Genomic DNA, 72,089 nt, shown 5'->3' on the forward strand with positions numbered 1-72,089 from the left:
TAATTGCCTCTATGAGATGTGCTGACAAAAGTAAGTTCAGTTTTGTCTCAATTATCAGAAATTCCTCATTAGGAGGGACACATTAATGAAGTCTTAGCTGTCTTTTTTAGAGCACTAATCATGAAGACTTAGCACACTGCTATCTGGCTTCTCACGATCGACCTCATTTACCCTCATGGAGGTCAGCAACTTCCCAACGTCATCACCTTCAAAGGACGCTTCCAGGCCTGGCCCCGAAGCCTTCCGTGCAATTGCCGGTGCTCTTGCTTCCCCTCCCAGCGTGTTCTCGGAGCTCATGTGTTTGAGAGAAGGAGCCTGGATCCTCTCCGACGAGCGGCACCAAGCGCAGCCTTGATGGAGATAAACGCAGGAGAGCGAAATGGACCCCAGTTCCCAGAGGCCGCTGGGACTCGGGGCTGTATGTTACAGCAGCTGGGGTGTTACCCTGGCGGCCATAGACTTGGACAGAAATTCCTGGAAGGTGGGTGTTGCCGAGAGGGGAAGTCAAGGGGGAGAGGCATCCACACTGCCCTCAGTACCCCCCTTAACCTTTCCTAAGAATCCCTGGCACCTGTCTGACAGTCAGCGGCTCACCCTGACTCCCTTAGACGGTGCGCACGGACGAGAAAGCAGAGAAGGGCATCCCGCCAGGGCCAGGGCCACGCGCGGCACACCCTTCCCCAGCTTGTCCTCTGCGCCCCCTCCCGCCGTGTGCTGCTCCTGAGCTTCACACGTCCCCATCCTGCCTGCGGCCCGGGCACCGGGGATGGAGCACAAGTGTGAGAGGGCCATCATTTCAGGCTAACGAACGCTCCGCAGGCTCCTTCGCCGGTTGCCAGCTCTCGGCTCTGCGTGCTGGAAACATCTTGAACAAAATGTCACGGAGAGCATCTCGCCAGTGTCCCGCTGGCTGAGGACATGGGGCTGCCGAGCTCGCCATCTGCCTGCAGCCTCTCGGAGGTAATTATATCAGAGTCTCTCAAGTCCTGGAGCCACGGGGATGTCAAATGCACTTCCCTTCCTCTAGGAAGGTAATTTTCATTTTTTCCGTTCATCGGAGCCACATATTGTTACTGTCTCCAGGTGAGAGAGAGAGAGAGAGAAAGGCGCAGGAGGGAAGAATGGAGAGGGGCGCAGTGGGAGCACAGCCGAAGATGTGCAGTGCAGGACAGTGAGGCAGGCTCAGCCACCCCTCCCCAGCCCGGAGAGGGGCGCATATGCTAATTTTGGCAACTTTTAATTAGACGATAGGCTGGAAAAATTTCATTATTATTCTTGCTCTGCTCTCTGACTGTAAGGCTTGATGTCTTCTTTATTAGTATAATAGTCTGAAAGCATTTTCTTTTCTTCTCCATTGCTAATTTGCATTCGGAAAAGGAAATGTGTCTGATAGCTCTTGGAAGGAAAATATTTTCAAAATTTGCTGAAAACAGAGCTTTCATACTCCCCCCCCCCCCCCACCTCTCCAGCTATTGCTTTTTTGTTTGGGGTGGGAGGAGAGGGGGATTCAGTTCTAATAATAAAGGATGGTTAATGAGACTCTCATCTGGCAAGAGAAATGCAAAGCAAATCCTCATTGGAAACATTTTTAACAAGTGGGGCTCCTCCAAGTCACCTTTTATGGGTCACCTTTCCTGAAATTCAGGGGTCTTCTGGGTCCCTCTGCCTTCGGGCGGCCATGCAGAGCCCTTTTGGAAAAGAAGGGACAACAACATCTCTCACTTGCGGAATTCTTTATGGAATTTTTATAACAAAGGCTATTGACCAAGACCGAGGGCCTGCGGCTGTCGGGATGCCCTTGGGTCAGGTAACAAAAGGCTTGTAGACATGAAACAGTGTGCTTTGAAGCATTATTTCCATTGTTCTCACACCAAGTATACAAATCAGTTGTTTTTTAAAAAATCATTTTGCAGTTGAAGAAATTGCATTTTATAAAGAAGTGATTCACCCTAGGTTGACTAGTAAGGAAGTGATGAACTGGGGCTATTTTCATGGGACTTCTGGTTTTAAACTGAAGACAGTTGCGGGCAAACAGGGATAAGTGGGCTGCCCGACGAGGAAGTGCCGTTCTGGGTCTTCAGATCCAAGGGCAGGATTCTTTCTTCTCCCTTACCGCTGAGCCTGGTATGTGCACCGTTTTAACTGGCTTTATTTAGGCTTTGGTTATTTGGGGCGTGGTCACCAACTACCCTACCAGTGAGTTCTCTGGCTCAGCTAGCGCTATGCAGGAGAATGAAGGCACCAAATGTTAATACTAGCTTGTACCTTTGCTTAACCAACTGAGCCACCCAGGCACCTCTGGCTCGTACCTTTTGAAAAGCCGTCTTTGAGAGGCCGCATACTTGGGTAATCCATTCCTCAAAACCCATTTGGAAATTGCAAATCTTGTGGTTTGTCATTTGACCCAACTTTTAGGACCATTCCAGAGATAGTGTGTCATTATTTTGCAGTTATATTTTGGAGCAAAACTACCTTTCAGTAATTTGACTGTTGTTGCACCTCTCTGGATTTATAAGTTTCGCCCAGAAAATATTTTCTTGCCCACCTCTCTCTGTTTATATTATTATATTCTTAGACCAGTTTGTTTCAGTGGTCATGTATCTATAACAGTAGAAAATTTGGTTGGTTCCAAGTATAGATGGTGTTTCATGGCCACTGTTATTTCATGGTGTAGCCAGAGAAGGTCACGTGTTGAATACCAAGGACACTATATACTAGTGGAGTGTAACCTTTGACATGACATTATTCAAATACGATGTAAAATAGGAGGGGCACCTGGGTGGCTCAGTTGGTTAAGTGTCCAACTTTGGCTGAGGTCACGTCTCACAGTTTGTGAGTTTGTGAGCTGTGCTGACAGCTGAGAGCCTGGAGCCTGCTTGGGATTCTATGTCTCCCTCTGTCTTTGTCCCGCCCCTTCTAGTGCTCTGTCTCTCTCTCTCCAAATAAACATACATTAAGAAATTTTTTAAGGACCTCAAATATGATGTAAAATTGGTATTTTTTAATTTTGTTATTAAAAAGTAAGTTTTGTTAATAAAAAAGTAAGTATCAACTGTAAAATACCAGAGAGGAAACCCTGAGAAGGTTTTAGAAAAGATGTTTTCCAAAGTGTATTAGAGTAGAACTGTATTCACAGGACATACACTCTGGTAATGGACTAGGCATTCATTTTTAATTAAAAAATAAGCCAGCCAAGGGCACCTGGGTGGCTCTGTTGATTATGCATCCTACTTTGGTTCAGGTCATGATCTCACAGTTTGTGAGTCTGAGCCCTGCATCAGGTTCTTTGCTGTCAGCACAGAGCCTGCTTTGGATCCTCTCTCTCCCCCTCCCCCACTTGTTCTCTCTCTCTTTCTCTCTCTCTCAAAAATAAATAAACCTGAAAAAAACAACATTAAAAATATGCCAGCAGGGAATATCAATTTCTTTTTAAATTTAGTAGAAATATTAGGAAATCCTATGCAAGAAAGCTAAACGGATAAGGAACATGAAATAGTCCTCTCTCAGGAACATTTATTTTGTCATCATTTAGCCTTACATTCAATGTAGCATTTGGTCAAGTATTAGGCAGAACCGATTGAAATATTTTTCAGGTTAGAAACGGGTGAGGGTGGCTAATTTTGTATGACTCACCCTAACATGACTATCTCTCTCTTGCTGAGGGAGAAATGGAATTTCTTACTGAGATGGTAAATTACTGGGGAGACAGGGCAGGGAGGTGCCTAGCCCTTCTGATTCCCAGTTCAGCGCTGTGTCTAGTTTTCCTATTTCCAACTCCAGTTCCTGTGGCTGTCACAGAGCAGAAATGTGGTTATTCCATGTGTGGGTGTTGAAAAATGGCCACAAATTTGTTGATACTCTTCCTGTCAAGAGGTGGAGTCCATGTCCTTCCACCTTGAATCTAGATAGTCCTGTGATGACTTTGACCAGCAGTCAAATCACCAGGAAATGACACCACATGAGCCCCACGGCTAGGTCACAAAAGGCCACGCAGATTTTGCTGGTTCTCTTGGAAGGCTCATCCTTGTGACACTCCCCTGTAGAGCCCCGCCACCATGCTGCAAGAAGCCTAAGTCATACAGAGAGGCCACATGTGGGTGCTTCCGTGTGCTGGTCTACACGTGGAGCCCAGACTTTGAGCCATTCTGGTTCAGGTACCGGACATGAAAGTGCAGGGGATTCCAGATGTGTGGGTCCCCAGCCGTTTGAGCCTTCCCAGATGAGACTCTGGACACCGTGGAGCAGGGACAAACCACCCCTGCTCTATTCTGCTCAGTGTCCTGACCCACAGCACCTATGAGCATAATAAAATGCCCATTACCGAAGCCACTACGTTTTCAGGAGTTTGTTATTCAGGGCTAGGTAACTGAATACTGTGGAAAGAATGCTTCTTGTCCAGGAGGTCGGCCTTCATTCTGGCTATGAAATGGATAAGGGAGCCCCTAAGATAACCTGAGTTCCGGCCCGCTGCTCCCCTGCCCGTTGAAGCCCATGCTTGGCTGCGCTGGAGCACAGGTCATGAGTATCCAGGTGAGACTGACCCTAACCGGCTTGATGATCCAAGAACCCTGCAGAGGGTTTCTGCCCACTGTGGGGGTCTCTGTCCATAGACACTTGGGTTTGTCAGAAACATCAAGGTGCTCTTCATTGAGTCCTGGATGCTGCTAGAAGGCCAAATCCTCCTCATGTGTGCATACCATTTAATTTTAAAATAACTTAAATATATATAATATATATTTATATTATGTACATAAATTTTTTATTATCCAATATGTTATTTAAACTCGTTAGTTAACTTATAGTGTGGTGTTGGTTTCAGGAGTAGAATTTAGTGACTTACCACTTACATAGAACACTCAGTGCTCATCACAAGTTCACTCCTTAATAGCCATCGCCCATTTAGCCCATCCCCCATGCAATATATATTTTTAAAGGAACAGTGAATATTCATTATAGGAGGAACCGAAAATACAGACAAGCCAACAGAAGACACAAGGCATCTATAGTCTCAGACATCAGAGACAATTGCTGTTAACACCTCCCACAGCTCCTTTATTAGCCATGAATCACACAACCCAGTTATATATAATATAATGTAATCTTTAATTATACTAAAACTCATAGACATATTATGTATATCATATATCACACACTAAAGATAAATATATATAAAATATACTTCTTGAACTTTTCTTTTTGCCAAAATATTGTTGACATTGTTGCATGCCTATATATAAAGCTCTAATTTATTTGTTTGTACTGATTGTGGAAGATTCACTGTGTGATTGCACTGTAATTTATTGCTTTCCTTTGTTGATGGATGTTTATACTTTTACATACTTTTATTGTACAAATCATAGTGTATCACCTGAAGGTAGTGCTTAAGTGATTTAAGCTGTTTAAGATGTTTTTCTTGTCTTGTATATCCCAGGGGAATTTTCTAACAGGCTGTCCCTTATTCTCTAGGTCTATTCTGCCTGTCCCCAACAAATCCATAAACACATGAGCGCGTGTGCGTACACACACACACACACACACACACACACAGAGGAATTTAGTGGGAAAACATGCGGAACACAAAGGGAAATTCTACAGAAGATGGGATCTTGAGTTTTGATGCTTTCAAAAGAAAGAGGATTTTTCTTTCTCAGACGTCGCACAAGGTTAAAGCAAATATCTCCTCCAAGAAAGAAACTTCTAAAGATGCTGTGGAAAGTAGGTTAGGCCAAACAAGAAAGGCTTTGCCCTCCCTTACTGTTGTATTTGTAAATATATCCCCTATGGTTTTTTGCAATTAGGAAATGTCAGCATAAATGTGAAATAAAAATAGTCTGGGCAGCTAGTTGGGTAAGTTTTCTAAAATGGAGGAAATAAAAGGGAGATTGCAAATGGTATTTACATAGATAAAGCTCTCCTCCTCCTTCCTCTCCTTCTCCCCCTCCCCCTTGTTCCCCTCTTCACCCTTCTCCCCTCCTCCCTTTCCCATTCTATCCCCCTCCTCCTTCCCTCCTCCTCTTCTTCTTTCTTCTACCTCCTCCTCCTCTTCTTCTTTCTTCTACCTCCTCCTCCTCCTCCTCCTCCTCCTCCTCCTCCTCCTCCTCCTCTTCTTCTTCTTCTTCTTCTTCTTCTTCTTCTTCTTCTTCTTCTCCTTCTTCTCTAAGCAGAAGTTACAAAAAGACTTCTTTGCTTTTTGTTAACTGCAATTCAGTAACGTATAGGCTTTTTTTCCCCCTTGACATTCCTTGTTGGAGTCACCTGCAAACTTTTCACAGGACAGTAGCAATTTTGCTCAGAAAAAGCACTTGGAAGTCGGGGTTTCCTTATGGGGAAAGAAAAAAAGAGTGAATGGAGCTGTCTCTTGATATAGTTTGGACCTCCTCTGCTACCCTTCCAGCTCCTTGATATATTCCACAGCTTGAGGTGTTAATTTGGACCTGGTTGAGTGTATGGCTTTTGGTAAGAGATTAGGTGTGAAGGCAGTTGGAGGGTAGGGGCAAGTTTGGTTTTGCCATCACTCTGAGTTGAGTTAGGCTCCGGTTCTATCATTTACTTATGTTGAGACCTGGAGGGTAATGGAACCTCTTTGAACCTCAGTTTCCTATTTTGTATGATGCAGACTGCACAGGGTTGACTTGGTGAGGAGTGTAGAAGATAAACATGAAGTGATTAGCACACAATAAACACTGACAAATGTTGGTTTCCAACTTGGCCCAAGACTGCCATTTTGAATGTCATAGTGTAATGAACTAGGGAAATAAAATTCACTTGGAAGTCTCCTGAGAAAATGAAAGGTATCTTTGAGGGAAAGCATTTTTATAAGAGCTTAGGGTAGACCTAGTTACCCCATCCTCTTCTACCCCAAGGGGCCGGGGGATGTTCTAAATCTGTTTCACGTGGTTAATGGAGGACAGTGTTTCATTGGTTGTTCTAGAGGTGTTTGAGAGTGAAACCAGGAATCTCTGTCTCCACGTGTACCCTGAGTCTTCAGGAAGCCTCTCAAATCATGAAGTAGTTGATTGGATTGGTGGCTTTCCTTTGGAAATGTGAAGGAGGTAAGGGTGCTATGGATTTCAAGACAGCAAAGGATTCAGAGGCAACAGAAACAGGAGAAAATGGAATTTTGAGTTTGCAGATGTTGTGAAGAAGGATATAATTGGTATGGACAACGACAGAACTGGGAGCCTAGACAAGTTCAACTTAGTCCTTTGTGCATTATTTGTGATTGTTTCTATTTACAATCTCTTTTGGATATTGGAACAAGACTGATTTAACCAAATTACTGTGAAATATAATCTTCAAGTCTGACTCTTCTGCCCCCCAGATTGGTTAAAGAATACTTTGGCCTGCTAACATTGTTATTACCTTATAAAATATTTAGTGGTCTTCCCCACAAAACCTGGTGCTTTGCTCAGAAATAACATAGCTGGCAGCAGGGGTAGGTCAAAGTTGGATGAAATCTAAAATGAATGCAAGAAATGTGCTTGTTTTCCCAGAATATAATTTTTTTCCATTCTGGCCCAAATTTTCTACAGATCTTGGACTTGTGTGCTTATCTACAAGTCTGCGTTATTATGCATTTCACAGTCTGCAATCTTCTCTGTTCAAGGACACAGGCTCTAAGTCAAGAGTGAGAGTTGGGTTCCAAAGCTTGGAAATAGACTCTCCAGGATTGAAGCTAGAGAACAGATTTCAGGTGGATTCACCGGTAGGGGGAGTACTCTAATACATATAGATGTATGGTCAAATTTTCTGCTTCCTCTTGGACCTCACTATGTATATATATCTATATATATAACACAAATTTCAACTGTTCTTTATATTAACAGCCTTATTATAAGTAATTATTGGAAAGAAGGAGAATTAGCTTTGTGCTAGGCCCTGCATTAGATGTGTAAGCATAGACTATGGATGTAATAAATCCAAGTGCTCTTTAAAGGAGTACAGGAAAAGGTTTTATTATAAACAAAAATAAAATTCATGTTTTTGGAGTGGCAGCTGATAATAAGGATATCACTAAATCGGACACAGGACAATTATGCCTTTCAATTTCAGGAAAAACTGCTAGAATAATAATTCTAGAACAGAATTTTAGACCAGAACTCCTTTTAGTAAGATGTTATAGGTTCTGCAAATGCTACTGGGTGTTGAAGCAATGAGTCAGAGAAGATTGCTTGAGGAAACGGAAATGGATACTTTTGAATAACCATTATGTTCCAGATACTTAAATATAAATTCTCTCCTTGAATACTTATAATAATTTTGTAATGTAGGTATTATTATTTTTACAGATAATGATCTTGAGGGTAGGAGAGATTAAGGAGTCATCTAATCTCATATAGCAAGTGAATGCAAATGGGTCTAAGAATTCAAACCATGTCTGTTTAGCCCCAAAATGTATTCAATTTCCATTCGGCAGGCCTCTGTAGGGCTTATGCGTTTGATTCAGAAGATTTTTTGCTTCAAAGTCAAATGGAGAGTTATTTGAATATAGAACAGTTATGCCCAAAATCGAGACATAGGGAGTTTCAACATTAAATTTATTGGTAGTTGGCAAATGGCCATCTTTCATTGCTTTTCTAGCATCTTGGAGAGACAAGAAAATATTTGCAAGTGTGGTGAAAAGAATGGGACTTGTCAAGGTGTTTTCAGATAGAATGTTGAGAACAGAGAGGGTGAGTTGAAGATACTCAGAAGGGGCTGGTTCACTTCTTAGGGACAGTGAGCAGAGTCAGAACTGTAGTGGGCAATCCCAGAAACCAAACTTGCCACAGCCTCAGATTTGATGAGGCTCAAGGAACTGACTCATGTTTGGAGTATGCTATTTATTAATTTACAAAGTAAGATTTCATTTCCTGTGACCATATAATTGTGTCTGCCACCCAAGAACATTTTTCTTGGCATGAAGATAAGGGGTATATATCTTTGTAACTGGGAGGTTTATGAGTGAGTTGAATCAGAAGGAATGAAATTGAATGACCATAGGAGGATATTTTCTGTAAGCCACAGATGAGATTATTCTATGTTTAGTGACCAGAACATTCTGGTGGTTCATTAGTGCCACTTTTCCTAGACTCCATATAGATCTTACTCCTTGTTTTTAGATTCACTAATTAAGTTGTTTAAATAAGAGCTAAAAAAAAAAAAAATGTACTCCAGTCACCTTAATTGCATCCCCACAAAACCCTCAACTTGACTTCTCTGAATGTGGAAAACCTAAGGCCAATGTCTTCCATCAGTGTAAATCTCGGATGCCACACTTATTCCAAGGTTAAAAGTTAACCTCCCATAGCCACCCTGTAGACCAGCTACAGGCACATAAAACCCTTCTCAATAGAGATGGCTTAGTCTGACCTGACATTCAGCAATGAAATGGAATTAGGAAAATCATTAGCTAGAGATTGGGTTATAGGGAGAGAAAATTAATATTAGACAAATTTGGGAAAAGATTTCTGTAAATAGGAATTAATTAAAGAAGAAATGAAGTATATAGGAAGGGATGGTTATTGAGGTTTATTTTGAGCTGGAGAACACACTAAAAGAAATATTTCCTGGGAGGGAAGCTATGGTTCTAAAATATCATTTTCATTTAAAGATGACAATAATTTGAAGGGCTCATGTAAATTAGGCATTACTATTTTTAAACATATTTTAAAAGTTTTTTCCCCAAATAATTCAAGGGTAATATGGCATGGTTGGAGTTCTGTATATCCCAATTATGGTGTATTTATCTTTGTATAATTGACAGATACCTAATGAGCACTAACTATGTATGGGATGACTGCTAGGCATTATGAATAAACATAATAAGATGGTCTCTTTCTTTAAGGGACATTTGCTTTAAATCCCATGATAAAATACTCTAACAGAGAGTGATTTACAACCAAGAGCCATATGTGATTTGTGCCCAGTGGGCAGCACATCTATTCTTCAGAAGTTTTCTGATAACATCTTGGAGGTCAAGAGCTGTGGAGGATAGCATTAATTCAGGTCAGGGTAGTTCCTCAGTATTATTTACTCCCTAGGAGAGGTCAGATGTTCCCTTTACGCATGAGTCCTTGGAAGGGTCCTCAAGATTCCCAAGAAGTTATTGTTCTTATTTTCAATTTGGCTACCTTTGCAGGGTTAGAGCTCCACACTTACGTGGAGCATAGACATCTGTGTTCAAGTAGTTTCCAGGAGAATGTTCTAGAATCTACAGCTGTCCAATAGTTATTAAAATCATAGCTGAGAAATAAAGATATAATGCACAAAGATTGCAGTTAGTTCCTTCTTTTGAAATCCAAATATTTCCTTCTTTTCCCAAAAAAACTGTGAACTTGGGTGGAATAATAATGCCTCCCTCAAGATTTGTACTCTGAGGTGAGTCATGAGCCTATGTTGAGGAACAGTATAAGAAACAACTTTAAGACACACCCTGTTGGGGCTGTGGAGAGAAAGTGCTGGAGAATATCTTCTATCATATAGTACAAAGCATGGAGAGGTATTTACATTTATTGGGCAAGTTGCTCAGTCACTAGCATAGACTTGCTTATTGACAATGACTCCCTCTTTGGACATTTCAGTGCTATTTATCCCCTATGCTCATATAGGCAGGAGCAGAGAGAGTAATGGAGAATGAGATCTTCCACTAGTACAACTTGGTCACTATCAGAAGAAAGATATAATCACCATTAATGAGAAGAGACTTATAAAGATGGAGCAAATGGGTCTATTTTTTTTTAAGTAGGCTCCATCCTTAGTATGGGGGTTGAACTCATGACCCTGAGATCAAGAGTCACATACTCTTCTGACTGAGCCTGCCACGTACCCCAAAATTAAGTCTAAGTGAAATTATTTCCACGTACCAGTTTATGTGTAGTCCAGATCTACCCTTTCTATATGGTAGCCACTTACATTTGCATCTGAATTAATAAAAATTAAATAAAATTTAAAAGATCCAGTTCCTTAGTTATACTAGTAACATTTCTGGTGCTCAGTAACCACATGTGGCTATTGGGCCACCATAATGGACAACACAGATATAGAACATTTCCTTCCTTTCAGAATCAGTAGGATTTCCTAGATTGCAGGACAGCCCTGGTCTAGAGCATAACAAAGAGAATGACCCAAGCAATGAAGTCAATAGTCCATTTTCCAGAGCTATGTATCAGGATGCTTTCTATCTCCTTCTTGGCTTTCCTCATCCTATTATATTATTAGCTTTGATTGAGCTGGCACAAACAGATCATGCTTGCTCAATTATTTTAGAATAAGAGAGATTTTCCCCATTAGCCAAATGTATGTGTATAACATTTGTATGTTATATACGTTCTTTGCTTCCCTCTCTTACTGGCTTTGTAGACCATCTGAATTTGGTACATTGGTATAGATTCTACTATGAACTGTGGGAAAATTCTCATTGGGAAAGTTGATTGAAATTAATGGTCTAGGGAGGCTTTAGAATAATTTGTAGATTTCAATTTTTCTTAGTCACTTTCTTCTCATTATCACATGTAACCAAGAGTTAGGTATATATTTTTATAAGCAACCAAGAAAAAAATTAAGAGAGAGTTTGACAGACAGATGGAGAGGGACAAAGGAAGGGACACATAGAGATGAACAGAGGAATACAAGGAAAGACATTTATTGAGTGTGTCCTGTGAGCTTATTACTAGGCTAAGTTATTGTTGCTTAATTCGTATCATAACCCAGTGAAATAGATTTTATTTTGATTTTATAGCCAGGAAACAGGTCAGAGAAGGATTTCACTTTGCTAAGGGTTCACACAGCTGGTAGTACTCAGAACCAGTAAAACTAGCTTACTGGAAGGATCATGAATGTTCTTTTTTTTTTTTTTATAAGGTTTTTTTTTTAAATGTTTATTTCTAGGAGAGAGAGAGACAGTGTGAGCAGGGGAGGGTCAGAGAGAGAGGGAGTCACAGACTGAAAACAGGCTCCAGGCTCTGAGCTGGCAGTCAGCACAGAGCCTGACGCGGGGCTCGAACCCACGAACCGCGAGATCATGACCTAAGCAAAAGTCGGACGCTTAACCGACTAAGCCACCCAGGCACCCCAGGATCATGAATGTTCTATTGTATCAAGTACTAAGCATCATCTCATTCTTTCCTGAGAGCTGACAGCTCTCTATCTCTTTTTGTTGTCTTATTTTTTTCCCTTCATTTTTTTTATTTGAGGAATTTTTGTTCTCTTTATTTGAAAATAAAGAGCAATGTGTTTGAAAGGTTTCCTAAAGTGATTATTCTTCTGAATTGTATTATACCTGCTTTCTGCTCTTCTAATTTTTATTGGAATATTAAGCAACAGCCAATCCTGTTTCATTTCTAATGATTTCTCATCTTTCAGTGGGGGTGATTTTATTTGGGTCTTTAATTTGCCTTTGTAAAATGTGGGAGAAGGGGTGAGAGCAGCAAGTTACTTCAGTTTGGTTGTATTGTCTCCAATTCCTCGTTAGAGCTGCTACATTTTCTGTTCTCTCCTTTTAAATTTTGGCATTCTGCTCTTTGAATTGGTCAGAAGTTTAGGGTGAACCTCAACAAAACTGCACATTATCAATGCTCTCTAGTGATTTAATGTGAACCACATATACGATTAAACAAATAGAATGAAAATAAAATGCCCATTACTCAGTTTAAGTAACTCAGTTGTTCAGACAGCAATTCCTTGGAGTTGGGGGAGCTATCCTGAAGGCTCGCTTTTCAGATGCTGTTAAGACAAAAAAACAAGAAGAAACTGCAGGGGTAGATGTAACTACATTTATTGGTAGATTATTTAGGGGCAGGTACTTTCTAAGAGTTGGCATGACATCTGTCATTTACTTCTTACTCCTGGGAGCAGACATTGCTACAAGGTTTTTACAGTTGAGGAAACGGAGGTTCAGAGAGATGAAATGGCTTGTCCAAGGTCATTTAGCCAGTAAGTGGCAGAGCTGGAACTTGATTCTGGTTCTTCATCTGGGTTAGCAAGAGGTTTGGGGCAAGATCTTTACTCGTGAGAACCTCACTCTTTTATGACACCAGGGGATGTTTGACAATACGTGGTTACATTTTTTGTTATCCCAACGAGAGAGATGGTTACTGGCATCTAGTGAGTAAGAAGCCAGAGATTGTGCTAAATATCGTACAGCCAACTCCCAATAAAGGGCAGCTCCCGATAAAGAATGATCAGACTCAACATATCGGTAGTGACAAGGCTGAGACATTTTGCTTTGAGGTAGACAAGCCGATGGACAGTAGACCTTTTGTTCTGTAGGTCTTGAGGGCAATAGTATGTGCAAAGGTGAGGGAGAGGCAGAGAAGAATATAGGGAAGCTGCAGTTGCCCCGTTCACATAGGTTGTTGGCTTCCAAAAGGAAAGTTAAGAATTTATATTGAGATTCAAGCCCATGTTTTGTGATTCCAAATCTAGTGATTTCCATAGTTTCACCCCCTTAACTTGGCAAGCATTCTGTACAATTTCAGATTTCCTTTGCAGAGAGCTCTCGTCAGACAACTCAGAGTTTAAAAATATAAACAAGCAGTAGTGACAAACACTTTTAAAAAGGAAAATGTTTTAAGGAAGATACATCAAGGTTAAAGTACTAAATCTCAAATTTCTATCATTTTTGAAAAAACATTGCCTTTGAGAAAACGTTGTAAATGTGTGAATACCTATATAACTGTCTCAGATATAGTTTACTTCAGTAACTTGGTGGAAAAATTCCTCTTTGTTTTAGAACAAATCTTGGTCTATAATATGATACTATAAAGAAAACCCAGATTTACACAATCTTAGGAAAATTATTTTATCGGAGTGATTTGTTATAAGGATCTGGGGCTTCAAGTATTCAGTCCAATTTTATTAAATGAAACAAATTTATTTTTTTGTTTACTAAAAATAATAAAAACAAACAGTGAAATGTATTCCCCATTTTCTCTTTTCAGTTCTTCATGCTTTATTACTGTTATTAGTTTCTCCTGTTCTCTTTAGAATTTTCTTACTCATATGCAAGGAAATAAAAACATTCCTTACCTTTTTACATGTAGATTTTTACTACTTCTCTTTATCTTATTTTCTTAGTGAACAACATATCTAAGTAATGTTTCCATATCAATACATAGAGAACTTTCCAATTTTTTTTTCTCACTGCTATAGGGTATTCCATTGTTAGGATGAATCAATCTCTATTGAAGGATATTAATTGTCCCCACACCTTTATTATTAGCCTTATACACATTCCAATTCACAAACTGTGTAGGTATATCTGTGAGATAATTTTTGAGAAAAGGAGTACGAGGGTCAAATTGTATATGTATTTTTATTTTTGAAATATATTGTAACATTGTTCAACACTGGGGTTACATTCGACATATACAACAGTGTTTGTTTCCCTATAAACTTATTAATAGCATATTATTAAACTTCTGGATTTTTGCCCATATAGTGAGTTCAATTTTTCCTTTTTCAAAAAATTGTAATGTTTATTTATTTGAGAGAGAGAGAGAGAGAGAGAGAGAGAGAGAATGAGTATGCATGTCCAGGGGAGGGGCAGAGAGAGGGAGACAGAGAGAGGATCCAAAGTGGGCTCCATGCTGACAACAGAGAGCCTGATATGGGCCTCAACTCTGAGAACCTTGAGATCATGACCTGAGCCAAGGTCAGGGCTTAACCACCTGACCCACCCAAGCACCCCTGAATTCAACTTTTCTATTTCCATATGGAAATTAATATGTTTAATTTTTTTATTTTTTCCGGGGGGGTCAGTTTTGGTAAATTCTATTTTCTTTTTTTTTTTTTAATGTTTTTTTTTTTTTAATTTACTTCTAAGAGAGCGAGAGAGAGGCAGCGTGAGCAGGGGAGGGGCAGAGAGAGAGGGAGTCACAGGCTTCAGGCACTGAACTAGCTGTCAGCACAGAGCCCGACGCGGGGCCCGAACCCACGAACCGCGAGATCATGACCTGAGCGGAGGTCGGACGCTTAACCGACTAAGCCACCCAGGTGCCCCTGGTAAATTCTATTTTCCTAGAAAGTTATTTCATATAAATTTTCACATTTGTTTGTATGGAATTTAATAAGCCTTTCTCTGTGATTCTTTAATTGCCTATGCATCTTTTCACTTTTCCTTTTTATATTTATACCTCCTTTTTAAAAAAGTAAAACAGAGAATTTATTTATATATTTTAACTATCCTCTCGTCCTTGCCAAAGAATAATCTTTTACTTTATGGGTTCAAATGTTTCTTAGTTTTTAATTCATTGATTTCTATTATTAGCTTTCTTATTTTTTCCTTTGGTTTATTTTACAATGATTTCTTTTTCTTTTTTTCTTTTTAAAAATGTTTATTTATTTATTTGGGGAGAGAGAGAGTGCAAGCAAGGGAGGGACAGAGAGAGAGGGAAAGAGAGAATCCCAAGCACACTTCAAGCCGTCAGCACGGAGCTGAAGTGGAGCTCAGTCCCACAAACCTCAAGATCATGACCGGAACCTAAACCAAGACTCTGACACCTAAATGACTAAGCCACCCAGGCGCCCCCCTTTTTTACTATCATTTTTAAATGGAATATATAATTATTTTATTCTATTTTTGGTTGAATAGATAGTTAAGGTTATTAATTTATTGTCTGAAACTGTTTTGGCTGATTTTTATTAAGTTCTGATGACTATAGTTTTCCTCATTCATGCATTTGAGAAATTCTGTAATTTCAGTTTCTTTCTCTTTGATTCCAGAATTGTTTAAGAAAAGAAATAATATTTATGGGTGAAATGGCCATTTTGTCTTCTTTTGTAATCAGATTCTAGTTTAATTCCTCTGTGATGGGAAAATGCTATCTGTCCTATTTTTATTTTCGGAATCTACTGAGGTTTTATTTTTGGCCTAATACCTGGTCAATTTTTATGACTATTTCATGGGAACTGAAATAAAATGCATTCTTTATTTCAGAGCATTAAATTTGATATATGTCAATTATGACCAGGACCATTTCCATTTCATCAGCTTTGTTATTTAGATCTTCTGTATCCTTGCTCTTGTTCTGTTTTTGTTTGTTTGTTTGTTTTGTCTAATGATTGGTGTCAAGGGCTAAGAAAAATGATTTTGTCTCCAACCGCTGAAGTACCTCTATTTCTTTTCATGGCTTATAAGCTGTCTGCTTTATAAATATTGCTGCTAAATTATCTGGTGCATAGATGTTCACAAATTGAAAATCTTCACTTTGAACAGGAAATTTAGTATTAAATTTGTTTTATTAAATTCTTTGGAGCCTTAATTCTAACTTGTCTAGTATTAATATTGTGACCCCTGCTTTGTTTATGTCTTAGCAATTACTCTTTTGGTCTTGTCCTTAATAAATTCCTGGGAGCAGCAATATTCCTGTTGCTTCACCATCTTTTCCTTGAACTTCCGCATTTCTGCATTGTGGTTCTCGTTCCAGGAGATACTTATTTCATTAATATTGAAAATAGTTCCTGGTAAAATGCTTGGCTTCAATTTCAATCTGCTCCTTGGCATCATTTTTCTGCTATGAATTTCTGTTTTTCTTCTATTAAATTTTTCCTATATCTTTTTATTTTTCATGCTTTAATCAATTTCATTCTCCTGGATGAGTTCCTTATGAGTTGTTGTTTGGTGATGGTGAGAGGGCGAACAGAATGCCCACAGGAGACTTCCAGATTTCACACTCAGAGGGCTTGCTGGTTTTTACTAACACAGAGACAGACCACTTCCTGAAATTATAGCTCATCTCTACTCTGCATCTTTTTTTGGAGCATAGCCTTATTTCCTCTGTCTTTCCAAATCAAACTGAGTCCTGGAAGACTTTTCCCTCCAGCCTTCTTTACCCCAGTTCCTATACTCATTGTGACCAACAAGAGAACTAGTTTACTTCATGAGCTCCTCATCTTCAGGAAGTCTACCTTTTGCTGGCATTTCCTGAGATCTGCTGGCTGGGCTTTTACAGCACCCCTCATGCTTCTTCTTGTTATTTCTTGTGCAGCCTCTGCCTCATCCCTACAGCTTTTGGGAGCCCTTTGGCAAATCTTGGAGTCTATAGGTTGTATGTGTCCTGATCGCACTGAAAATGGAATTTTTGCAATTTTAATTCTCACTTTTGTAAGATTTGCAGAAGAGGTAATTATACCAGAACTCTGATTTGATTTTGAAATAGGGTAGGTACACTAAGTCCTTCAGAAGAACAGGTCAGGGGTAAAAAGAAACAGATCTGCAAGTTTTAAAATATACCGTCTCACCCCTACACTTATGAACAATTGAGAATATGAGGAGATGTGGGAAAGCTTACATAATCTTCACCTTAAATTCTGGCTGCTTCTTCTCACACCCAAAGTCTAGGTATCTCTGTCACATAGCTAGGGCTATGTTTCTAAGTCTATGTTGCTCAGACGGTATAGTTGCATAGGGAGAGTGAGGCAGGTGCTTTGACATTCTATGTGGACTGGTATTTGTGTCTGGTCTTGCTACCCACAGTTTCACGCCATCTTGACATCTGCACTTGCTTATACATGGACATAGCTAAAGAGTGCTGGTGAATAACCAGGTAATAGGCTGGCCCTCTTGAAAACCGCAAGTCATGATACAGAGTCAGTGAGGATTGCAGAGAATGGCTAAGCCACAGCATGGAGATGATTTTTATTTTGGGGTAACCTGGAAGGTATAAGCATTCCATACGATTTGATATTTTTCACCCACATGACATTATACCATCACTTTCACCATCTTCGAATGTCAAGAACAAGGTTATCTATGTATTCCTTTTTATTATTTTCTTCCAGCATCACCTAGCTGCTTAACAACACTCTAGTACATTTTCTGGGTTATTGTCTGCCATGTTGAAAGCAGAAATGGTTGGGGGATGGGTTGAATAGTGATGAGAGAAATATGAACAAAATTCTTAAAAATAAAGAGCACTTTCCAATAAATAAAGTTCTGTATTGTTGATACAAAAATGATAATGGAGGGCAGTAGGCCAGCATTTGTTAAATACCTATTATGTAGCAAATAATGGGCCAGGCATTTTATTTATTTATTTATTATTAATTAATTAGTTTGTTTGTTTGTTTAATTTTTTTGACAATCTAGTATGTGGGTGTTATTAGCCCCATCTTACAGATGAGACATCTGAGGTCCAAATTTGGATTGATGACTCTTTCTACTGTACCACACTGATTAAATTTCAGTAGAGGGGGCAGACATGACTATAATTCTCTGACATGGGAGGGGTGGGAAGGGACTGGAAATCAAACTGGGTAGCCTTAGGGTTCCCAATGTAAGTACCTGTGCCAAGGTGCTATCTAAACCTACATCCTAAGATTATGGATATTATTTGACTTTTCTGAATCCAGAGGCTGGAGAATAGGTTGGAAAGGATTAAGCACTTTTGGGGTGCTTACTTCCAGGAAGATTAAAAACTAATAACCAAACATAAATATTATAGAGGATGCATTGTTTCTCATTCAGAAAAACATGTGAGCCAGCAGGTGTCTTAAACATCTTAAGGGAAGGATGACAAAAGTGTGTCCTGTGCTTCTTCGTGCCAGTGGAAGGTGTCACACTACCTGGCTTGGTACGGTGTGGGAAATCTGGTCCTTTTCTGTGCTACTTTGGTGGAGAACTCAACACTTGTCACTGGGTTTGCCCTTTCCTACCGCCTCTGTTCTCAAGGACTTACCAAGTCAATTATCTTACCATTTTATCGTCGTGGGCTTTTGTGTTGAGTTCACCGTATCATCTTCCTTACATGCGTTCACCTTCAGCACAAGCTATTTGAAGTAGAACTTTGCAGTGTGTCATTTCCTATGTCACATGAAGATAATATGGCTGTGTAATTAAAAAGGTTAGCAACACTGACATTTCTGTGTTTGTGCTAGAATTATCTTGATATTACCAGGGATTAAAGAATTCTTCCACCTGCTAGGAACATATGCATATGTTTGAGCAAAGGTTAATGAGTCTGTTCAGAAAAATGATTCAGGTGTGGGCTCAAGAACTAGTTGACATATTGTAAAGTAGAAGAGCTGTATGTTCTGACCTTTGGTCAGTTGGGTAAGACAATCTGAAGGCTCCTTTTTAGGGAGGTGGTAAGTAGTATAGTGGTTTGATTGATTATTTCAGTCTTGAATATAAGACAAATTGTCTCTGGCTTACCTAGATACTCTACCTTGCACGTTTATCTGCAGTATTAATTCTGTGTCAAAGTAGCTGTATGTACTTTAGGGGAGCAAATGTCCCTTTATCTTAATCTCTGTGTATTTGTGTAGTGAGATGGTATGTACTAAGATGGTCAGCATTGTGGAAGTATATACACAGTGACCTGGATATAGAAATATATTGAATATAAATATAGATTGATAACTTTGATACCATTTAATTACACTCACACTGCATTTCAATTCTATGTTCTCTGAAGGTCTTCTTCAGTTAAATATTATGGCCAAGCTTCTGACAATCTTCTAAATCTCTGAGCCTTTGCGAAAAATGTTATTTTCAGATACCCATTTGTTGAGTGGTATTTTCTCTTTGAATTTACAAAGAAAGGTGGCACTTTTTTTTTTTTTGAAAATTGCTCTCTAGACAAACAAGACATCCTTCTCGAATCAAGATGGTGGCCTGACCTGAGGAAGCCCTTTCCCATCCCAGAAAAGTGGAGTAGTGAAACTTGTCTATCTCTTACTCAACTGCCTTACTTTAAGAAAGGACTTGTTAGTTTAAAAATAGTCATCTTTTATTCCTTGCCTGTCAGGGCCTCTCTGCCTTCTCTCAAAAGCCAGCATTTACTGATGTTCTTTGATTGACACCCTCCTCAGCACTAAAATGGAAGAGAGAATGGGAGAATATTCCATCTTATTGACAGACGCTGAGACCTCGTCAGGGACAATTGCTCAGCAACCTCTATGGTGCCACTTTTGGGAAAGGGAAAGAAAGGACACAATTACATATAAATGAAAAGAAAGCATATGTGACAAAGGCCAACTATCATAAAACACTGAGTATTTTTTTTAACTAGTTCTTTCAGTTAGCAATGTAACTTGTAAAACCTGCACAAATTATCTTTTTCTTCCCTTGGGTTTTCTGGTTACTGAAGAGTTCAGAGAGCAGCAGGTGCAGAGTGAAAAGTAGCTCCTTCTGGGACACAGGACCTCAACTCTCATCCTGGCTGTTTGACTCTGCACCGGCCTCTCCACATTCCTAAGCCTCGTGGGTAAAACTGGGAAAACCACCCTTATAAAAATGAAAGAGGTTTATAATGCATGTGGAAAGGGTTTGAAAATTATCTAGAACTTGTAAAATAAGGGGTTCTTATAATTGTGCTATATTGGGACACAATCCTTGAATTAATACAGTGTACCTGTAAGTTGGACATAAATATGACTTTTTAGTAGTGTAGAAACAACACTGGCTTATGTTTGAAAAGATTTTTTTAAATTTTACTTTTTTTTTAATGTTTATTTATTTTTGAGAGTGATAGCAGGGGAGGGGCAGAGAGAGAGGGAGACACAGAATCTGAAGCAGGCTCCAGGCTCTGAGCCATCAGCACAGAGCCCGATGTGGGGCTCAAACTCACAGAACTGTGAGATCATGACCTGAGCCAAAGTCCAATGCTTAACTAACTAAGCCACCCAGGAACCCCTGAAAATATTTTAAAGATGCCTCTGATCCTTGTAGTTCTGTGGTACAGAATATCTGTTATCTCCATATTCCAGTTAGTAATTATTAACCCCATTTCTAGGTATGGAATTTTTCCACAGCTTCACTGGGGGTAGGCGGGGGCTTGATCAAGTTGGCTGGTCCCAAGCCTGTGGCATTTCCATTCTTTTAGCATATTCTGTTGTTACCTTTAATTATTTTTGTAAGAAGATTATGTAAACGAGCTTCCTCCAAATTATCTGTGGTGAATAACCAGTTTAAAAAAAACAACGTTCTAACGTGTCCTACATGGGTATTTGTAGAGTATAATACAAATGAAATAGCAGAGTCGATTTCCTGGTTGGGACAATGTTCTATGGTTAAATAAGATGCTATCACTGGGGGAAGCTGGGCAAAGGGTACATGGAGACACTGACTTTTTGGTAAATTTTTGCAAGTCAACTTACTTCAACAGTATCATTAAGGATAAATTATTAGAAAATAAAAATAAGTTAATACAAAATAGTTCTTACATTCTAAATGATTAAAGTCAAAGATATTCAAAGACTGTCAAAATCTTTTTAAAATTTTTGTATGCATAGTCTCAATTTCTATACTCATTTTGTGGTGGACCAGTGACAGACAGGTCCCCTGACCACACCATTGTGAACATGAATGAAAAGAAATTCCTCTTCTGTGTGAACAAGTAATTTCCCAAAGGAACTGTAATGTGAGAGCCTCAATTTTCAGTCCAAAGAAGAACTTCTGAGTCTCCCACACTTTGTCTATGTCTGGTCAACTATGGTGTGGCAGAGAAGGTAGAATCATGCCAGGACCCAACCTAAGAGTGAATATTAGTTCTTAGAGCAGCAGGAATGAGGAGAAACCCAAGAAGTGGCCAATAAATGACTCAATATATGACCCTTGTCCCTGATGGAAAGAACTATAGATGGCTGCCCCAAATGACCAGTTATTAAAATAATACGAGGTGGAGGGGCGCCTGGCAGGGGCGCCTGGGTGGCTTAGTCGGTTAAGCGTCCGACTTTCGCTTAGGTCATGATCTCACGGTTCGTGGGTTCGAGCCCCGCTTCGGGCTCTGTGCTGACAGCCAGCTCAGAGCCTGGAGCCTGCTTCAGTCTGTGACTCCCTCTCTCTCTGACCCTCCCCTGCTCACGCTGTCTCTCTCTCTCCTAGAAATAAATAAAAACATTAAAAAATTAAAAAAAAAATGAGTTTAGTTTCAGTCATACTGCTTTTGGGGGACTGGTGTTGGTTCAGGTGGTGATTTCCCCACACAGTCAGAAACATGGGCGTCAACACATCAGGAGTATGCATTCACCAAGTTGGTACCTTGAATCGTGCCCCTTACAAAGGTGTATCCAAGGTCTAAGCCCTGCTACTTGTGGATGTGACCTTATCTGAAAAAGGGTCTTTGAAGATGGAATTGAATGAGAGACCTTCAATGTCAGCATCCTGGATTTAGAGTGATTATGTCCTTGCAAGTATTCTTACAAGAGAAAAGACAGGGAGGTTTGACACAGAGCTACCCAGAGAAGCCCATGTGAGGACGCAGAGAGACTGGGTTATGCTGCCACAGTCCAAGGAACCCTCGGAGCCACCAGAAGCTGGGAGAGGCCCCGAGAGATTCCCCATGGGAGTCTTCACCGCAGGGAAGCCCCACTGACACCTTGATTTCAGACTTTGGGCCTCCTGAAGCGTAAGAATAAACTTCTGCTGTTTTAAGTCACCCAGTTTGGATTAATTTATTACGGCAGCCCCGGGAAACGAATGCAGCCCCTCTTGTGCGAGCTCAGTATATATATTTCAAATGAGGTTGTTCTTGTGTTGTGAAGTAGAGGGAAAATGAAGCTATTTATTCATCTTTATTAGCGTCTTGTTTCTGAGTATTTTCAAGGTGGTTTTTCTTGCAAGGCAGGAGAGGTGACAATGAAGTAGTTCAGAAGAATGAGGTTAGACACCTTAGCAAGTGTGTAAGTGATTGAATTATAGGTTGATCTACCACCCTGTCCCATTGAATTAATTTAATTATTTCCTCCCTCCTTCCTTCCTTCCTTCCTTCCTTCCTTCCTTCCTTCCCTCCTTCCCTCCTTCCTTCCTTCCTTCCTTCCTTCCTTCCTTCCTTCCTTCCTTCCTTCCTTCCCTCCTTCCCTCCTTCCTTCCTTCCTTCCCTCCTTCCCTCCTTCCCTCCTTCCCTCCTTCCTTCCTTCCTTTCTTTTTCCTCCTGCTCCTCCTCTCCCTCTTTCTCCTTATCTTTTTTTCTTTTTTTACAAAATCTCTCTATATTGGAGGATTTCCTACCATAAAACACAATTAATTAGCTTTAAATTTATTTTTCCATTTCTTTTTTCAATATTTAAAGGATATATATGTATATATCGATGTATACATATGTATATATCTCTATCATCTATCTATCTATCATCTATCTATCTATCCATCCATCCATCTATCCATCTATCTATCATCTATCATTGATGTCCATTGTTACATTAGTTCCAGAAGGTATGCAACATAGTGAATCGACAGTTCTATATATTACACTGTGTTCACCACATTTTTCCATTTCTAACTTTCAATCAGAATGTGTCACTTTGGAATAACCAGTGTTACCCCATTCAGAAGTAATCAGAGCCCTATACACAGTTAAGTCTTATTCTGCTTAAAGAGGTGATTTTTTTTTTTCTCTTGGACCTTTTGAGGTACTGAAAAATAGCTTGCAGAGCCCTCTAACTTCATTGCTACTGTCAGTATTTGGTAAGATGTGACTTCCTGGAGAGCAGAAATTCTGTTTAGCCCACTGCCTAACACAGGCTGTGGCACAGAGTTGGTGAATCCCTTTGTGGCTCTAGGAAGGAAGACAGGATAAAAGACAGCTAATGCTTGTTTCATAATATCCCCGGGAAAGAATATCTCTACCTACACTGTCAAACATAATGTTCTTCAGGAGAACATTCCTCTAATTGAGCCAATTAGGGCACATGTCTATCTTTGAACCAATCACTCTGGCCATGAGGTACAATTACGCTGCAAGAAAGACTTTAGAGCTGGTTTAATGGCATCTAGGCCTGACTCCGAAGGAAAGGGTTATTGACCCCATTTTGGTTGGCCACTCCTTGGTTCAGGCATCCAGCAGACCAGGTTATGCTAGCCTGGGAAGACTGAGAATAACAAATTGAGTTATATTTGTGTCTAAGTGCATTGTACTGGGTCATACCCTTCAGTTAGAGAGTCTTGAAAGTGTGTAACTGACCCAGATGGGGAAGTCGTCAGACTAGACGAACTGCACAACAGTTTCAGCCTTATTTATGGAGGGGGGTGGTTGGCTCTCTAGAAGTCTGATGTGATCTTACTCTCAAATTTATTATCTGTAACTTTGAGCCTATTGTTCAGAATTATTGTAACCTGGAAGCTTACAACTTCTTTGGAGAATATTGTCAACCTCTCTGCTGTATTGGTTTAATTTTTTTTATTATTGAAGTGTAGTTCACATACAGTGTTATGTTAATTTCAGGTATACAGCGCAGTGATTCAACAATTCTATGCATTATGTGATGCTCAGCACAATACGTACGGTTACCATTTGTCTCCATCCAATGTTATTACCACATTATTGGCTGTATTTCCTATGTTGTACTTTTCATCTCCTTGACTCATTTATTTTATAACTGGAAACTGGTACTTCTTAATTCCCTTCATCTATTTCACCCACCCCCACCCACCTCTCTTCTGACAACCACCAGTTTGTTTTTATCACCTTGACTTCCTTTTGTATCCTTCAATTTGTAAACTTTGTTTACTTTGGCCAAGCCCAAGTCAATGTTTGTTCTTACTCAGTGGATCTGATTCAACTCTTGACATTCACCAGTTCCGTGGTTACCCATAGCTGATTGGCTTAAGGCCAATCCTGAACCATTCCTGGGGCTGAGCCTGGGCCTGGGCCTGGGCCTGGGGCTGAGGCTGGAGCTACTTCCTCCAAACCCACACAGCATCTACAGTGGACCATGGCTACCACTGATGGTGGGAGAGGCTACTACAGTGTCTCCTCATTTTCATTGTCTGTTTAACTTCTAATGCATATTTCTCTTGCTGTTGCAGATATCACTAATGTCTTCCTTTTGCAAATGAGACTAGGAGTTCACACCTTTCCAATTTAAATTATTTATCAATCTAACACAGATTATTTGTTTATATAAAGAACATTTGGAGGTGCAAGAAATATTCCTGGAGCCAGAATGCTAAAGGAGGGTAGTTTTAATTTATGCTTCCTGGAGACTCAGGGCTCTCCATGATATCTCATAGCTGAGATGGAAAAGGAAGGACAAAGCTTTGGTGATGTAAATTAGTGGTCTACTTTTGTTTATAGTTTATTGTCAAATTGGTTTCCATATAACACCCAGTGCTCATCCCAACAAGTGCCCTCTTCCATGCCCATCACCCCTTTTCCCCTCTCCCCTACACCCATCAGCCTTCAGTTTGTTCTCAGTATTCAAGAGTCTCTCATGGTTTGCCTCCTTCCCTCTCCCCTACTATTTTTTCCCCTTCCCTCCCCATGGTCCTCTGTTAAGTTTCTCCTGTTCCACTTATGAGTGAAAAAATATGGTATCTGTCCTTCTCTGCCTGACTTATATCACTTAGCATAACACCCTCGAGTTCCATCCACGTTGCCACAAATGACCAGATTTCATTCTTTCTCATTGCCATGTCATATTCCATTGTGTAGATAAACCACATCTTCTTGATCCATTCGTCTGTTGATAGACACTTAGGCTCTTTCCATGTTTTGGCTATTGTTGAGAGTGCTGCTATGAACATTGGGGTACATGTGCTCCTATGCATCAGCATTTCTGTATCCCTTGGGTAAATTCCTAGCAGGGCTATTGCTGGGTCATAGGGGAGTTTTATTGTTAATTTTTTTAGGAACCTCCACACTGTTTCCAGAGGGGCTGCACCAGTTAACATTCCCACCAACAGTGTAGGAGGGTGCCCATTTCTCCACATCCTTGCCAGCATCTATAGTCTCCTGATTTGTTCATTTTAACGACTCTGACCGGCATGAGGTGGTATCTCAGTGTGGTTTTGATTTGCATTTCCCTGATGAGGAGGGATGCTGAGCATCATGGATGCGACCCTGTTTCAATCATGGTGCTGCTTTCTTAGATGTTTGATGCATATTGTAGTTATACATGCAGTATTCCATTTAAGATCTGATGCTACTAACATGCAAGTTGAAAGCCATTCCTCCATCCTAGCTCTCTGACCTTGAAAAAAATTCCCTCTTCCTCTTTGGTCCCCAGTTTCCTTTACTCGTAAACTGAGGGTGCTGGATGAGAAGTTCTTGAAGTTCCATTTTTTTTTCTCAACAGCCCGCAATTTTGTGACTTTTGTCCTGGGCCAAAGTGGCGCTTACTAGTTGCATGAAAACTGACTACATTTCTACCTAGGAAGTTATTCATTCGGCACGGCTTCCCCATTTCAGTGAGTTTTCAGCTGTATGACAATCATAAAATGCCAGTGCTGCCGGTGCGCGATGGAGTTAACAGTGTGAGATCTGCTAAGTGTTTCTGTGCGATCGGTGTGAAAGCAGTCACATCTCCAGAGTGGGAAAGGTCAGTGCCCTGTAGCTGCCAACCCTCACCACACTAAGGGGACACCAAGGGGACTGTCACCCGCTGAACACAAATCAGGCTACAGAATGAATACCCTCTGTTGATGCAGTCTAACAGCTCCGGATGTCAAGTGATATTACTTTGGGAGACTGTTAAGCCCCTTTCTCAGTGCACAGCAGTGTATAAATCCCCTCATCTCATTTGATTAATCTGAGCGACTATAGAATATTTTATTAGGCACAGAAAACATGACTGCAGTGTGATAGTCTGTGTCATTACTGGGCATGGAAATTCTTTTAAGCCTTGTGGGGTTTTTTTTGTTTTTTGTTTTTTCCCTTGGTCCTAGTTTGCTTGAAACAGGAGGCGGGCCCTCTTGGTCTCAGTGAATTAGTGTCCTGTATGAATTAATGTTAGTGAATATATACATAAATAATAAAGGATTATACAGTGAATCGCAGCCCCTATAGGATCACATCTTCCCATGAGAGGGAAGAAGAAAGAGAGGACTCCTTCTTTCTGTTTCTCGCTACCTACACGTTAAGCCCTTGGAATACACACTAGTACTTGGCAGGAAGGAGACCATGATATTAACAGTGGTTTTATCCACCTAGCTGGGGAGGTTACATGTGAGTTTTAATTCTCTATGTGCTTATATCTCATACATTTTTATGGCAGGCACATATTATATTATAGTATAACAAGAAACTATATTTGAAACAATGTGTAATTTCAAACTGCACTTTTCTTTTGTTCATTTCAAGGTAATTCTTTTCCCCAGAAGGCTCCAGGAATGCTGGAGTTTCTTTTTTTTCCGTCCTGCTAAAATGGAGGCAGGTACCTGAAATGCTGTGTGAAATAGATTAACGGAGCCCTTGCCTGCGAAGCTTCCCACTTCTTCCTTTTCAAGACCCAGAGCCACCGGGGCCTGACGAGCGGTAAGGAATGCGATAATAAAGACGATGGGCCACTCCAGGGCTGGATTCCATTTCCAGCTTAATTAAATCCTAGAAACACACCTGACCTCCAGCTTTGAAGAGCTGCCACAAAAGCCAGGTGTCCTCATCAGCTCGGGCTCGCCCCGCAGCGACAGTGGGGAGCCAGCCTGAAAAGGCCAAGGCGGGGGGAAGCCGCAGCCGGGGAGATGAAACGGCGGAGTCAGGAAGCAGTATTTCAGAGAAAGCTGTTTCATCCGGTGGGCAATCTCTTTGCCCTTCTGCTTACAAGGTGAACGGCAAAGCTAACCTACAAATGTCCTGAATTGAAACTCCCCCAATGGCATCCCGCTGCCACTGCCACCTGTCTCCCCCCCCCTCCCCAGGTCCTCCACCCGTTCCCTGCCCCCACCTGTTGTGGTCAACCCGGGACAGAATGCACTTTGCTGGCACAAGTCCTGGCGGGGCCTCAGTGCCCCGGGCGGACTGGCCTCTCCCGCGTTTACAAACTTCTGGCTACTCCTGGCTCTTCAGTCCCTGGGGCCTCAGCAGAGGCTGCCCGGGGCCCCTGGGTTCCATTGTCCCAGAGACCAGAGATTGTCTTCAGTGTAACCAAGGAGGAAGAATCCTTGCCGTGATCGATGGAGCCCGGGACTTTATGGGGAACTTGAATGACATCTTCTTCCCAGTTTTCACGACCACTTGTGATGAATTGCCAGGGTTTTACGGGTGAAAATGGGGATCCCAAAGACCAGGTGAGTGTCTTAGGTCTGAGCAGCAGAACCGGAGACCGTGAGCCGGATGCCTGGGAGTTACGAAGGGATGCTGTTAGGAGAAGCCTGGGGGAGGCGGGGGCAGGCAGGAAAAGGGAGGGGCGAATCAGTTTGGGGGTCCCAGGAAACTCAGCCTTGGCCTGATCCACAGGGAATTCTGGAGCATAAACCACACCGTTCAATGTCCCCACCTTGAGGCCAGGAAGCTGACTGAACCCTTCTGAGTCACCTGCTGTGGGCCATCCCTGGGGGTGATGACATGACTCCTCAGTCCAGGAGGCTCTCATCTGCCAAGGGGCCTTGTCTGAAGCGAGGGGCCAGTGGGAACTCACTGACAGTCAACATTTCCAGTGTCGGGGTGGGGGGGCATACAGAGGCTCTGGTAGGGTGCCGGGGGCAGCCACTAATCTGCAGTGAATCCACACTGCCTCCCTTTGAGACCTAAAGATGACTCTGAGGGTTGTGGTGACCCGGGGGTGGGGAGGGAGGAGGCAGGTCACTTCTGTTCTTGTAGAATTGTGAAGGTTGTCGCGAATGTGCCTAAGGAATGCAGTGCATAGGAGGGACTCCATAGCCATGGAGAAGAGGAAGAGTCCCTTGGCAACAAGCTGTGAATATTTCCTTCTCCCCTGTGACATTTTAGCATTTTGTGCCCTCACGAGAGCTGCCATTACATTTAGAAAGTAACATTCCTGTCTTTTCAAGGGCCAGATTCCCTAGGGAAGAGATCTTGCCTTATTTCATGTGCAACATGCCCGAAGGCACACATGCCTTGTCTATAGTAGACTACTAATTAACACTGGTTGAGTTGAGTCCTCCTTCAATTTGTGGGGGGTACCCTCCCTGGTGTTATTATTTCAGTCAACCGATCACTCGCCATTAATTCAGTGTCTGTTACTTGTGAATAGCTCAAGGGACGTCATGCGGGTGGCCGCCTGATTTACTTCCCACCTATCTGTCTAAGAGTCTCAGAATCCAAGAAGCAGCAACAGAAGGGTGAACACTGAGATAATTCTAGGGAGGGTTTATTTACCGGACCAGGAAGAAAGGCAGTCACATAGGAAGTCATGTGGATGTCTTAGAAGCAGGGGACTTGAAACACCACTCAGCTCTTCATCCGTAAAATGGGCAAAGAAGCTCTCCGGCTGAAGTGCAAGGCCGACGTGGACGACCAAGGGCAACAATGCAGGTGAGGTCTACACATGGTGCAGAGCAAATTAATACATGTTGAAAGACCAGTGATGGCTCAAAGGCAAGAACGATAGGTAAAATGGCTTGGAATCCCTCCCTGAAGTTCAAGTGGTGCATCCTACCTTTAGTATGTATGTGCTTAGAATTCAGTGCCTTAGGGAAAGGGAAAAGAAAAAGGGAAATCAGAGCTCTTCTCTCTTCACCTCCTGACATTAGGTATCTGTATATGCTGTAATTAGGGGCCCCGGCTTACACCAATTTCTGAAAGTTTCTCATTTAATTTTATAAGGACATATACACTTTACAATGCCTGACAACTATATGATACCTGCTCAAGCAGGCAAATAATTGTTTTGACATTGTGACAGTTGTAGAGAGTATTATTTTAAAAATTTCTAAAACCTGCCAATGGGATAATTAGACTCTAATTCTCATTTGCCAGGGCAATGAGCTCTCTAGGCCAAATTACTCCCTGGTGGCATCCCAGCCCCCTTTTCCTGGTCCTCACTGGCTGGTGGAGATTTAGTTCCACATGAATTGTTCCTTTCCTCACTGAGAACTGAGTTTTGACCTTTAATGATAATCCCAATTATGCACTGCACACATCACTTGTGGGTTTCTTTCGATGGATGTTTTATTACAACTCTCATTGCTCGCAAAATATCTTTAATTTAATTTGGTATAACTCTTGGACTGTTCAGTGGAGTGGCCCTGCCACTGGCCCATGGCATGGGACAAAACCACATTGGCATCCGTGTCTTGGACATGATGGCCAGGGAAGGAGGGACAGCCTGGGGAATAGAGTCCTAGGAAGCAGGCAAAGAGAACAATCAGGACATGAGGTGAGGATCAGGAGAGAAATGGACATAAGCATAATCTTGTGATTTGGTTCAGATTTAGGAAGAAGCCTGGGCCTGCAGGGGTAGAGGAAGTGGTGGGGTTTCCTTCCTGGACTCCCAGGGCTGCACTGCTGGACCATGAGCTTGGGGACTGCTAGGAAGTGGAGCTGGGCCAGGCAGCCTTCTAGAATCCCAGCTTTGGTTGGAGACTCCAAAGAGCATCTACTTCATTCCCACCACAAAGTCGGTGTGGAATCTGAGGCCCAGATTAGCAAAGTGACCTGTTGTAGGTCACATAGCTTGAAGATACTCAATTCAGGTGAAGTGTACTCTGCTGGGCTTTTCAGGTGACAGAGAAGGATCCTCAGATATCTCTATTTGCCAAAGTTCTTGTTTTTGTTTTTTTCTCCCCACAGTTCTACACTGATCGGTGATTGGGTAAATAATGAAAATGTCTTTAAGATCTGTTTTTTCCAAAAGATGTGTCTTGAATCTTGTCTCTCCACTTGTACCATATTGATCATTGACTTAGATGTATTCATTATACAGATGAGGAAATGGAGAATTCCAGAGGTCAAGTGGCCTGCTCAAGGTCACATGGCTAGTGAGTGGCTCAGTGCTTTCAAAAAGTATGAATTGACCCATGCATGTTCAATGATGCTGAACTTTCACAGAGGAAGTTAGTCAAGGCACTTGTAAGCCAGTTGGGGAGATGAGATTTTACTACCTGTCCCCCTCCCATCAAGCATAGGCCAGTGACCAGAAAAGGGAATGACGGAGGGCTGAGCCACCTTATTCCCGAGTCCTAGAGTTCTGCTGCATGGAACAGGTAGACATAAAGAGGAAACTATGTTCTGAAAGCAAAGGAAACCTAAGAGTTCAGGTAGACAGTCATGAATAGGGGCTGACAGAGGGGGCAGACGGAGAGCAGAAGCCAGGTGAAATATTTATGCGTGTGGACAGTTAAATTCAAACAGTGCAGAAGGGCATACAGGAAAAATCACCAGTTCCTTTTCCTGTCCCTGCTTTCCTCTGACTCACATGCCACAGGTAGGTTCTTCTTGCTTTTGATTCTTCCAATAGTTATCTTTAAAATTCTCAATAGTATGTGAACCTTTCATTTCTCCAATTATTAATTTTAAACACTTAGCTGCAGACTCTGTTCTGCATGATTAAAAAGAACTGTCTCACTCTCCCCCCTGCTTCCCTCCTCTCATCCTACTCTTTTGTCATTGGGTGGGTTCTTCTGTGGACACATGAATAATTTTTAAAAGTATACTTCAAATGCTTCATCTTGATCCATCACATTTAGACAAATTGGACTCACTGTTCTGAGAGACAGAAGATGAAATTAGAAGCCCTGAACTTCCTTTCACTTCTCCTCCTTGCAGTTCTCATGATCTTCCAACTACATCATTAAACATCGTCAAGGCTTATTAGTTTTTCATTCTATTTTATAAATATGCTTAAGCCTTCCTTGCTTTGCCTGTAGCTTGAATTGAAAATTCAAGCACAAGTACGGGTCATTAGCAATGTTATGATTACATATTATTCACCCCGAGATCAAGCAGAGTGGCCTTCTGGGAGGAGGAAATGACACGAATCCTGTGTTGTGGAGATTCGGGCCATCCCCTTTTCAAAATAAGCTTTCAACTAAAATAAGAATGTATTTTCATTTACTTCAGCTTCTCAAAACAATGAAGTTTTAAATGTGCCTTATATGTGTATTTTATTAATATAGATGCTGTGTCTAAAGTTGCTAATTTTCTTCCCTTTTTCTTACTGAAACATAATCCCATCACCATTTTACAAAGACTTTTCTTGCTTGATCTCATTACCTATTGAATAAGATTCTACCTTTTTGTGAAGACTTTTCTCCTGATATTCTAACTTGATGTTCTGGTTGGGACTTTTTACTTTTCATGGCCTGTTGCACAGTTGTGCCTCTGGTCTCTGGTTTTCCTTTTTAGTGTGTTTGTGGCTTTGGGCCTAGTGTTTTCATGGTTTCCATTTTCTTGGCTTTTCTTTTCTTTCTTTTTTTTGGGGGGGGCCCTCAAGCATATTTTCTAGTAATTTTCCCCCCCCAGAAAGGGGACAGAAAGAGGTAACTCTATGAGTTTTGCTTGATTTAATATTCAGCCTTCATATTTGAGTGATGATTTTGCTGGACATCAAATTAACATATTGAAGCGTATTTTCTTGCAGGGCTTTGAAAGCTCTTTGTGGCAGGTTGGGTTCTCAAGAAGAAGCGGAGATGGAGTTTGGAGAGCAAGATATTTATTAAAGATCAATACCAGGAGGTCAGGATTAGGTTGACAGAGAATTGAAACCGATTTGAATGGTTTACAGGCCTGACGAGCCTCAGCCAACATGGCAGGTGCTCTGGATGGGGCATTACTCACAAATATCCTGTGTTGGGCTGAAATGTCTGGGCCTTCATACTTCCCTCTCTCAGTCACCAGATACAGCTGCCCCGAGAAGGGCATGACTCTATGGCCACAAGTGTCCTTGTAAGAAAATAAAGAGATGCCAGGGTCACATGAATTCACAGGAAAAAGCCACGTGAAGACAGTGAGAAGGTGGCTACCTACAAATCAAGGAGAGAAGCTTCATGAGAAACCAAACCTGCCAAAACTTGGTCTTGGACTTCTCATCTCCAGGACTGTAAGAAAATACATGTAAGTCACCCAGTGTGCAGTATTTTGTCATGGCAGCCCTAGCAAACTAATATAACTCCCTAAGTTTTTCTGGGGGAAAGTTTTGTGACACCCTTATTTAGAGTCTATTGCAACCAAAATGATTTTCTAATATGTCTTTTATTAAGTACTTGTGGAAAAATGTATTTTAACTATTTTCATGCTGGTCATGTTCTGAGCTTCACAGCAGATTCTTTACATGGTAGTATCTACTCACCACATCTACCTTCCTCTTCTCCGAAGAGATTTGCTCTTGTAGTTCCAAAAATGTTCTTTAACCTTTGTAACTTTGCATCAGCTTAATAGCCTATGCTCATCCTTAAATCATGACTCCTTGGTGCTAGGAGCCAACAAGTAAATGGAGGTAAGAATAAAGAAAATCTATTTAATTAGCGGTTGGATTTAAATGTAATTAAGGAGGTAGAATTTCGGTTTTGCCATTAGGGCACTTTTTGGAAAAGAGCAAATTGTCTAAAATCAAAACCCAATTCTTCTCCATCCTAATTCTAGGCATTGAACTTGATGTTTGGTTATCTTGATTTGGCTAGATAATTTTTCCAAGTTGACTATTTCCCTGGAAGTCAGATATGGTGGTAAATTCCAACAGCAAACCATTGGCCAAAAAGTTCATCAATTAAGTAGCATGTATGGAATGTGTGATGTTTCTATCTCTGGGCTTGGTGTTCAGGTGACAGAAAATATCCCTAAACACTGTGTCTCTTCTTAAGGGTTGTTTCCTGGAGGCTGGCTTCCATGAAATGATATGGATTTGCCTACTCTGGGATTATCAGGCTGTTGGAAGATCTGAGAAAAACCACAGGAATGGGAAATATTAGCTCAGTTGAATCACAAGCACATTGCCTGACCTTGAAAAGGGCTGAAAGATTTACTGAAATTTTACTCCTTATTTTCAAGAGGACAGGATGCATAAGATGTTGAGCACTACTTCCCAGTTGCTCATGCTCTTTGGTGCTCTGGCTTGGCCTGGACAATGCTCCTCGTCCCTGCCTTTACCTACATCCACACTGTGAGGTCTTAGTGGACTCTCATGACTCTTGGTGTCACCCCATACTAGATGTGGCCTAAGAACAAGTCACTCTAAGTCTCTAAGTGAGTATAACTATGGTTCTTTACCAACACACGTGAAGCACTTCCCTAGTTTAGGACATGTAGTAAATGCTCATTGAATATCAGCTATGTTTGGAAGGTGCCTCCTCATCTTCAAGGAGCAATTCAAGTTTCATCTTCTCCGGGAAGCTTTTCCATCCCTTGCTCTGCTACATTTGATCTTTCATATGGACGGTAATCTCAGCCTATAATTAAAGTACCTGGCACATAGTAGACATCCAAAGACTGTTGTTAATGAAATATTTAAGACCAATTGCTCTTTGATTGGGGTGTGAGGTATATAAGGAAATAAGAGAGAGAGGAAAAGATGAAGTTAAATTATAGGACCCAGGCAAGGGAGATATTTAAACATTTCTTGATACTCAGTTGTTTGGCTGGCTGGGATTAATGAGTACAAAAGAGGTGAGGTGATCTGACCCAATGGAAATCAGGCAGGTTAATGAAGTTCTATTTGGGGAGACTGGTGTTCTTGAGAATTCACAAAGGCTGTCTCTATCATCAGCGGTAGCATTAATTTGGTTCTGCCTAGAAGGGGCTATCAATCCTGACTCTAACTACCACACAGCCCACTATCCTCCCAGATGCTCTCCTCTGTAAACAATAAAACTGTTTTCTTAGACTAAACCTTGAATTTCTCTCAATCTGCTGCACTGCATTTGCCATTATTTTCCTTGGCCCAGAGAACAACCTTTTAAGGCACGACTTTGAAAGAATTCGAAGGAACCGTTAATACATGTGCAGAAGAAATCTTTATTTTGGAAATTGTTCACCTATAAGCTGAGTCTTTAAAATCATTGTTTATGTGACTTTTATGGTATGTGTTGGGTATTTTTCTCCTTCATGAAGGAGATGGCCCAGCCATGTACTGAAGGTGTTTGATTTAAATGCCATTAGTATGAAGCTGAATTGGTTCAGGAAATCCCGAGCCTTGACACAATTGTTCTGCTCAGAACCCCAAGGCAAAAGCAAGGGAACTGAGCCTAGTTCTGGGATCCTGGGAAGGTGTCCACTTGGATGACAGACTGGAGGTAGTGAAACATTTTAAAACAGTGTTTAAATAAGGATTATCTTTAAAGAACTGTGGTGTTATTCACACTAATCACAATCACACTCCATCTCATAGGGGAGCTGACAAATTTACGTACTAGAATTCACCAAATTTGGTACTAGATTTCACCAATTTGATCTCACCAGGAAGAGAGGAGCCAACCATACCAGTTATATTAACAGAGGTCATTTAACTTAGGGAATTGAATTGCTGAACTGGTGTTTGGAGGACTGTAACTGAAGAAAGATGTAGTGACTGCAGGAAACATCTACCACCCTTAGGGCTGGGGGAGCAAAGAAAAGAGGTCGGGATTATTAAAACCTAGAAGCTTGGATCAGATGTGCAGGAACATGGAAAACAGGGCTCTGGAACCCAATGCTGCTCCTGGGCTGGAGAGCCATTGCTCAGGTGACTGGTGGCACAGGAAGCAAGCAGCAAGGAGCAAATCCCTTCTTCTTGATTCAGGCTTGTGGTGTCCCTTTCACACTCTTTATTGGCAGATTCTAACAGGAAGCCAGATGGCAAAGGAGGATTTTGCCTGTGGAGTCAAGCCTCAGAATGATAAACCAGGAAACAGAAGGGTGGGTGGCGCTGAGAGACAGTAGTTTAATAACCAGCCCAGATCCCAACCTTCGTGCGTGGTCAGTTTCCAAACAATCTGGGTCTGGATGGCGCCAGAGGCCCTTCCCTCCTCCTAAGGGCTAGAATAGCCACAGGCATCTTATCGAGGCACTCCTCTTTTCTTAGAGAGCAGAAGCTGTTCATTAGAGCAGAGAAAATCATGGTTTTTATTACATTTCTCTTATAATTCAGAAGGGCTTACATAAAGAGAAAAGAGATTTCAACAAAGTCAAATGATTTGGCAAGTTGTTCTAAAGGGGTTTTCAGCAGCCATAGATCCAACCGTCCCTAATCCTATGATTACATGCTTCAGTTTTCCGTTTTAAGTACCAAGGATGATAACGTGCCTCCTTCATTGCTGGTGGTGGGTGCTTCGTGGGCCGCTTGGGGATGGCAAGGCTATGTGCGGAAACAAGATGCACAAGGAACAAAAGGAAAGAGGCACCCTGTTCTCCCAAAGTTCCCCTTTTCTGAGAGGTGCAGAATGAGGCACCTTTCTGGAAGAAAGCTACAGTTGAAGTTCAAGCATCTGGAGCCTTCTTTTGTAGAGAAGTAGAGTCAATTCATGGTATTACTCACTTTATTGTTGATCATCATTGCACCTGTCCAGCTCTCATTTTTGGCTCACCCCGAGGATCAAAAGAGATGGTGGCTAAATATGAAAACATATTGCAAGGAGTAAAAGGAAATGAAAACACAAGGATTCAAGAATAATGAGCTTTGGGCTTTTTCCATTCACTTAGTTCTTGACTGTAGACGAGATAGATAGAAGAGAGAGACATCTTCATCATCCTACAGAAGTTGTAGTGCACACCTTTCTGGGCTTATGTTGCACACGGATTTCCATACAAATATTTGTCTCTTCTGTTACTATTGGAAAAGCTCCCAATGTGCAATGGAAAACAAACCCAATAAAAATATCTCTGTGTTCCCGGCCAACTCAGTTTTCTGTGTTTATTGTTTTCAGTGTTTCTGAGGGTCAAAATGGAGTAGATGTGTCTGAAATTTTAGTCGAGTTTAAGAGTCAGCTGCTATACTACTACTGCTTATTATGATTATTATTAATTATTACAGTTGTAGCACTGGTAGTAGTATTTATTGAGTGCTTATTTTATGCCGGACACTTTTTCAAGCATCTATACTGTGTTCTTTCCTTAAAATAACCCTGTGAGGCAGACATTGTTTTCATTTTAATTTAATGTTAGGAAACTAGGCATAAAGAGGTAAAGGAATTTGTCTGACGTTGTAGATAGTAGATTATGGAGCTGGGATTTAAAGCCACATAAACTAGTTATAAAGTGTGAACTTTTACTTCTTCTCCCACATTCAAGAAACACTTTCATACATTGTGTAAATCAGAGTTGCTTCTCAATGGCTTCTATTTGGGATATCATTTCACATGGGGATATCATTTATCAGACATTTTCAAAGTGCTAGATCAGATTCTAAGCATTTTTGTGTGCAATCTTATTTAATCCTTATGGTATTTTACCATCATCACCCTATTTATCAGGTGAAGAAGCTAAAGTTCAGAAAATTTAAGCAATGTGCTCAATCAGGTTCACAGTCTGAGTAATTATTAAAGTTGATATTTGAATTCCAGTCTCCATGACTCATGGAATCTCCATGACTTTAAGTACAATGCATCACATAACTCTTTGCTTACTAACCATAATATCTTTTTTTCTGTTTCTCATGGAGCCATCCTCAAACTTCTCTGAACATAAGTGTAAAGCTTATAAAAATGGGAAAGCTGAAATAAAGCTAAATGAAGATCAGAAATCATGTAGCGTCAGCAGGGACTGGGTAATTATATCGGGAAACTGGGATGAGAGGTAATGAAATCGAGTTTAATGCTCAGGCTTTGAACTTCATAAAAGACAAGGTGAGCAAACAAGAGGCAAATGGGCAAAAAAAGCCAAATAGAATCCAGTTCATCTAGTTTATATAGTTCTTATTGTTAGATAAAAAGAAGTAGACCAGTTACGTAGAAGACACACACCTTCCCTGGCACTCAGAGTCCAGAGAAATTTCTCTTCAGTCTTGTATTTGGACACCAGTCATGGTTTGTAAGGAGCTTCTATGAAACAAAGCATGACATGAATGAAGATTTGGTGAAGGATATAGATTAGGATTTTATCCTACGTGAGATCGATGAAATATTTCCAGAGTATCTTTGAAGTACAGTGTACTGTATTCATTTCTGACATCCTTATTAGAACTCACAGTCTAGCACATGTCAATTAAGGCCCTTAGATCTGTCATAATAACTACATGGGTAAATGTGTTCACCGATTTCATAGAAGGAAATGACTTTATTTATGTACAAAGAGCCAGCTGTTTTCTGCAATACTGAAATAAAAATTTAAAAACTAACATAAAACTTGTCCAACTTCATCTTAACAATTTCTAACCATCTTGATTTTCTCCTTGCAAGACTTGCCTGGACCTCACCTTGGTCATTCATATATTCATTTGGCTCTTAATTTGCTCCCATATTAGTGAAGGAGGGCCTTAGGCTTGGCCAGCACCAAGAGAAAAGAAATAAGGGAAGAACCTCGGCCAGGAACCTGGTGGGTCTTAATGGCCTGTAGTACATTTATGGGGGTTGGGTTGGGGGTCTATGCATAATTAAGTCATCTGAGCCCTACCTCTTAGTGTTATGCAGGAACACACAGGCTGGAGCTCCCTATAAATCATCTAGGAAGGTGGGAAATAAAGACAAGAGATACAATCAGGAAACAAGTCAGAATTACTGAGTCAGAGTGATAACCTTTCAAGGCCAGAGAGATAAAGATGCCCAGAGCTGGGCTTATATTCCAGTGACAACAGAACTACATTCTTGAGCTTGAGATAGTGGTGCTTTCAGCAAACCATAATTTCACCTCCTTAGGCTGGCAACTCACACTCCTCAGGCTGCATCACTTGGTGGATAAGATTGCAAATAGACAGGTCAAGGATACACTGAGATTGTGATCATGTGTACAGATGTGTGATCATGGTGAGTTCTAGGGCTTTGCTCAAATCTGGCAACTGTATATCTAAGTCTATTGGTCCATCTATCCATCCACCCATCCATCCATCCATCCATCCATCCACTCATCATCTAAATAGAGCAATATCTACCGCCTGAGGGATTAAATCTAGTTCAGTATTAAAGGTAATGAAAGCTAAATTAAATTTCTTTACTTCATAATAATCAAAGGAGTGCAGTAGACATGACACAGAGCATAAGTGCACTATGGATTCATTTCTAACCACAACTAACATTTATTAACACACTCGTATGTGCCAGGAGCTGCAGAAAGAGCTAGGGAGGGTGTAGAGATGAATAGACATGTCCTTGCTTTTTAGAATTTGCAGTCTATAGAAACTACTGTATTTGCGTACACATCTATGACTTCAACTTCTATCCTCTTTTCTTTCTCCCATTCTTTTTTTTTCTTGAAACATACAAGCAGCTCTTGTGTCAGGGTCTCTGCACTTGCTGTTCCTTCTGTCCAGCAGGTTCTTTACCCGGATGCATGCAGGGTCAACTTCCACACTTGCTTCAGATCCCCTCCAGCTATCACAACTTCATGGAGGTCTTCCTTGAGTACCCTATATGAGGTAGCAACTCCCTCTCACTTGGGGAACTTTGAGTGTCCATAATTCTGAATTATTTTTCTCCCCAATCATAAACATTTACTTCTTGGTTGTTGTTGTTTGTTTATTATTTCTTCCTCTGGATGCCAACAAGAATGTACGTTCTGTGAAAATAAGGGAGTTTGTTTTTTGCTTACTCTGCTATCTCCGTGTCCAGAAAAGAGCTTGACAAATAATAGGTGCTCAATAAGTGTTGTTAAATGAGTAATACAAAGAGGAAAAAATAATGCCTATGTATATATAAATGAATTGTTTAGCAACAACAGCGAAAGGGTAATTACTCTGGAAAGGGAGATATGGCTTATGAATCCTTGAATAGAAAGGTATCACTTTCCGGGGCGCCTGGGTGGCTTAATCGGTTAAGTATCCGAATTAAGTATCCGAATGATCATGATCATTAGGTCATGATCTCGCGGTTCGTGGGTTCGAGCCCCGCGTCGGGCTCTGTACTGACTGCCAGCTCAGAGCCTGGAGCCTGTTTCAGTCTGTGACTCCCTCTCTCTCTGACCCTCCCCTGCTCACGCTGTCTCTCTCTCTCTCTCTCTCTCTCTCTCCTAGAAATAAATAAAACACATTAAAAAAAAAGAAAGGTATCACTTTCCTTTGAAAAAATAAAACCTGCTCTATTGACAGCTAACTTCCATAACAGATACATCCAACATTTCAGGAATCAAGGTGCTGGTTAGCTATGATGAATGACCATATGATGCCTGAAAATTTTCCATTACCCTTTGAATTTTTTTTTTTTTTTTTGGTAGTCTGGGACCATCTGGAAACAAATGGGTTTGACCTCATTTCCAAAACTACTTGTGAAGCCTGTTCCTGTTAACCAGGAAATAAATCTTCACTTGTGGGCTCTCTGTGCTTGATTCTGTGCTCCAATCCTTACAGTCCTGGCTGCTGATGGGACTCAAGAGAACACTGAGCATTTTCCTTGTCACAAAAGCCATCATTCACTAGAGACTGGGAACAGAGAAGAAGTTTAATATCCACTGGCAGGGCTCAGTGCGACCTGGACTGCCAAAGAAGCAGGTGTTCAATGATGACTGGAGTAAGTTCGAGGCAAGAATCCAAGCTGTGCCTGGGCCCATGTGACCACTTTCCTTGTAGTACTGTGGATGTTAGGCAGGTAAACGAGGACTCTCAGGCCACTGGAGAAGACCCTTTGGGGCAGCCTTTCATGCCTACGTCCATTCCACCAACAATTACTTATTGAGCATGTGCCTTATGCGAGGCTCAGAGCCTGACCCAGTCTTGTAATGACCAGAGGGCCTCTCCAGTGAGTGTATCTGGCCCTCTAAGGGTTTCAGTAAAGCTCCTCTTGGAGATCATTTTAATCAAAGAGTATCTTTTGTAGGGAGGAGAAACACATTCAAACAAGCTTTTTTAAAACAGAGGACAGCAGGGGAGACATTTCCCAGAATCTGAATTCAGGAGATGTCAATGTAGCAGCTCACTGCCTAGTTCTCTGCAAGGTGCCATGGAGTCTGGGCACTACTGCTCTCTTCCCTTGGGCCTGATGTCTCTAACAGTCAGTGCCTCGGGCCAAGAAAGGCCATTTCAGACCCTGCCTCATAGTGCCATCCAGGAGGCACTCACAGCCTGCGTGTCCCATTCCAGACTCCCGGAAGGTAGAGCCTGGCTCTCTTATCTCTAAGGTCCTTTCCCATCCATCAGACATAACCACGGGGGTGAGGCTTTGTAGCCCCCCATGCTCTCAGCGGGACTGTGAGAAGGGACTGTCACAGAAGGGAGAGTGAGGACCTAGGGAAGGCATGCCTGGCAGCTCTAGAGTAGACTCCAAAGGATATTCAGAGCTCGGGATGAGGGATTTTAAATGGGACTAAGGGGACAAAGCTGTCATTGACAGGAGCCACTAGTTATATAGATGGGACATAGGGGAAGGGAAATGTGGATACAAAGAAGGAAGCCTGGATACTCAAGCTGCAATGGTGGGAAGGGCAGGGGTACTGCTGGTCCCAGGTCACTTGCAAGGAGATAAATGCCCCTTCACTCTTCAAGGTCTTCCGTTCTACACTGGATAGTGAAGTCCTTGAGGGAGGAGCCATGAGCTGGTTTGACATTGTATTCCAACATCCAGCACAGTTCCTGGGGCTTTGTTGATGCTTTAAACATACTTGTTGATCAAACAAATGAAGGCGTGAGTGAAGATACTCGAAGGAGTATCAGTTCATCTGTGAAGCTTTTCTGATACTTCCCCCAACAGGTCAGAAGTCCCTCATTTGTGGTCCCACCATGATAGCCATACTTTCTGGTCATTGTCAGATGACACATCAACCTCTGTGGCACAGAATATGAGTAGAAAATGGGTTCTGCTAAGCAAAAACAAGTAGGTGTGACTCCGTCAAACTAAAAAGGTTCTGCATTAGCAAAGAAAATAATTCACAAAATGAAAAGGCAACCTTTTCATCCTTACAGAATGGAAGAAGATATTTGTCAGCCATATATGTGATAAGGGGTTAATATCTAAAATATATAAGTACCTTATACAACTTCATAGCAACTTACCATCATGGAAATGCAAATCAAAACTATAATGAGATATCACCTCAGACCTGTGAGAATGGCTATATCAAAAAAGGCTAGAATGTATTATTCTACATGAAATAAGTCAATAGAGAAAGACAAATATCACATGATTTCACTCAAATGTGGACTTTAAGAAACAAAACAAAGCAAAGCATAGGGAAAGGGAAGGAAAAATAAGATAAAAACAGAGAGGGAGGCAAACCTTAAGAGACTCTTAAATATAAAAACAAACTGAGGGTTGCCAGAGAGTTACTGGGTGGGTGGGTGGGTGGAGAATGCGCTAAATGGGGGATGGACATTAAGGAGGGCCCTTGTTGGGATGAACACTGGGTGTTAGAAGTAAGTGATGAATGACTAAATTCTACTCTTGAAACCTTTATGACATTAGGTGTTAACTAACTTGGATTAAAAAAAAAAAGACAAAACATAAAAAGTGTGGATGAGGCTGTGGATAATTCTAAAAATAGAACTATCATATGATCCAGCTATTCTCCTTCTGGGTGTATATCTCAAGGGGGAAAAAAATCTCAAAGAGACATCTGCACTCCTACATTCACTGCAGCATTATTCACACTCACCAAGATATAGAATCAACCTGTGTCCATCAAAGGATGAATGAATAGAGAAAATATGACATATATGTATCTCACAATGGAATAGCTATAAAAAAGAAGGGAACTCTGCCATTTGGGACACTATGGATGAAACTTAAGTGCATTATGCTAAGTGAAATAAGCCAAAAACCAAGACTGTATGAGATCACTTATATGTGGAATCTAAAAAAAAAATTACCTCCCATAAGCAGAGAGTAGAATGGTGGTTACCATGAGCCTGGGGGTGGGGTGGGAGGAAAGAGAGCAGGAATTGGTCAGAGATACAAACTTCCAGTTAGAAGGTGAATAAGTTCTGGGAATCTGGTAGAAGGCATAGTGACCATAGTTAGTAACACTCTTTCTTATATTTGAAATTTGCTGAAAGAGTAAATCTTAAGTGTTTTCAACACACACACACACACACACACACACAGTTAACTATGTGAGGTGTTTGATGTATTAATTAGCTTGAATGTGGTAATCATTTCACATGCATATCAAATCATCACATTGTACACTTAAAATATATACATTTTTCGTTTGTCAGTTATACCTCAGTGAGGCTGGGGGGATAAAGAAAGGCAGCTCTATTAATTTTAGAGTTTCCAGCTTTTAGCACAGTGTGTGACCAAGTAAGAACTTCTCAGTAATTGGCCATCAAGTAAATACTATATATCTGCCTTTTGATGACCTTGACCCAAAGGCTTACGTTTTTGATTAAAAAATGCATAATGTTTATTTTTCTAATTATGGAACAATAAAAAATATTTACACTCTCATGTTTTGGTATATTTATAAATTTATGTCATTTTGGAGGGATAAAATGATCATTATTACATTTATACAAATATATTAAGATTTACATATATAAAATGAACATTTTCCTATACCACTGAGTATTCTTTTTTAAAAATATGATTTATTGTCAAATTGGCTAAGATACAGAGTGTACAGTGCACCCATGGTTTTGGGGGTAGATTCCTGTGGTTCATCGCTTCCATGTAACACCCAGTGCTCATCCCAACAAGTGCCCTTCTCAATGCCCATCACCCATTTTCCCCTCTCCCTCACCCCTCCCATCAACCCTCAGTTTACTCTCTGTATTTAAGAGTCTCTTATGGTTTGCCTCCCTCTCTGTTTGTAACTATTTTTCCCCTTCCCTTTCCCCATAGTCTTCTGTTAAGTTTCTCAAGCTCCACATATGAGTGAAAACATAACACCTGTCTTTCTCTAACTGAGTTATTTCACTCAGCTCAATGATACCCTCCAGTTCCATCCACATTGCTGCAAATGGCAAGATTTCATTCTTTCTCATAATAATTATTCTTCAAACATTGGTTCTTGATGTCTATAAGACATTTCATCATTTGTACCTAACGAAACTTATTTCTCGGTCTATCATTGGACTTAGAGGCTATTTCCAGGCTTCACTATCACAAACATTTCCTTATGAGAATTTCCTTGCACATGAAACTTTGTGCTTTCCTATGGGGACATTTTCCAAAGTAGAATGATGAGATCAAAGGACATGCCCAGGAGCGCTCTTGATAATTATTGCAAGCACCTCTAGAGAGGGCGAATTCATGTACTTGACGCCAGTTGCGTATGAGTGTGCCCATTTCCCCACATTCTCCCCAGCAGAGGAATTATGATTTAAGAAGATGTCAATTTGATCCATGACTCCACTTGCTTGGAACGGGGCAGAGACCGTGGCTTGCTCTGGGAGCAGTGCCACTGGCCAGTGGCACGAGGGAGGTGGCAGGGCAGAGATGAAAACAATACAGTTCATGCTTTCAATTACCTAGAGTTTTGGGGCTTAGAAGCATTTGATAAATGCCTCTTTTTAAAAAGCAAAGGCAGGGCACATGCAAAAAATATTGGTTGTAGAGAGCCAGCAGGAAGACAGGGACAGGATGCTCATCTGCAGGAGGCCTTGGACATGGGTCATTCCTCGAGGAACTGTTGCAAGGAAGACAAGACAGGCCTTTACAGAGGCTCCAGCCTAGTGCGACGTTAATGGCAAGAGGCAGGTACCCTGTTTATCATCAGGTGTCCAGAGTGACAGATAAGAAGTAGGATAATCAGTAGCTCACTTGGCTGTGTGGGGGCAAGGATGGTGGGGGTCCTGATGCTGTTTAGAAGCCGTGGGCAGCTCGGGCCCTGGCCAGACCCAATAGGCTCAGATTGACGTAATGGGAATGCACAGGACACAGGAGGTTATGGCTTCAGGTGGAGGCAGGGCAGGAATGCTTGGGAGAGGTTATGGTTACATGCTGGGGACAGGACCATCCCAGTGAGAAGAGCCTGAAGATTAAGAGACTAAAGGGATTGACATTAGTCCTGGAGAGGAGTAGACTCAGCCTTGTGACTTTTCTCCTCTCTCTTTTTCCAATCCTTCCCATCCCTTCTCTCCAAATGCTTAACTTCCTGGGGAGAATGACTGAATGATTTCTTTTTTTTTTTTTTTAGTATTTTTTATTTATTTCTAGGAGAGAGACGGAGAGACAGCGTGAGCAGGGGAGGGTCAGAGAGAGAGGGAGTCACAGACTGAAACAGGCTCCAGGCTCTGAGCTGGCAGTCAGCACAGAGCCCAACGCGGGGCTCGAACCCACAACCGCGAGATCATGACCTAAGCGAAAGTCGGATGCTTAACCGACTAAGCCACCCAGGCGCCCCTGACTGAATGATTTCTTAATTCCCTTGCCTTCTTATGGACCAAGCTCTTAGTGTCTCAACTTCCCCAGACAATGTAGTCTATCAAAATATTTTCCTAACAAAAATTGTTCTCTCATAAGAAGACATTTGGCTGTAGCTACTAACATGAGTTTTTAAACCCCAGGCAGTAGAGATCCTGGCCCAAACTGGACTCTCCAAAGACCTCAGTTCTCCTCAGGCCCCTTGGCTGAAGCCTGATTTGTGTTGACCCCTCCCTTCCATCCTTGTTTAGGACACAAGGCTCCCTTGAACTATGTCCTCTCCTTCATTTGGGCACCACCCCCTCCCAACTTATGAGAGCTCTGTCCTAGCATTGGGGAGCAGAGACCCCTAAGAGAAGTAGATGGGGCTGACCAGTGGCCCTGGACAGAGTGGAAGAGATTCTTCGGCTCCACTAGGGAATTGTCAGAGAAGAAATTGAGGGACGGGAGGGCAAGAGTCCATGAGAGTGTGTCACTGATTGACACTCCCTTCTCTTCCTTGGACCCCGGTGGATTTGTCTGCACCCCTGGAAATCTCAGTGTATTGCCATGAAACATGATTCTGAGCTGCAAATAAGAGAAAGCCATGGACTTGCCTTCACCGCAATGTGCAGAAAGTGAAGATGCCTCCCTCTTATTTGAGGGAAAGGGAGAAAGGGCCATGTACTGAGTACCTACTGTGTCTCGAACACAATGACGTGGATGTTACTGGCTCTGCCCAAACTCCTTGGGCCCCTTCTGCCACGTCTGTGTGTCTACCCCCCAGTGTCAGTGGGGGTATTCTTTCCCACAACTGGCCCCTGAGACTGGTCTTCAACAGACCATGCCCGGATGTGGGACTTGCTTTGCCCCAGCGTGCAGAGTGGGAAGTGCCCGAGAGCGTAGGCTTCCCTTCCAGCCGTGTGGCGGCTCTTAGCTGGTGACTGACAGAACCAGGAATGTGGAGGTCCTGCTCCCTGGCCTCCAGTGGGGACAAACTCTGGCACGTAACTTCTATTCCAGAGCTTCCCTGTGGTGTCAGGCCGAGGTCATCCTTTGCAGGTCGCTCCCCACGATGGCATCTCACTTGACTACCTCCTCCTCCTCCTGCCCAGCTTCCTCCACTCCCTTCTGGAATCTCTGGGAGCATTGTCTTCCCCAAGCCACTTGTCCCTGAATCCTAGGCTTTACTTCTGCTTCTGAGGAAGCTGATCTAAGTCATCCTGCACTTGACAAAAAAAAACTTGTGAGGTAGATGTCATTATCCCCATTTTACAGGTGAGGAAACCATCTCAAAAGGTGGTCATATGTCCAAAGCTACTGATTTGAATCGAGTTCTTTCTGACACCACGAACTCAATGCCATGGGAAATAATCAGCATTTAGGTAAAGCTAGCCAAAGGGCTGCTCACAGACACAGCTACATCCTCAAAGGCATCTCCCTGGTGGAGAATCAGGGTCTTGAGTGGAATCGCAGGAATGACATATGTCTGAGAGGTTCTCTGGGCAGAATCAGCCTTGTAACTCTGTGACAATTTTGCTAACTGCCCCACTTCCTTCCTTGTCTCCTCACATAGGGCATCTATCAGCTGTCTGCCTGGACAGTCTGCCTTCACCCGTGGCTCCTGTGTGAGCCAGGGTGCCTGTAAAGGACCAGGACCACGTGCCACTTATTGTGAGATCCCCAGAACCAATCGTGGTGCTTGCCAAATAAGAGGAGCTTAAATGAATATACCTTCAATTAAAAGGCAGTTTTCTTCATGAGACATCTACTCTGGAGACATCAATTAAGTCAAAATGAAGGGAGATTTTGATTCCTTAAAAAGAACTACCATGTCTTGAGTTAATTTCTTCCTCTCTAGTACTGATATTATGGCTTAATACGAAGACTTCAAGCCAATGCTTTCTCTTTTGAGAGTCTTCCCTCTGAGGTTTCCTTTTCAACAGAGTTAACTAATTCTGTCAAAAGGTTTTCACCCTCGTTACATTTTCTAATGATATACATGTTTTGAGGGCCCCTTGACTTCAGCCCTAATTCCGGAGAATTATGAATTCCTCTTCTTAGTATTTCAAACAGAAGTCTTCCACTAAAATCAAGCCTAATCAGTATATTGGATGTTAAGTACAAGGCATAGGATATAACTTAGCCAATTTGGGGTTTCACTAATGGCACTATTGTTTTTTAAACTGCGTATCAATATGAGAAGGTCTTGTGTTTCCCTGTCGCTGCTGCTAGCGCTTTTTCTCACTGTGTTTTTATCAACCCTCCCCTCCGTGAAGCAACCCAGGTAATAATGCAGATGGATATTATGGCCCACAGTTCTGGAAGTTTTATTCTGAAAGGTATGTAGGTGGAATTTGTGATTATGTAAGCACAAAACTAGTGGGATTGGTGGGAGCCCCAGCTGAGCACAGGCAGGTGCCGGGCAATCTTCTCTTGGCCTTGCTCTGCTAATGCCTCCCTGGGTGTGGGCTGGTGCTGGCTTGCTTCTGCTGTGCTGCACAAGATCGCTGTGCACTGTGCCCTGTCACATCTTAGTTCACAGTTGTGGCTGGAAAATGTGGGCTCCAGCAGCCTTTAAATCATAGCCACAGAAGGAGCTTGGATCCAAGCTCGAAAGGTTGGGTTGGGGGAAAATCCGTGGTAATAAGTGGATTGAACTGGGTGCTTATGTTAACCCTTTAACTTTATGGAAGAGACTGCTTTGGAATGTGTTTCAGTTATCTCTTGCTGCATAGCAGATCACCCCAAAACTTTGAAAGTATTGTTACTTTCTCATGGTGAGGAAGGTGTGGAATATGGACAGGGCACAGTGGGGGCTGAATATCACCATTTCTCTTGAGTCTGCTGGGGCTGGAATGCCTTCTTCACTCACATGTCCAACACCTGATCAAGGAAGGTTCAAATGTCTGGGGCCTGGGTAGAATGGCTTGACTACGACCACATGTTTGGTTTTGGCTCTTGCTATAGGCTTTTCCTCAGTTTTCCTTCCTGTTGTTTTGGGGCCCTTCTCTCTCTCCATGATATGGCCTCTCTATGCAGTCTCCCCAGCAGGGTGGGAAGAATTCTTCCCTGAGAGCTTAGAGCCTGCAAGGGTGCAAACCCAGAAACTGAAGACTTGGACTCAGAACTGGACAGCATCAATCACACCATATTCCTGCTAATGTCACAAGGTGGTCCAGATTCAAGAAAAGGGGAGTCTACAAATATGTGAAGACTAGAGGCATGGTTCCCTAAAATCTGATGTAACAGACCAGGGGAGTGCGGTTTGAAGAAGAGGGTTGACAGACACAGTGCTGTGTGTTTGGGAAGTGCCTATGTGTGCCAGATAAAATATAGGACCCCTAGTTATAGTTGAACTTCAGATAAGCAATCTATAATTATCTTTTCAGAATAAATGGGTCCCATGCAAGTTAGCATGGCAGTCAGTATTTGGGACACATTTACACCGAAATATTTTGTTGCTTTTCTGAAATTCAAGCTCAACTGAGGGTTCTGAATTTTTATTCGCTAAATCTGGCAACTCCTTGATGAGAGCCCTGAGAACAGGACTAGGGCCCAGGTCCTAGAAGCTGTTTGCAGGTCTAGTTACACGGTGATTCAGGACAAGTGAGGACCAGGGCAAGAGAGCGGAGAGGGAAGGGCAGATATCTGAAGCCAGCAGAGGAGACTGTGCTCAGTAGGAGACCTGGGTGTGCAGAAAGTGTACTTACATGGCTGAGATTGGGACAATAGAGTCACACAGACCAGAGAGGGAATCTCAACCCTGGAGACTGCTCTGAGACTTCATTTTCTTCCAGGCTTTCTGATAAGGTAGATAATAGTGCCACTTCATAGGATTGCAGTGAGGATTAAATAGAGAGGTGCCTGGAATGCACTTAGCCTGGACTGTAGTAAGCATGGGGAGCAGGAGAGGGGTCATTGCCATCAGAGCGACAGTTATGGGGATGATACCAGTGCAGGTATTGAAGCTGGTGCAGATAGAGGGGAAGAGGCACAAAGGGAGTTAACATTCCCAGAACGCATGCCCGGGCTCTGTGCCTGGTGTCTGCAATGCTCCATCTCCCTGAATCATAATAGACTTTCCAGGGACAATAAATCAATTTTAGAGATTAGTGAATTGACTTGGAGGAATTCATAAGTTTGCCTGAGTGGCAAATTCAGGTCCATCTGACATCAGAGTTCTTTTTCCTCACCATGAAAGATGAAGTAATACAGTCCATTCAGATAGAGCTCCATTCAGGGACCTCCAGTTAGTGTCCGTGGCCAGCCTTTCCATTGACCTTGGTCTCCAAGCTGCCTTCTCTGGGCCTTCTCTACTCACTTGTAAGATGGGAGAGTAATACCCACTTTGCTTCTCCCAGAGCCTTGTTGAAAGCACTCACTGTGGTGAGGGGTGTAAAGATATTTGTAAACTCTAGAGTGCTCCACAGATGGCAAAGAAATTGTTTTCTAAAGCCTAGTACATGGAGTGTCAATGGAATTGAATATGTTAATCCTGTATTCTGCTAATTGAGACCTTGGCAGGATAAGGAAATGCTTCTCTTCTGAAGTCGATGAAGAAGGGCCTTGGTGAGGAGAAGGGGAAGGGCAGTTTTTTCCTTCTGGAACACTCTGGGACATGATTATTGGGTGGCGGGGGTGGGGGGGAGTACAGCTTTTCCCAGGGGCTTACAGCAGGATTTCAAGGCAGAAGAGCAGGGCAGGACGGGAGCAGGACCAGGCTCTCCCGGTGGCCCATTGCTTTTCGGTAGCCTTGCAAGGAGTCCCTTGCCGGACGCCTGGGGAGGGCTGATCTAGTGGTTGGTGAAATGCCGGCTTCATGTTTCTTTCATCGTCTGCTAAAGATCTGGAATTTATTTACAAGGCCACTATGAACTTTTAGACTTCCCCAGAGAGCAGCAGCTTAGAAATATGTGGAAATATTGTCATTATCTCTTTTATGGGCAAGTGTGATGTAAACAGTGACTGACAAAGCTTGAGTGAGCCAGGTCGTGCCTCTGGCTTGGGTTTTCAATGTCTCTGATTCACTCCGGGTCTGAATCTCTATCCACGCAACACACTGGACGTGCAGCTGCATTCATTATTCTCACCGGCTCTGCCCAAATCTGCTACATAAGGAGCAAAATGGTTTGCAACCACAGACTAATTTTCTGGGCAGTAAATTATGATACCCTGACAAGAGAAGGTTCTAGTTCTGACACACATTTTCCAAGTTAGCCAGAGGTAACAGCATAACTGGTGGTAGTGGTGGTGGTGGTGGTGGTGGTGGTGGTGGTGGTGGTGGTGTGTGTGTGTGTGTGATAGGGGTGGAGGGAATGTGCAGGCTTCTGAAAGGCATCTTGTGAACCCCACAGTGGAAGGGAGAGGGAGAGCATTTGCTACTTGGTAATGAGATTCAGTGTTATGGGGCTGTTATTTTTAGCGTTTAAGCTATGAAAATTTCATTCTCTCCCTAGAGGCCTCCTCTCTGCCATTCTTTAGCACATTAGGTGAGAAATCAAGTGTCATCTTTAAAAAATGATAACAGATCCCAAGTTAGCTTGTAAAAAATACTGCTCTCCCCCAATTCTAAGTGTGTTTGGTCTGGTAAGAATCATCTTAGAAATTGGAATTTTGATTTGAGATGAGCAAGGAAGGGACAGAAAAATAGAGCGATTTGAAAATCTTGAGTTAGATAAGGGAGACTGGAGATAGAGAATTTAAAAAAAGATGGAACTGGATTCTATTCTCTTTGGATAATTATGTGTAAATGCCTATGGCAAGTGGTGTGTGTGTGTGTGTGTGTGTGTGTGTGTATATGTATATATATGTATGTGTGTATATATGTATGTATATATAACTTGCATCTCCCATATGTGTGTTTCAGATGTCCTTTTGATGTATTCTGTGAATGCTTTTTGACGATCTTGGTCTAAATTCTTTTCTTGGGTCATACTCCTATATTACGCTCACCTTGATGCCCATCAGAGTCCTCTAGCAGAGCTAGTAAACTGATTGTGATCTTAAAGTTTCTACTTTGACAATATAAGCCCAGAGATAGATTTCTGTTGTCCTACTTGTATCCTGATTACCACTGCATCAGTCCAGTCAATCAGTAAAATTCAAAAGACTTAAACAAGAAGGTGCTCAGGGCTTCAAATACCCGCTATATGGGTGATAACATCCAAATGTAGCTCCAGCATTAACCTTTTCCAGAAATTCCACACGTGTAAATCCAACTGCTTCCTTGCCACATCCACCAGGATATGTAACGTGTACCTTGAACTTAATACATCCCGAAGCAAGCTCTTAATTCAATTCGTGCCTACTCCTGATTTAATTCCCTTGCAGCTTTCTACTCGCCAGTAAATCCTATCAGTTTCGTGGGTCAAAAGTCATGAAGTTGGACTTGATTTCTATTTTCCTGTCTCACCCTATGTCTCAAGCCATCAACAAATTCTGTCCGTCCTACTTTCCAAAGATATTCAGAATCTGACCATTGCTACCTCTACTCTCCACCCTGATCAAGCCAACACTATCTTTTGCCTTTATGGTTGTAATATCCTCCTAACTTGTTCTACTCTCTCTACAGCCTATTCTCCAACAACAGTCCTCATGGTTCCTTCAAAACCTTGACCAGATTGTGCCACTCCTGAGTTCAAAACCTGCCTGTGGCATTTGAGTAAACGCCATTGTGAGAGTGAAAAGCAAAGTGAAAGCCACATCCTTGCAAGGCCGTGTACTGCTTCCTGTGCCCACCTCCTGCTTGCCTTTCAGCACATCCCTCCTCATCCATGCTAGTCTCCCTGCTTCCTGTGAATGTGCACTGTTAAAGGCTAAATTGACACATATTAACAAATTTAAGAGTTTGTTTGCAAAAGGAAAGAGGTACCCTGTTTTCCCAAACACCCCTCTCCTGAGAGGCGCAGCATGAGAGAATGGAGCATACAGGGACATTACTATGATTACTGTAAGCAAGATGAGTCCCAATGTCTACACTGCACTTTAGAGCCATGGTCCCCGAGACCCAAACTAATCAGAATCCAATCAGAACCCAATAAGTCAAAGAAAGACTCCACTGAAGGGGTCACTTTCTTAAGCCAACTGGCTTGCTCAGTGGTCTTATGTAGCTGTGTCTCAGCTTCCCCAGAAGTGTCGAGTGTAGCAAGTGACATTGGCCACAGCACGCACACTTCCTTGCTCATTTTGACATATAATCATAATCAAGGGCTCTCCTATTACCAAGAACAACTTCAGCCAGAGAGTGTAGGGACTTTTGTTGGGCAGCTAGAGCTTCAGCATAAATTTCTCTAAATTTAGAGAAAATGACCAGAGTTGAGGAGGATCTTCCTCCCGGGCATTGACAGAGAGAAAGCACAAGCAGTAAAAAGATAGAAAGAACAAACCTTTCATGTTGGATTTGATGATTTTGAACCATGATCTTGGGAGAGTTGTTCACCTCAAGATGCCATCTGCTTCTAGGGAGGAACCACCTTAGTCAGTATTAATTTCAGCTCTCCAGCTGGTATGCAGTTCCCAGAGTCTGGGGGAGTCCTTTTTAATTGGGAGATGTAGACCCAGGGTTCAAGTCTCAGAGGTTTGACTGCCGTCTGAGTAGTGAGGAAGGTCTGGTATAGTCCCTTCCAAGGAAGCCCAAGTGCTATTCTTGGGGATTCCAGATCAGAAGGAAGGGTGGGAGAGTTGTAGCCAGCTGCTTGAAGGAACTAGAAGAATTCAGGGTCCAGGCCAGTGTATAGGCATAAAACAAAACCCAAAGACAAGAAGCAGGACTAGAATTTGATACCCACAAAGTTGTGTTATAATTTTCTACTGAAACATATTTTTTCCCTCTACAATTACCATCATTTTTATCAAAGATAATCACAGTAAGACTAATTTGTTTGCAAAACTAAGTCTAGTTCCATTAAACTTAGCTTGATTATTTACATAGTGCAGCCAAGAATAGTGATTGACCATATAGGCCCTTTTAAAAGCAGGTTTGCTGGAACTTTTCATAAGGAATTTTATGTATGTATGTATGTATGTATCTATTTATTTATTTATTTAAAAAATTTAAATGTTTTATTTATTTCTGAGAGAGACACACACACATACACAGTGTGAGCAGGGGAGGGTCAGAGAGAGAGGGAGACACAGAATCTGAAACAGACTCCAGGCTCTAAGCTGTCAGCACAGAGCCCTACATGGGGCTCGAACCCATGAAACCTGAGATCATGACCTGAGCCGAAGTCGGATGCTTCACTGACTGAGCCACCCAGGCGCCTCCATAAGGAATTTTAGATGGACTTTTAAAAGCCTCACTAGGTTAAGAAGCCAATCCAAGGCCTCATAATCAGACTGCACCTGAAATACCTCAGATTTGGGTAAATTCTTCTCTTCCTGAGGCCCCCAAGATATTGTGAGGTTCCTAGGCATGCTGAGAATTAACCTTCCTTACTCACTTGGTTAGGCTGCCAGGAACCCTGTAAGCAAGGTACCAGGCTGCTTTTCTCAAGGGTCTTTCATTGGCTTTATACAGTCAATTTTATTTCTTTAAAACTGTCTGGTCATATCAGATTCTCTGCACACTCTCAAACACGACATTCCAATCAAAGGGCTGGTGATCTAATCAATGTTTCCATCAAACTTATGCAGATAACTATATTGTCAGGAAGATAAGAATACTCAAGTTTCCAAATTCTGGAGGGATCAGGTAGAGAGAGAAAGTAAATGTTTAAATTCTGTTTACAAAGATGTACTTTTTACAATTATTTTCAGTCATAGATAACTTAAGAGGAAAACAGTTTTCTTAAATCTGAAAAAAACAAACATTAAGAAACCCGCAAAGAAAAAGTAAAAAATATATACTATATATAATTATATATATAAAACATACTCATAAGTTCATTCAATTTCATATTAGTAATTTGTGTTCTGCTTGAATCTAGGTTTTCTATTAGTTCTGACAATTCTTACTGAGTTCAGTTTTGTGATCTTAAAATTATCAGAAACTCATATTTTAGAGTACTTGTCAGAATCCTTTTCATGACTCTTTCCCAAGATGAAGCACTTTTGTAAAAACATCAGAGTGAAACAATAACTATCTGAAAATGACAAAAGACTTAAAAATGCCCATGGTTAAAGATCTGATAAAAGTTCATTATAATAAAACTGACAAGGATATTTCCATGACATACATTTTAAGATAAAACTTAATTATGACTGATAACATTATACCAGAACTTATTCCAGGAATTTTGTACAATCTCTAGAACACTTATATTCATAACATGCATCTGTCCAACCTAAAAGAGATTTATCATCTCTTATCTGATTATGTTTCCTGTAAAATTTAACACACCATGCAAACCTAATTAGTTTAACACCTCTCTTTCACAAGATGAAAGACAAATCCTTTGAGATTTTCCAGGGACCCTTAAGGAAATCTCAAAGTTAGTTTGAGGTCAAAAAGAATTTAGAATTTGATTTTGAGAAAATGCCAAGAAGTTTGAATACTTCATTAAATCAGATCAGAGACCATTATGAAATAATACTTAATTATCTGTTTAACCATAGTGACAATAGAAGATGTTAAAGGCAAATACACAAGGTTATACAGTTAAGAACAAAACTTAGTGCTCATAATATTGAGAAAACTGGGTTTTCTTAAGTAGCCAAAGACCTGATAAAGACAACATGATGCATAGTACATTATTTTGGTGAAACACAAAACCATTTCTTTCCAAGTAGTTTCTTAAAAGATAAAGAAAAATCTTTCATAATCTTTTATCAAGAGCAGACCAATAGTCCAAGAGGAACATTGCCTTTTAGCAGATGAGAGAAAATTAAGCCTGAGTTTTAGTTTTATACAAGTACACGAATGATACCATAGCTTGTTTTTAAAACCCTTATTATTTCTAGTAGTTTTAGTTACATATATTAATTAGAATTCTTAACCCTTAGAATCCTTAATTCCTAGTGAAAACTATGAAATAAGTAATTAGGGATTAGCAAATTTATAAATACATTTCATAATTCTTAGACACGTATTCCTCTCCTCAGAGTAAAGTTTCCAATGTGGCACAAAACATGTTTAGTAATAGTCCCAAATGGTTTTAGTTCCTCTGTAAAAGGAAGCCAAGAATGGCTAAATCTGTGTTCAGTAATTAATGCCTCAGTATTTTATCTTACTTGGAAATGATCTAGGTATTCAATAAATATTCATCATTTAACTTATCTCACTCAGTATAAGTTTAAAGTGTCAAGTTACCAAAAAGATGTTGAAAACTATTTTTTAAGTAGACACACTATACATTTATAACTATGTTTTACTTACATCTATTTAATTCATTTGTTTTTAACAATTATGTTTAGATTAGTCATGAAAATTTTACAAGACATTCAATGACTAACCATTACCTTAAGTTATTTTTCTCACTGACAAATTCTATAACAGAGATAACATGTACTTATTTGACTTTTAGTAAACCTAGGTAGAATAAAAGTACTATATTTAATGATGATAACTTTGAAGATATGCCCACTTTAAGCCAACAAACTTAAACTAGCTTTTATTTACTGAAGATTATCACATGACCTTGAAAAACAGTTGAGTTTGTTTCTATGTTTCTGAGAGTATACTTAATTTATATAAATGCTTCCTTGTCTTTAATTAAATAGAGCTCTTTACAAATTAATTTTGGCAATACCATCCAGAGGTAGAAAAATATCATCTATCTATAACACACAGAGACATTTTAGCTTAGGGGAGAAGGCTTAAATGTCCTATCAGGCTCTGAATACAAGCTTCCAATGTCCAACCTCTGACCACAGAGTTACTTTAAAAAAAATCCTTTTGGATATCTTTCTTGGTTTCAATTGGGACAAACAGTTAGTATTCCTGGCAGTATTGGGTATAAGAGGAATCCTCAAAGATGGTGCAAAGAATACTTCCATGCCAAGATCCAGAGACCTTCCCAGTTGGACCCAGTATGTTGGGAACACAGCCTGATTTTTTAAGTTGGGCCCAATACAACTCTTCTGGTTTTCAGATCCGGTCCAGAAAAAGAAATGCTCAATTACAGTCTGAGAGCTCAAACCCCAAGAACTGCAGAAGTGGGATCCTACGGGCATTTACTCACCACCATCAGAGGCAGCTGAGAAAGCAGCATGCTCTGGGGGCTCTGAGGAGGGGTCTCACTCACCTCCTTCTTCTGCCCCCAGAACTGTTAAAAGATTATCTGAGGCATGCTAACAATTTTCAGAGTTGATTTGAGCAACAATCAATTGGAATCTGGCAGCATCCAATCTAGGAGATAGGAAGGCTCCTCAAGGAGCCGTACAAAAAGACAAGATTTTTATGGCCAGAAGGGAGCAGGAACAAGACAGTTATTCCAGTCAAAAAAGCAGGTTGGTTATTGTGAGGTCGATTTCCTTTAGGGAATGTAGATTCTATCAGGCAGATGATCTAACTAGGGCTGATCAGGTGATACCTGATGGGTTTAAGGTTCCGATTCTTGGAGAGCCAAATTTATATTAGGTGAGGTCTTGGTTCACTGATGTGGGGCTTAGCATAAGCAACTCCATTTTGAGCCTGTTGTCTTATCTTTTAACAGTATATTCCCAGTCACCTTGCCTGGAGAGTGGCAGCTTCACTCTGCCTGGGTGCTTTTCTCTCACACTTGTGCATACGTTGCCTTATTCAGTTTCATCCCTACTTAAACGCCACCTCCCCAGCGAGATGACCTCTGAGTACTTCAAACAGTGTTCCCTATTCCTTATCTTCCTGACTCTGCCTCCCTTAACCTATTTTATTTTTCTTCACAATGCTCATCGCCATCTGACATGACATGCTAATTTGTCTGTTGCCTCTCAGACCAATGTAAGCTTCCTAAGGCAGAGATTTGCTTTTTATTTCTTTAACTTTAAATATTTATTATTGTTATTTTTTGTGCTGTCACATCTCAGCGCCTAGAACAATATCTGGCATATAGAAGTTGCTCAATACTTACTTGTTAAATGAATAAATGAATGAGGGCTCCGCTAATGCATTCTATAACATTCCTGTAAATTCTCTCTATAGCGTTAGTGCAATTAGTTCATTTTGATGTGCTGGGGTGTGGTGCATGGAAGTGTGCCATAATTGACATCTTGTGAGTGGAATCTGTTCATTAATTCTTCCTGGTCATCCTCTGAAAGTGCCTTATTTTGGGGAAAGAGCTGATTGGGGCAGAAGGATCACAAATCCAGGAAAGCTGTGGGGTGCTGGCTTCATTCCTTTCTTTTGTAAATGATCCGAGAGTGACTTCTTGTAAGGTCACTCCCCAGGAAGTGCTTGTTGCTGGGAGCCGAGCCCGGTCAGCTCCCTGGTGACCTCCTTCTGGGCTGACTTGTGCTTTTTGCAGAAATAAGGGAGGAAAACCTCCTAGTTAGAATGCTATTTTGCAAAACTAGAAATAAATTTTGAAACCAAGCTGTTTTAAAAGTTTACCCTCTTGTCTCATAAACTTAGCCTGGTTTTTCACGTTTCCCTGACTGCAACTCCGTTCAGGTCTAAGATTCTGCTTCCATGTTGAAAAATATTTCTCTGCTTCCTCATCAGCATAAAACAAGTTTCTGGAAGAGGAAAAATAGGTGAAAGATAAACTTCTTAAAAACAAGACACCCGAAGAGCGCCTGGGTGGCTCAGTCAGTTAAGAGGTTCACTGTTGATTTTGGCTCCGGTCATGACAGCATGTAGCTGCTTAGGAGTCTCTCTCTCTCCCTCTCTCTCTCCATCCCTCCCTCATCGATAGATAGATAGATAGATAGATAGATAGATAGATAGATAGATCTATCTCTGAAATATACCCTGAAAAATATGATGGTTGCAAACCTCTGTTGGATGTTGTACTCTAAACAAAGTCAGGGATGGTATTGAAGCCTGTGTCCCTGTCCCGTGCAGTGTGGCAGATGAAACCCTTTTACCTGATTTTGTCCCCAGTGACTAGGACAGGTACTATCTGCAGCTATGTATTCTAGGAGGCCCTTAGTTATGTCCACACAGACTTGGTTTCTATCTGACAGGCTCTGCCAATACCTGACAGCAAAGCAGACACTTTCAGGAAAAAATGCTTTTTTACTTTTTCCTTTCAGTCTTCTTTTCCATTGCTTCCTATAAAGCTAATCCAACTGCCATGATGTCCTCTTGCTTTGGTGTATTTCCATTTCTGGTGCCTCCTAGTTGTGTGACATCGTTGAGGGGAGGGGGCATCTCAGGCCCACTGGGGAAATAAAGATTCCCCTGGCTCCTTAATATCAATGGGGTTTCAGTTTGACCCCACTGGCAGGGCTCACCTGGGGTTGAAATGAACCCCTGTTCCATCAGCGGTGAAGTGAACCTACGTGGGCTGCCTTCTGTGGCCAGGCTGTGGATGAGGAACTACATGGCCTGGATCACGTCCTTCTTTGGGAGGTCATACAGTGCCCTGCCTCTGTGTTATTCCTCCAGTCCTGGGGTCTCAAACCAGCTCACTTTCCTCTTCAACCTTTCTGAGTTCCCCTTTAGTCATCTCTTGAGTTATTTGTAGTGTTTATTCTTGTACTTAGTGAGGAGGAAAGGGCAGGGCAAGACTATGCCTTCTTATTCAGGCTAGAAGTTGACAAGTTCTGTTTTTAAAAATAATTTTTAGTTCAAGACCTCTGTGTTCTGAAGAGGAGAAGGCAAAGACTGCTTTACAGTGAGATGGACTTGACTTTGACACATAGCTTCATCTGTTATCAGTCATGTGACTTCGGGTGAGTTCAGTCTCCATGTGGGTAAAAAACAGCCAGATGGGTCATTTAAGTTTCTTAGGGTTCAATCAACAACACCAGGTCTTCTTAACCTGAGAAAAAGAAACAGGGAATGTGCTGGAAAATGGATCATTCAGAAAAAGAGAAGATACTCTGGTTATTTTCAGAGGGGGTTAAATAAGAAGTTTGGATTAATGGGTACTGGAGGCCAGAAAAGGTGAATACAGAACATTAGGGTTAATATAAAATTAGTGACGGACAGAGTCTGGTGCACTCCTAGGGCTGAGGAAACAAAGGGAGGAGGTTGGAGAAGTCAGAACCTAGAGACTTGCAGGCAGGGCCCTAATGAGCTGGCGCCCAGACCTGTGAGGAAAAGGCCCTGCCTGATTGGGGCTGGTAATTTGCAGGCAGAGGAGAAACAACAAGGCTGGTCCAGAGCATGTGGAAATAAAAGCTGAGCAATAGAAACAATAGTACTAGAGCCAATTCTTTCTGGAATCAGTTGCAACTGGGGTAAAGGGATGTTGCTCAGGTGGGAAAAAGTAACGTGTTTGCAGGAGCAGCAAGCTCTTTCCCCTTCCTGTCTTCCAGGCTCCCTCTCATTCCCCATTTTGGTAGAGTCAAATATGGATCCAGCCTTAAAAGAAAAAGAAAAAGATTTGCATAGGCTCCACCCTATGTAAAGAAGGGTATGTTTTGATATGAGAACCAATACCTTAATCACTAAGAGGGATATGAAGTAGTTCATAGACTCAAAGGAATAAATGAACATAAGGTCTTAGAAAGGGCAGAAACCAGGCCTGATCAGGGCAGCTTGAAGGAATAACTCATTGAACTGTTTAGAGTGCTGACATTGTCTAGGGATTTTTTAGAGGGTTGCTCAAACCACTTTTGGCCACTTTGTGTCCTCAGTCAAGAGCACAATATCTGGGATAGAGAGAGAACTTGGCCAAGGTTAACTTACATATCCGTTCTAATGGTCTGAAAGATCAAAAGGATGGGATCTTGTAAGTGTCAGCCTCTTAGGATCATATGGAGTAGGGAAAGGGCTGTCTTCACAGGAAGTAATTCTGGAAAGAAAGAGATTAGAAGATGTACACTACATTCCCTATTGTTTTTTGGCTTTGTGGTAAGGGAATCTTGAAGTGGACAGGTCTTATTTTCCAATTTGGTGGGGGGTGAGGGGGGAGGTAGTATCTTCTAGAGGAAACACTCTTTCCGTGGGTCCAGAACCTCTAGACTCCACCATCTAGAGTCTCAGCAAGAGAAGGTGAAATTTTTGCAAGAGGCTCCACCCATGAACCCATGCATCTTAGATTCTGGACTTTCACATCCTAATTGTGAGAAAGAACAATTCATGTTTATCTTGAGTTTAGAGTACATAGTATATTCTGAAAGAAAGACTCATATAGTCTCAAGATTTACCTCCCTTGTAACTGTGTTGGGTCTTCAATAAAATATTTCATGGTTCTCTATAGCCAATTACTTCTGGGTAACGGGGTAATGGTGAGCCTGTTAGATTCCATTGGTAATAGCCACGACTTGCCTTCTCTTACTCTGAAATGAGGTCGTTTGTTAGTAATGTTGTTTGAGATGACCGACGGAACATCATGGATGTACTAGAATAAGCATGATGTCAGGGAAAGAAAGCTTAAAGCTAGAAATGTTTTTATCCATTGAGGACTAGTTGCTTCCCTGTACATGATGATGAAAGCAATGTATAATTGACTTGCTACAGGTATCTGATTGGTCCCATGACATCATATCAGGATCTCAAGGTAGATGGTATTTTTACCTTACTGAATTAAATTTAGATGTCCATATATTGCTTCTTTTAATCTCTTACCATAATTTGAGGTACCTTTAAAAATATGTCTTGTTTGGGGCACCTGGGTGGCTGTCTGTTGAGCATCCGACTTCACTTCAGGTCATAATCTCACAGTTTGTGGGTTTGAGCCCCGGGTTGGGCTCTGTACTGATGGTGCAGAGCCTGCTTGGGATTCTCTCTCTCTCCCTCTCTCTCTCTTTCTCTGCTCCTCCCTCACTTGCCCTCCCAAAGTAAATAAATGAACTTAAAAGAAAAAATATATCTTAAACAAGATATATATGAGTTTTAATTGTTTGAAAGTAATTATGAAGTGATTTTTATGTAATTGGCTTAGTCTTTCCTCTCTTGGTGCTTCTGTTTTGTTTTCGGTTTTTTGGTGTTTTTTTTTTTATTTTTTGCTTTTACAAACAATTCTGTGATGAGTGTCATTATACACAAATATTGTGCTCTTCTCTTTTTTTAAAAAATTTTTTTAAATGTTTTATTTATTTCTGAGAGAGAGAGACAGACAGACAGCGTGAGCATGGGAGGGCCAGAAAGAGAGGGAGACACAGAATCTGAAACAGGCTCCAGCCTCTGACCTGTCAACGCTGGGCTCGAAACCATGAACCATGAGATCATGATCTAAGCCAAAGTCAAATGCTCAAATGACTGAGCCACCCAGGTGCCCCTGTGCTCTGGTCTTTAACTCCTTTGATTAGAGACCCCCTAAGAACTTTGGAGAGTCCTCTTGGGTTTGGATCCTCTTGTGTAGGGCTAAGCAAGTTGTACAGCAGATGATATGAGTGCTTCTTTCCAGCAGAGTGTGCTGCACAACTTGTATAGCCTCACCTGGAAGCCCTGAATCTGGGCTCTGCCACATACTTCCCATGTGAGCTTATGCAAGGCCTTCTGCAACTCTGTTGTCCCAGTTTCTCCATCTATAAAGCAGAGAAAATAATACTTACCTCATAGGATTGTGAGAATTAAATGAGTTAATATATATTAAAACCCTGAAAATAGGCCTGGCACATAGCAACTGCTACGCTTATTTGTTATTATTATTTATTACTACTATTACTATTGTCAGTGGGAATGAATGTTATAGGGCATTAGTTACAAACTGCCCAAGTGAAGCTCGCCTTTAAATAACTAAGACCATTTAAAGGATTAATTCTCTAAATATGAAAGCATAGCAACTCTGGGTGATGTCATGACTTGGGTTCAAGAATCTTCAAGAACTATGGAATTCTAGTCTTGATACATTGTTGAGGTGAGGTTGGAATACCAACCCACATTTTCCAGAGGGAGACACAGAAAGGAAAGTCAGGTAGGTCTAGACAGGAATAGGAGCCCAAGAGGAAGTGCATGATCGTTGATCATAACTACAGAAATGGGAGAATCAGTGAAGAAGGCAAGTGGTGAGGGGTTTGATGGAAGAGAGGCCTTCCCTCCATGGGGAGGAGATGAGGGCAAGCTCTCCTTGATCAGGTGGAACAGAAGCCTGGTTCCCACCAGGGGCTGATGCTTAAGAGCCATCTGTCACAGTTAATTCTGTGTCTGGGTGTTCTGTTTACCTCTGGCGTCAAGAGGCATTATGGTCCAGATGAGAGTCTCATGCTGGCATCATTCTTCCTCTCTGAAAATCACCTTGTTAACCAGCACCAACCATTTTCAAAGGAATTCTTTCAAAAGGATGCAAAGGGCAGCAGAATGTTTGGCTGAGACCGTCTGGTTTCAGAAGGTCTCCTTTTCTCCGATGTGCCTATTCTCATTAAAACAAAGCATGAAGATTCCCATGCCGGGCAATGCAGGCACAAAGACTCTATTGCAGGCACTTTCAGAGGCCTCTCTAGAGAGAATAAGCAGACGGAAGGCTTGGGATTGGCCCTCACTGCATTGAAGGGGCTGTGGAATGCTTTCTGCTCTCCAACCTCACACATTTGCCTCTCCATTTGCCTGTTAAGGGAGAAGCTATTAATACTGTTTGGAGCCTAAGATATTCTTTGGGCCACATATAACCAATAGACAGGGCTACTGCGCCATCTTGGTTTATGGAAAGCAGACCCCAAGACAGGTTTTGAGTCTAAATAATTTGTTTGGGAGGTGTGAGAGGAACTCAGGAAGGGGATGAGGAAGTAGGACAGGGAAGAGAAGTCAGCCAATAAAGGGTGTGTCAACAAGCTAGTCATCACGGTGGGCAACTGGAGCCCAATCCCATGGGGACGCTCTGGGAAACAGCAAACCACTGGACTCAGAAGTCTCCAACCTTGTGGTGAGGGAGCAGGGGTATTTATACACGGACTCCGCTCAATCATTAGTGGAGGGCTGCTCTAGGAAATGTTAATTCCCTTGTATTCCCAAGACTCAAAGTCTTGCTGGGAACTTTAGAAAAAGCCCTCAGGCAATGGGATGCAGATACTGGCAGTTGGGAGTCTGCCTGCACACACCAAAATGGCAAGGTATTATGGATGAGACACTTACAATGTCTGTTACGTGTAGCTTAACTATCAACACGCAAATGCAGGTCCTCCTCTGACTCTTTCCCCTGCAGCGAATCTCGGCAGATCAGTGTGGCTAATGAAGGTAATGCTGGTTGAAAGAGTAACTAATCACATTAAAACAGGAAAAAAATTGTTAGGTTAAGTCTATATTTAAGAAAAATATATCTTTTGTATGTGATCATGCATCGGGTCTTTGGGATTCTTTTATATGATATATTTTGTTGGTAGAAAAAGAACATAGTGAACAAACTGGTTTGGAAGTAAAACATGTTTTGGGAAATAAGACATTTGGACTCACAGACATGTTTCAGAGGCAGCGACTGCAAAGTTTGGATACTTTTGTAGCTATGGGGTAAGTGTCAGTAGGGAAAACACCTGAGATTTTATTGACAAGGGTTGAGTTGGGGTGACAAAGGATGTGTTCATCTTATGAACTTCAGAATATCTTGGGAATGACCCATTCCTGACCTTCTTCCTAACCCAGGAAGGTTGGTTATGGCTAACCTTCACCCACCAAATGTCAGTGAGGCTCCCGCTGCTTTTCAGCTCCTTCTAGACAGTTCAATTGTGTGGATGAATCTTCGGGCTCTAGGATGTGGAAACACCTCCTGGTGGATTTTGTGAGTTGGCTTGGATTACTTTTATCTTTGGGTTTAATAGAGTACAAATAGGAATCATTCTTTCTCCACAAATATTTTTGTAAAAAAAATTACCTTACTTCTTGGATGATCTTGAAGGAAGATTCCATTGTTGTTGTTTTTTTCCAGTCACTTTGAGGTATTAGAACAGTTTCAATTACAAGACTACAAAGTCCAACCTAATCTAACATCAAAACATCAGCCTCCCCAATTCAGAGCCAGATTTAGCTCATGGCTTGAAGATAGCCAGGGACCAAGGGACACTGTATTTTGTTCTTTGTCTCTTTGTCCTGAAGTTAATTTATATTCTATCCTCAGCTGATGTGCCAGCTAACCTCTGACCTTCACCTCCCCTGGGTTCTAGGGGCCCCATGGCAATTCTTCCAACAACTCTCTCTCTTTCAAGTTCCTTGGACCAGAGAGCAAGTTTCTGCTTATTCTTCACATCAGACAATACCATTCCTAAAAATAAGTTTTTGGGGAACTCCCACTAGCTGTGGGTTAGGAGAGGGGATAAGAATCCTCTCTGCTGATTCTCTCCTTAATAAACTCAACTTCTTTTACGTAGGCTGGATGCCAAAGATGGACTGAATGGGTTTGGTCATGTTAGATGCTGTCTAAGCATAGACATTGTCTAAGCCAGCATAGGCTAAAAGCAGTAAGCAACAATCCCTGAATCCCAGGGGCTCCAAACAATAGGATTTTACTTCTTGATCATGTCCTTGACCAAAGTCGGTTTGCTGGGTGTTGGAGTAGCTCTCCTCTGTGCAGCAGTTCAGCATCTAAGCTTCTTTGACTAGTGTCTTTGCTGTCTCCTATGTGGAGAGGACTTCTGCAACATGGCTTCCTTTGGTGTCCTGGTGAAGACTATGGGCCCTTTCTCAGAACGATGTTTTGTTTTTTTTTTAATGTTTTATTTATTTCTAGGAGAGAGAGAGAGACAGCGTGAGCAGGGGAGGGTCAGAGGGAGAGGGAGTCACAGACTCTGAAACAGGCTCCAGGCTCTGGGCTGGCAGTCAGCGCAGAGCCGGATGCGGGGCTCGAACCCACGAACCGCGAGATCATGACCTAAGCGAAAGTCGGACGCTTAACCGACTAAGCCACCCAGGTGCCCCTCAGAACGATGTTTTTAAGTGAATAGAAAAGAATGATCAAAATACTAATAAAATATGTTAAAAGTCATATATATGGTTCTTTGACACATTCACTAATAAGACTGAGGGAATAGGTCTAATATCTTATGTAATTTTGAAGCAGTCTCAAAAACAATGTTTCTGAGGTATCTCTAACATACTGTGAAAACATGTGTAGTTTCTATTGGTGACAGTGTCACAAGTACTGATAATACAATGTAATTTTTGGTCTACATTAATAGGTTGAGGGAAAGGTAATATCAGTTATAGGTTAATGAACATCACGGTGCAACTTATTCCCATCCAAGTTCATTCCTGAAATGGCGTCTTGAAGATCTATGAACTCTGGTTTAGGAAACTCGGGGCACCTGGGTGGCTCAGTCAGTTAAGCCTCAGACTCTTGATTTTGGCTCAGGTCATGATCTCATGGTTCATGAGATTAAGCCCCATGTTGGGCTCTGCGCTAACAGCGTGGGGCCTTCTTGGGATTTTCTCTCTCAGCTTCTCTCTCTCTCTCTGCTCTGTCCCCCCCCCCCACATTCTATCTTAAAAACAAATAAATAAACATTAAAAAAAAGAATCTTTACAAAACCCTAAGTCCTCTACGAGATTTTGCCAATAGTATAAGAGAAGGCATGGGGAAGTGTGGGAGATTACAAAAAATGTCCACTGTTCGCTACCCCTCCCTAAATACACACTTGGCAATTTGACTTTGTATCTTTTCTTATCAAAAGGTGGTGTTTACGTTCCTGAAGTTTCAACCTGGGTTGCCTTTGTGACTCTCCTTGGCCAACAGAGTGTGGTAGAAATGCCACTGTGTCAGTTCTGATCCTGGCCTCAGGGAACTGCACACTTATGCTCTTTTCCTGAAATCCTGCCACTTCCATGAACACCTCACTCTGTCTGCTGGATAACGAGAGACCTGTGGTCAGCTGCCCTATCCCTTTAGCCTCCCTCCCTCCAAATTCCATAAATAGCGAGGTCAGCTGACCTCCATCTGACTGCGGGCATAAAGGGGTCATCATGAGACCAACTTAGATTCCTGTCGACCTCTAGGTTGTGATCTAAATAACTGGTTGTTTTAAACCACTGAGTTTGAGGTGGTTTGCTTCACAGAAATCATGAACATAGCCCTGCTTTTAGTTGACTTGGCTAGGTGGTGAGACTCTCCTTCTCGAACATTGCATTGTTTGAAATCTGTTTGCAGGGCCCACGTACATGCAAGAGGGGGCTGCACGACACGCTCTAGCAGGATCCCCAGGGCAGGAGGACGTGGAGAGCAGTGGCTCTCTGTCTTAAGCACTTACTCATGTGATTTTGCTTTGGAGCTTCAGCTGAAACTCTGCTACAAAGCCAGAAACACCGTGTAAATCCTTGCTCTGCCCTGTGATCGGCCGCGTGACTGTCTGATGTTCCAGTGACTCCCCTGCCCCCATCTGCCTCAAAGAGGATAGGATTCTGGTTCAGTAGATTCAGGGTGGATAGAGGAGGGAAGAAGCATGCAGGCCTCCGCCATAATCTCCAACGGCATTTTGAAATACCCCTAGTTTCTTGTGTACAGTTCCTTTGGGGGCCCGTAGGGAGGGCATCCTGAGAAGATTCATGCATTCTTGTGCTCCTGGGTGGTGATCGGTACCATCACAGTGGCATCAATATCTTTGTTGATGGCTCTTAAGAGTCAGTACCCAGGTTAGCATCTGCAGTGCCCGGTAACATGGCTTATAATCCATAAGTCTGGATAACATTTCAAGCTCCCTAACACCACACACAGAAATGAGGGAGTGTGTTAGAAGGGTTGCAATGCCTCAGGTAGACCTGTGTCTCAATCCTTTCTTTCTAACTTACTAGCTTTGTGACCCTGGGCAAACTCTTTAGAAGCAGGAGCGGTTTCCTTTTACAACATGTAGGCAATGACACATCCACGTTTCTGGTGAGCATCATGGGGAAGAATGAGCATGAACATCCTCGGCACCAGATGATCCTTTGCAAATACTAACTGAATCTAACTTAAGGGATCAGCAAGCAGCCTAGCACTTTAAATTATATTTTGAAAGTAGGTACAGGTAGGAAAGTTGAATTAATTAGCACATTGTAATCATAAGTCCATGTAAGGGCCCTCTCTTGTATTGCCCATTTATTTAATTTTATCTTTTCCCGTGTTCCACTGAGTCATTCACCTTTTTGTATAAGTATCCATTCTAATATCCTTCACATGTATCCTTTTACAAAAATCTTGCTTGTTTTTAATGTTTATTTATTCTTGAGAGAGAGAAAGAGACAAAGCGCAAGCTGGGGAGGGTCAGAGAGAGAGGGGTAGATGCAGAATCTGAAGCAGACTCCAGGTTGTGAGCTGTCAGCACAGAGCCCGATGTGGGGCTCGAACTTTTGAATTGTGAGATCCTGACCTGAGCCGAAGTCGGACACTTAACCTACGGAAGCACCCAGGCACCTCTCTTTACATGTATTCTTTTTTAAAAAAACATTTTTAATGTTTATTTATTTATTTATTTTGAGAGAGAGAGAGAGACAGCGTGAGTGGTGGAGGGGCAGAGAGAGGGAGAGAGAGAATCCCAAGCAGTCTCCACACGGTCAGCCAGAGCCCTATGCAGGGCTCGAATTCATGAAACTTTAAGATCATGACCCAAGCCAAGATCAGGAGTTGGACGCTTAACCGAATGAGCCACCTGGGCACCCCTTCTTTACATGTATTCTTAAATTCCTTTGTCCTTGGAGCCCATAATGTCATTTTGTGTGCTTATGTGTGTGTGCAAAGTTTATGCAAATGCTATTATGCTTTAAATTTCCTTTTTTTTTTACCCTTTTCAGCCAACACCATCTTTTAATAACTGCTGAAAGAAATCTCTCACTGCTTTTTAAAACATTTTTAAAATATTTATTTATTTTTGAGAGAGAAAGAGAGACAGAGAACAAGCAGGGAAGGGGCAGCGAGAGAGGGAGACACAGAATCCGAAGCCAGCTCCAGGCCCTGAGCTGTCAGCAGGGAGCTCAATGCAGGGCTGGAACTCATGAACCACAAGAGCATGACCTGAGCTGAAGTCGGACACTTAACGCACTGAGCCACTCAGGCGCCCCTCTTTCACTGCTTTTAAGGATGAATCCTGTTATGTCCAAATATTTTCTACCTTCAACTTGCCCATTCCCCAATTATTGGGTAAATGGGTTGTTTCCAGTTCTCAAAGCATGCACAGAAGACATCTTCTAAAATGTCCCTTTACTAACCTACTGGAAAAGGTCTCTGAAATGCATGTTCCAGAGAGGATGGGCACATCTCAGGTATGCACATGCCTGATTGGACTAAGGAGGGCTCAGTGGCTTCCCAGAACAATGCCGAGTTATATGCCCGCTGATCCCCCACGAGGAGTCTCTTTTTTGACACCTTCACCCTCTTCAATTTTTCTATTTTAATGGATATAAAATGTTGCCCTTTGAAGTTTTATTTCCCTTCCTTCTGGTGAGTGTGAGTATCTCTGTGGGTATGTTGGCCTTCGGGGATTCCTTCCCTGCATCAACATGTCATGCCATAGAGAATCAGTTTTCTCAGCACTGTGTACCAGCCACACCATCCTTTCCCCGCTCGTTCGAAGAGTCGCCTTTACTATGGGTCAAGGTCATGCACAAATTGGGATCCATGTCTGAGATCCCTATTCTGCTCCTTGTTCATTCTGTCCATCTCTTTCTACACCAGTCCACACTGCTGGTGTAACAGTGGTCTCCCCTGCCTCTCAAGATCGTGTAGAGTAACCCGCTTCCTTGCTCCGTTCTTCCTCATCTGTTTTGAAATGGACTTAGCACTTCATAGCCTTTCTTCTTCCTTTACCACCAGCACCCATTTATTAGCCTGTTGTGCCAACACAATTTATCATTAAGAGCTAGCTTTTAATAACTAATTCATGAGTTAACTTAATCATAGGTCTGTATTGCTAAGATATGGTATGTCATATTCCTATGAGCCTATATTGGTTCAATTTCTTAGGGGCCAGTTGCATTTCCTTTTTGACTAAAGAGTTACTTTGGAGAGTGGTTTTTAACAATTCCAAGTGGCTTTATTTTTAAGGTTAAAATGTTTTCATTAGTTTCTAGTTTATTGCATTTTGATTAGAGAATGTGGCCTGCAGAATACTTTTTAGAGCTCTAGATTGTCCTTGTGGTCTAATATATGATGGATTTATGCAAACAGGCCATGGGCATTCACAATCTATTCTCCATAGAGTTAAAGTTTGGTAATTATTAAAACAACCTTATTAATAATTTAATGCAAACCCTTTTATCTAATATTGTTAACTCATAAGGGGCCACAAAGAAGTTTATGAATGGCCTTCAGGATATCCGTAAGCCCCCTGACATGCTGGCAATGTGCTCATGCTTCTCAGCAAGGGTAGAACATTCTTGAGATTCTCAGAGATCCAAGAGTCTCTGAGAATGGAGACTCTTATCCAAGATGGACAACCTCAAAATCTTGATTTGTGTTTCATGTTCATTTGCTTGTATCTATTTTATCTGTTGATAGTACCATAACTCTGCTTTTATAATTTTGTCTTGTTTTTTAGCTACTTTTCATTTTCAGTATTGAAACAATGTTGATTGGTGCATAAGGATTCACGGAAGTTTATAGCATCACTGTGATTTAATGCCTTGTTATTATAATGTGATAATTATAAAATCATTAAATCTCTTACTATGTTTGCCTTGAATTCAGCATTATCTGATTTTATTATTCCAATTGTAGCTTTCTGTTTATTTGTATTTGTCTGACATATTTTTTTCAATTTTGAGTTTCTTGCATAATTGGAGCCTTTGTATCAGCCATGTTTAATTTGGAATTTTATTCCTTTTATGCTTACTGCAATAGCTGATATATTTGCCTCTACTTCTGTCATTTTATTTTTATTTGATGCTTAATGTTCATGGTTTTATTTTCTGTTGTTTCTACTTTTTAAGAATTTTTAAACATTTATTCATTTTTGAGAGACAGAGATAGAGCATGAGCAGGGGAGGGGCAGAGAGAGAGAGGGAGACGCAGAATCCAAAGCAGGCTTCAAGCTCTGAGCTGTCAGCACAGAACTGATGTGGTTCTTGAACTCATGAACCACAAGATCATGACCTGAGCTGAAGTCGGATGCTTAACAACTGAGCCACCCAGGCGCCCCCTCCCTCTTTTTTTTGTTTCTATTTTTTTGCAGTAAGTATGTGCATTAACTGCTTTACTCTTCTTCAGTGGTTGGCATACTTTGACCACAGTGTATTTTAAAACCATCTTTGTCATTATTTAATAGTTTTTCCAAATATGTCCTAATACAAATCTCTCTGTTGAGTATAATTAGTATCTTTTCAGTCTCCTTTGTATATTTAAAAAATTTTTTAAATAATTATTTTTGAGAGAGAGAGAGACAGAGAGAGACAGAGCATGAGTGGGGGAAGGGGCAGAGAGAGAGAGAGACACCAGAATCTGAAACAAAGCTCCAGACTGAGCTGTCAGCACAGAGCCCGATGCGGGGCTCAAACCCACGAATTGTGAGATCATGACTTGAGCTGAAGTTGGTCGCTTAACCGAGCCACCCAGGCACTCCAAGTCTCTTTTATATTTTAAAATAAGAGTTTGAACATACTTTTACTTGCTGTCTTTTCCTTTACCATTTATTTAGACAAAGTTGCATTTTAATTCCATTTTTTGCAATTCCATAATTATTTTTATATTATGAATCTTCAAGAGCATATTGTTATTTTTTGCATTGTTGTTAGTGATATTTCAAGAATTTAGCCAAATTATGTCAATTGCCAGGAGCAGTTGTAATAATTTCACACTGTGACATCACCTGTCTTGGCCTCCTAAGTTTGCTTTATCCTTTCCATTGTTTCATGTCCATCTTCAAATAATTTTTTAGAGAATATATTCTCAGGCCCCTCTTATTCCTGAGATTATATGTATTTTTTACCTTCCCACATAAATGACATTCAGGGTGAATATGAATGTATCAGTTAGCAATTATTGCCTTAAAGGCCATGCCAAATATTAATGACTTAAAACAATAATCTTTTATTTAGCTCACAACTGGGCAGATTGGCAATTTGGGCTGAGTTCTGCTGGGAAGTTCTTCTGGCTTAGAATGATCTGTGGTCAGCTGCTGGGTTGGCTAGGGGCCGTCCTCATCTGGAATGGCTCTGTCCTACATAGACCCTCACCCTACAGCAGGTCGGCTCGGCCTTGTTGATATGGTAGGAATGCAGGTTTCCAAGAGAATGCAGGGACGTTCAAAGCCCCTAAAGATGTAGGGTTAGAACTGGCCCAGCACGACTTCTAACATGTCCTATTGCCCAAAGCAAATGCCGAGGCCTTCAGCTCACACTGAAGGGTATGGAAATGTGCAAAGTCACATTGCAAAGAGGGATTCAGAAATGATGGGGATTCTTGCCATTTAGGCAATTGTCTGCTCTAATATATGCATTTGGGACACAGTCCCTCAAAAACTCAGGTCTTACTTATTTATCTTCTGGCATTTAGTGAGTTATCTTATTCTATTTTACTTATATTTACATATATTTGATATTTATTTATCTTTTTCTCCCTCTATATTTCAGAATTGTTTCTCAGCTACTCAGATTTGTCCTTAATAGCATAGATTAATTACATTTCTGTAGTATTGGTTTTGCCCCTTCAACATATTATTGTTTGATTGAGTGATCTCACAATAAGCCCTTTTCTGAACATCTCTCCCTTCATGTCATCCTGGCTATGTATATATATAACTAATATTATATATACATGTATATATAATTTAATTACATATGTATAATCTGCCCTCTTTTGTGGTTGGGAAATTTTATTCTGGAGTATCTGATTACTCCCAGGGACATTGTAAAAACTCTGAGTGTTCTGTTTTCTTTGTTTTATAGATTTTTAAAATAATAATTTTATATTTACTTTTTTCTTTATTAATGATCAGAAAAGCGAGCTTTATCTAGAACCTGTTTTTTTTCTTTTTTTGACTCTTTTAAAAGTTTAATGTGGAACATTATATTACTAACATGATATAGCCCATGCTAAAACATCGAGCAGCAGAGAATGGTATAAAATTAAAAGTAATCTCTTGCCCTGAAAACCTAAGCCCTTGCTAGGAGTAAACACTGTCAGTAGTTTCATGGTATCACCAGAAATATTTTTTTCTTGTATATATCAAGCATATACACATATTTTACTCAGATGAGATAAGGTATTCACATTGTTCAATACCTTTTTGTTTTTCCTCTTGATATCATATTTTGAAAATGTTCCCATGTCAGTACGCATAGAATTTTCACACTTGT

This window comes from Hyaena hyaena, unplaced genomic scaffold (genome assembly GCF_003009895.1).
Source record: "Hyaena hyaena isolate Hyena2069 unplaced genomic scaffold, ASM300989v1 scaffold_1328, whole genome shotgun sequence".
NCBI classification, from domain to species: Eukaryota; Metazoa; Chordata; class Mammalia; order Carnivora; family Hyaenidae; genus Hyaena; species Hyaena hyaena.